This window comes from Phoca vitulina, unplaced genomic scaffold (assembly GCF_004348235.1).
Source record: "Phoca vitulina isolate PV1807 unplaced genomic scaffold, GSC_HSeal_1.0 scaffold22, whole genome shotgun sequence".
NCBI classification, from domain to species: domain Eukaryota; kingdom Metazoa; phylum Chordata; class Mammalia; order Carnivora; family Phocidae; genus Phoca; species Phoca vitulina.
This window is the reverse complement of record NW_022589725.1, coordinates 20,103,288-20,175,376: the sequence shown is the minus strand read 5'-3', so window position 1 is coordinate 20,175,376 and position 72,089 is coordinate 20,103,288. Positions and strand designations below refer to the sequence as shown.

The following is a 72,089-nucleotide window of genomic DNA, read 5'->3' as shown; positions in this document are numbered from 1 at the left end:
GGGATGCCCTGGTCTAGAGCAGTGGAACCCAGAGAGCAGAGGTGCATTTATGAAAGACCTACATTAATACCTGTTTTCTCTAACCAAAAGAAATTCAGAGATGATTTTTGCTTTAAAAAAATGTGGAATGCACAAATCGCTTCTAGTGTTTGTTTTGCAGCAAGCTCTTGTAAAGGCAGCTCATGCTCCAAGCACTGAGAGTGGCCCCGCCAAGCTCCTCCCCCCGGGGACCTACACTCAGCATCTCAGCATCAAGCTGCCATAGCTTTGAAGTGCATGTGAGCATCTGTACTTGACTGATTTTGTGTATCCCTCAGCAAGGTCCTAAGGTATCAGAAAAACCTAAAAGAAGTTATGTTTGGGTTCTGAAAACACTCAAAAATGTTTCCATATAAAATGGTAATTGCATCTTCGCTTTATGGCCTTTTGGTTTTCGAAGGTTTCATGGGAACACCATCATTTTGGATAGTGGAGGAAACCTGTACCCCTAAAAATGCACCTTCAAATAGTATAGCAGAGATCAACAGAAGAAGTGCTCTTCAGAGCCAGAAGATGACTTGTCAGAAAGTTGCAATTTGAATGACAAGTGAATATTTGATGACTTACAGCAGTTTTTGTTAGATTTCATGTATGATAATGGTATTGTGGCTATGACTTTTTAAAAATGAGCCTTTATCTTTTAGAGATACACAACATAGTATGATGTCTAGAATTTGCTTCAAAATAATCCCACGGGAAGTTGTGGGGAGAGAATGGAAGAGAAGATTGGCCATGAGTTGGAAATTGCAAAAGCTGTGTAGTGGTTAGATGGAAGGAACGTCATCACGCTGTTCTACTTTCGAATTTGTTTGAAATTTTCCACAATAGAAAGTTAAAAGATAGCCATCCTGTTGTTAAGGGCAGTCTGGGAAGGGACTCAGGTCTCAGAGTCTCCGCTCAGTGGCCTGTCCTGTTACTAGCCTTTCCCAAACTTGTAGTATCTTTTCTAAAAAATATATACACATGTCAAAAGATAATTTTCACCAGGGGGTAAAATGACTCACAGACAGATATAACAATGAATATATGTTAAAGATTTTTTTTAAGATTTTATTTAAGGGGCACCTGGGTGGCTCAGTCGTTAAGCGTCTGCCTTCAGCTCAGGTCATGGTCCCAGGGTCCTGGGATGGAGTCCCACATTGGGCTCCTTGCTCGGCGGTGCACCTGCTTCTCCCTCTCCCACTCCCCCTGCTTGTGTTCCCTCTCTTGCTGTCTCTCTCCCTCTCTCTGTCAAATAAATAAATAAAATCTTAAAAAAAAAAGATTTTATTTAAGAGAGAGAGAGAGACACAGCGCGAGAGGGAACACAAGCAGGGGGAGTGGGAGCGGGGAGAAGCAGGCTCTCCACTGAGCAGGGAGCCCGATGCGGGGCTCGATTCCAGGCCCCTGAGATCATGACCTGAGCCGAAGGCAGATGCTTAACGACTGAGCCACCCAGGCACCCTTGTTAAAGATTTTATCGAATTCATAATCAATGAAAGAACCAGACAGAAAATGTTGATGCATTTCTAGATCAGGAGTGTTAAGAGGAATGTGCATATGGAAGCAATACCGATGTTTCTACAAGACAGGAAGGGAAGCCTCTTGCTCTTCTACAGCAGAGGACTGAGTCTGCTTGTCTATAGACAAGAATGATAGAGCATTTCCATCAGATGCCTATGACTTACAGTGTTGTAAAACAGCTCAAAGACAATGAGAGACTAAAATCAAATAACCTGGAAGGTTGCGATCTAAACAGTTAATAGTTTTCCCTGAGTCACGTACTTGTTCCTGTGAGTATTTCTGTCCAGGACTCTCTACTAAGGATGAACGGAACCCACTTTGGGAAATGACTTTAGAAGCTGCTGCCTTTCTGCGTGTTGATCACAGGAAATGAAAAAAGGCAAATACAAGATAGATTGTGTCTCATTAGTTGAACTTGAATTCCAGGTACTGCTCATTTTGTATGTATCCAAACATTTTGAGAACTTAGGTCCTGCTACTCTACAGGCAGGAATTATTTAACATTATCAGATACTGATTTTTGGAGCAGTAGGTAGTGACTCCAGATTGGAAAAAGAATAAAAAGACACTTTATTTCTATTGAGAAATATTGGCCAAAAATAAATAACCTGCCCATAGGACCATAATTTTAAATCCATCATTTTATATTTCCTGTGCTTTTTGAACTTGAGAAATTGTTTCCTGCACATTGAAAATGATGCCATCTCCTTTCTGGAAAATGCTGATTGTTTGTCAATACTGAAATCTCATTAGCAGACACTTTCCTGCTACTGAGAGCCGAAAAGGCAGAATAATTTGTATGATCCGTATCCACATGTCTTCTCGGAAATCCTATTAAGATAAAGGGCTGAGAATTATGGAGCTGGCCCGGTTCCCACCGTTGTCTAACTGAACTGCAGGGATGACTGTGGATACTCAGAGGAGAAAAAGGTAGATAGACATGGGTGTGCTGAGCACTTGTGAGAAAACACAGGCTAATTTATCCTTATTGTGTTCAGAAGTGACGTAAGTGCTCCCAGGGACAACTGTGAAAGCCACTTGACAGAGAAAATGTTAGATAGATTTTTTCCAATTGTCATTCTGCTACAAATTCACCATATTCTTTTCAACAATTCCTACCTTCTTTGTGATTTTTCTCTCAAACAAAGGGTAACAATAGGATTCTTAAACACACATATATTTAACCTTCAGGAGATATTCCTCAGTGGATAAAGCATGGCTCAGAAAAAAAAAAAAAAAAGAATTGTAAGGTTTCATTATACTATTATCTCATTCTAGCTTGGGGGGAAAGCCAGCCATAAAAAAACCCCTGTGATTGGGGCGCCTGGGTGGCTCAGTTGGTTAAGCGACTGCCTTCGGCTCAGGTCATGATCCTGGAGTCCCTGGATCGAGTCCCTGGATCGAGTCCCGCATCGGGCTCCCTGCTCGGCAGGGAGTCTGCTTCTCCCTCTGACCCTCCCCCCTCTCATGTGCTCTCTCTCTCTCTCATTCTGTCTCAAATAAATAAATAAAATCTTTAAAAAAAAAAAAAAAAAAAAACCCTGTGATTTGTCTTTCCACTCAAGGGGCTGGCCACCTTGGTCACCTGAAAAATTCTCCACTTTTACTTTCTATAACAGGCTGACTTTCTGTAACGGGCTGACTGGTAGACTTCACTCAGGGGCTGCATGGAGGTTGAAAGCAGGCTTTGTTTTCCCGATTATGAAGCTGTTGGCATGAGGTAAATTTGTAATTACCCTCAGAACCTTGGGAACATTCTGTTGTTTATTATTGAAGAGAGAGCTGAGATAGTAAAGGTCTCCTTCAACAGACTGGAAGAGTCTCTGAGCTTGGCAGTTGTTGAAGGGTTCATTAAGGAACAAGGGCCATGAGAGACCCAAAACTGGGGAAAAAGAAAAGGAAAGAAAGAAAAAAGAGAAAAAAAAAAAGAAAAGAAAAAGAAAAAACAAAAAGAATATGATCAAACATGATCAGGCTGGTGAATAGATCAGTGACACACATTAGATTTTGGGCGTATTTTGGTCTGTTAGAAGAGGGGGAGATGAACCATGAGAGACTATGGACTCTGAGAAATAAACTGAGGGTTCTAGAGGGGAGGGGTGGGGGAATGGGTTAGCCCGGTGATGGGTATTAAAGAGGGCATGTATTGAATGGAGCACTGGGTTTTATATGCAAACAATGAATCATGGAACACTACATCAAAAACTAATGATGTAATGTATGGTGATAAACATAACATAATAAAATAAAATTAAAAAAAAAAAGAAAGAAACAAGGGCCATTACTCAGGACAAAATCCCATTAGCACTACCCTGCCTCAGCTCTGAGGGTTAATGTCCACCTTGGGTGATAGGGTTCAGGCTTAGAATATATGTCTTCTATCTATCTTCTTATACAGAGTGAATCTAAACTTCTGTTGGGATTTCTAAAAGCTCAGTGCCCTGGCTTAGTGGTTGTTGAGATAATTTATCCATTTCCAACCTAAGAAGAGGTCCTCCAGATTAGGGGCACATAGCTTTTTAAAAAGTAGTTTAAAAGGGCACTGGAGAGGAATAAATCATTCTACTCTTGTGGTTTTAGAAACTATAGTTGGGCACTATGAATATTCTCATTGATAGTGTTTGATTATATTGGAAAATTTTAGTTGATAAGGTCCAAAAGAGAATCTTCAAACTGAGGTTTTTCTGTTAATGTTGAAGGTCAAAATCACAACACACACACATATGAACACACCTTTGTTCAACCCAATAAATCTTTAGAAAAGAAAACAACAAGAACCAACATTTTAATGATTGTTTTTGGGATTGTTCTCAGTAAAACTAATTGTAATGACTTCTAATATCTTGAGTTCTGTAGATTATGCATTAAATTACATTTAATTCTCAGTTAACTATAACTTACAGTTAATCTTGTATATATATAAACTGCAATTTCATATATTTATATACATACAAAATATTTGTGTATGTGTATACATATAGTATAAGTGTGTATATATTTGTATATATAATATGTTATATATCTTATTATTATCTTACTGCATCCTTTCCTGGGCATGCTGATGAACTGAGTCCTGGTCAGTAAGGAGCTGTGTTTTGATTCTAGCAAAAGATACCCCACATATAAAGAACTTAAATAAGTTAAAGAGTTATGTTCTATTATATGAAGGACATTGGGAAGCAGGTGGTTTAGCATTGGCATGGTGGCTCTGTGGGCCTCAGGACCCAGGTTCTTTGCCTCTTTCTGCCCTGCCACCTTTAGCTCTGGTCTTCATCCTTGGGTTACCTCATTGTCCCCAGATGACTGCTGGAGCCTTTTTTTTTTTTTTTAAACATTTTATTTATTTATTTGAGAGAGAGAGAGGACAAGTGGGGAAGGGGCAGACAGAGAAGCAGACTCCCCTGCTGAGCAGGGAGCCCCACACAGGGCTTGATCCCAGGACTCCCAAGGCAGACACTCAACTGACTCAGCCACCCAGGCGCCCAAGCTGCTGGAGACTTCTAAGCAGAATAGAGGAGAAAAGGTAGGGACGGCAAAGAGTGGATCCAGCAGCTGAGTTATCCTCCCTAGAGGAGTATTTAAAAGGGAAGGCCGTGGGGAAGGTGAAAGGTGGTGGTAGGTTTTTCTTTCAACACATAGAGCACATACCACTTGGGCAGCACAGTGTACTGATATGAAATTTACCCATCGTTTCTGTTTCCTAGAACCTGACCATGTAAATTTTGATAAGCAAGAGACAAATAGAGGCACCTGGGTGGCTCAGCCGGTTAAGCATCTGCCTTCAGCTCAGGTCATGAACCCAGGGTCCTGGGATCGAGCCCCATGTCTGGCTCCCCACTCAGGGGGGTCTCCCTCTGACTCTCCCCCCTCTCGTGCTCTCTCTCTCCCTCTCATTCACTCTCTCTCTCAAATAAATAAATAAATTCTTTTTTTAAAAAAAGAGAAATACTTGAAAGGTCCCTGTGGCACCTGTATTTAATATTAATTAACAAATACTACTTGGTGCTGTACCAAAAGTGGAATTACAGTGGAGGATATTGCTGAACCACTGTCCACACAGAGCAGTGTAGTACTTCCGGTTTTGTGCAACCGAGGAAAGGGGGCCTCATCGATTCTTTCTAGCCCCCTCCACACTGGGACCCAGTGTTTCTAGAGAAGTAACTGCCACAAAGAAATTGCCTTTCATAAGTAATCATTAATGTTTTCCAATTTTGCCTTAGCCTAAGATCTGTATAACTTTTGATCAACAAGTTTATCATAATAATATATATATTATATATTATATAATATATATTATATAAAATAATATCATATGATGCATGTTAATATAGTAGATGATATACAATACACATCAATATAATATTATATTGAGCAAATATATTTATAGTGAAAAGCAAAGAGACTATATTATTGTAGCTTCTAAAGCCTAATGGGTCAATGTATGACTTCCAGTAGAGTTTGAAAAAGCTGAGAATCAATCCTCGTGTAACTAACCTATGTTGGCCTGAAACCTCACACTGCACCGTTCTATACTACCGATCCCAAAGCAGATAGGAGACATGCCATTCCTGCCAAACTATTTCCTCACTAGTAATATGTTAGAAGTTAAATGTTCTTTCTTCCTATGCTGTCCTTTGTGGATGGGCGACTACCCTGCCCCAAGGGTTATTGCCAGCAATATTGAGTTGAAGAGCCTACGGAGTTGAAGTATCAAAATATACAAAAGTACTTTATAATTCTTTTTAAAAATTGGGTCATTATTATTTTTTTTAAAAATCCATCACCCTTACCACTATCAACAAAACGAGGAAGGAAGGTTGGAAATTCGTTCAATCTGCTCCTTTCCCCAAATCCATTTGCTTTTAATAAATTTGCATGGTTCCCACACACATTTCTTGTAAAAATATTCTCTCATTTTAGCAATTTCCAAAAGATGTTGGCCCCAACAATTTTCCAGTTGTCAAATATGCTAACAGGAGTTTTTCATTTGACATGTACACGGATTTGTGACTTTCAGCCTTTAGTGACTGGGAATGATTTACATGAAGCATGCTTAATTAATATTTATCAGTAACACTCTTAAGAGTCATAGAGTTGAACAGGTGCAGGAGGACTGCCGGCATCTCAGTCTCACCCTCTAGACAAGGTGCCTGCAGAATGAGACTCTATTCCAGGATGCAAGTCTAAGTGCAGCAATCTCCTTTCAGCATGGGCTTGTAGGTAGAGCTTTCATTCCTGTCTGGCTTCAAATTATCTCCTTGCAGAAATTACGTCGTGTTTTCAATATCCAGAGCTTTTTCTCCTAGAACAAGACGATAGTTTAAACAAAACTGCACTGGTTCAGGTCATTTCGATTCTGATTCTTAATCTCTAAATCAGAGAGCATGACATCTCATTATTAGCCAGTCTGCTCTCGTTCACCGCTTCCTCATGCTGCTATATATTTTTTTTAAAAGATTTCATTTATTTATTTGACAGAGAGACACAGCGAGAGAGGGAACACAAGCAGAGGGAGTGGGAGAGGGAGAAGCAGGCTTCCCGCTGAGCAGGGAGCCCAATGTGGGGCTCGATCCCAGGACCCTGGGATCATGACCTGAGCCAAAGGCAGATGCTTAACGACTGAGCCACCCAGGAGCCCCCATGCTGCTGTGTTTTAAGAACTGTGCCCTCCAGAGATTGCTGGCTTACCTTTCTGTACACTGCTTACGGAGAGCATAATTGCTAGCACTTACTATCCATCTTGTTTCATCATTAACCTTGGGAATATCTTTACAGCTATAGAAAAAAACTTGTGGCATAAAATTAGTTTTTTTTTAAGATTTTATTTATTTATTTGAGAGAGAGAGAGAGAGCACGAGTGGGGAGGGGGTTGCTGAGGGAGAAGCAGACTCCCCGCTGAGCAGGGAGCCCGATGTCGGACTCGATCCCAGGACCCTGGGATCATGACCTGAGCCAAAGGCAGACGCTTAACCGACTGAGCCACCCAGGCGCCCCAAGTTAGTTTTTTGTTAATCAAAAGAACAAGTTTTAGGGGTGTATGGATGGCTCAATCGGTTAAGCATCTAACTCTTGGTTTTAGCTCAGGTCATGATCTCAGGGTCATGGGATCAGCCCTGCCTCGGGCTCCCCGCCCAGGAGTCCGCTTGAGATTCTTTTCCTTCCCTCTCCCTCCCCCTCTGCACCTCATCCCGCCCACGCACGCTCTTTCTCTAAAACAAATAAAATCTTTTTTAAAAAAAGAACAAGTTTTAGGTTATATGCATAGTATGACATATTCTGTCTTACAGAATATTATTGAGAGTGGAGAAAGATCAGCTATTGATAAGTGACAGTGAGACAACTGATTAGTTATTTGAATTAATTCCTACCTATATATATCCATAAGATTGGGATGTGGTATACGACGTACAACAACAACGGTATAATTTGTGATCACACCGTGTTCCCATTATGTGTTGCCTGGGGCTCTTCGTTGCCTTAAGTCCATGAGCCAGCTTGACAAAGCAGCCACTGTTAGAACTTCGCTGGCTGATGTGACAAGGAAAAGAGGTAAGGAGGGTCTTACATGGGTGATTAAATGTTTCCACCCCAAACTGACAGTCATCACTTCCATGAACAATTCATTGACTAGAGCTAATCCTATGTTCCAGAACTAGCGGACCTCCTCCCCAAGGGAATCTAAACCTGCACTATCACCATGATGAGCCTTGAAGGGAGGAACTGGATGTATCTGTTAAATCAAATATTTGGCCCACTTTGCCTCCTAAAGCAAAATAAACTCATTCCTTCCCCATAAGAGAGGAATAGAAAATCTCCTTTAATAAAATGGCATTCAGCTCAGAGCCCAGGCTCCCCACTCCTCGATGGGTGGGAGTTTTGAGATCAGAGATGATGTGTAGGGTCTCTGCATTGGGTCAGAATGTGGCTTCTCTTTATCTGGAGACTTATAACCTTAAAAAAAAAAATGTTTCCTAGCTTCTGTAGAAGAATTCTTCAAATTGTGGGCCAGCATTATCAAATATTTGAGATGCAAATTCTCAGACCTCAGAAATCAGAAATGCTAGTTATGAGTCTAGGAACTTATGGTTAATCCCCAGGTGATTGTGATAAAAGATCACAAAGCACCATCCTACACAGTGTATAGAGACAAAACAGGAACAGAATAACCACTATAAAGGAGGAAGAATGAGTGCCTTCTGTGGGCATTTCTCTATAGCAGTTTTGAAGTCCTCTCTTGCTTTTTGATACAACACATTTTGGTTCTTAATATTCACAATTAAAACACATATCATTTCAATTTTTTATTTGAACAATTTTCCTAAGTCAAAATGTATATTTTTATCCCCCAAATGCAACTGAACATTTTAAATAAAATTATGTGGGTAAGTCTTGCATTACATTCTGATTACCATTTGTTAAAGGGCAGAAACACATGCGGATGCTTTGAAACGTGTGCTGAGGGTCTGCAGGGATGTGTGGCCTTCTTAGAGAAGACGAAGTAATTGTTTAACAACATTTTAAATTGTTTGATCATCGGAAATGATGTTTTAAGCATTTTATATTCTGACATAGCTTAGAACTTACAGATAGATGTCCTACTCTGTCTTTTAGGAAATTAGTTGAGGATTGAATGTTGACATTTATTGTACTATAAATTTTCCCCACTTAAATAATAGGAAGTAGACTTCCAATTTTTATTTTCATGCAGAATTTCTGATTTTCAGGAATGGATTCCTGCTAGTTAAGAGGAAGCATTTCTTTACTTTCTTCCCCCTATGCTGTTCTATCTCTTTTGACCTCATTGTGTGTATATGTTGATTAAAATGTGGCCACAAGTTCTTAGACAGTCATTTCATTAAGAGTTGAAGTTTCTGTCTCCATCCCTTTGAGTCTGGGTAGACTTGAGACTGCTTTGACCAAAAGCAGAGGAAGTGATGCTACATGGCTGCTGATGCTGGGTCATTAAAGTTATGTAGCTTATGCCTTGTTTGCTAGCACATTCACTCTTGGAGTGCTAAGCTATCATGTAAGAAGTCCAGTCACCTGAGGCTACCACGCTGTGAGGAAGTCCTAACAACGTGAAGAAACTTCGTGTAGCAGATGCTCTGGATGACAGTCCCAGCTGACCCTAGCCTTTGAGACATCCCAGCAAAGGTGTTAGATACGTGAATGATTAGCCTCTAGATGATTCTAACCCCATCCATTCATGTCATACAACTGAATCCCACAGCACAGAACAGAGTAAAACCATCCTTGCTTGCCTTGTCCAAATTCCTTACGTACAGAATCCATGAGCATAACAAAATGGATCTTGCCTTGTGTCACTAAATTTGGAATGGTTTGCCATGCAGCGTTGGATATCTGGAGCAGCATACCTTGGGTATATCAGCCACATGATTTTACTCTTTTCCCCAAGCTGTCTTATTCATATGAAAAGATTTATTGAGTATCATATTCTTATTTGGGTCTTGCTCTGAAATGGATTAACATATTCAGTTGTATTAATAAGGAACGTGAGGACTGTGTCCTAGATTTGATCCTTGCACGGAACTAAATTTGAACTGGCCTTTATACACAAACGTCTTTTAAATTTTATATTTTATTGACAGGGTTTGGGAACCACTAGCCTCTCCAAGCTTTTCAAATCCCCAAATTTCTGAACTCTCTCTTTGGAGACTCTTTTGTGTTTTTCCACTGGAGAATCTTTTTTCCCCCCTGTCTATAATGCAGTCAAGCCTTTGTGAGTATATTTATTTTTCTTGTAATAATTCACCCAATGCTGCCAATAGTAGCCAACTCATGTTGCAAATTGTGCTTTCCAACTCCTTCTCTTAATAGTACATGTTCATTAAGTACATAATCTGCCTCCGAGTTACTGCAAATGACATGAATAATAATGGCTTTGCCACTGCATGACATGAATTTTAATCCTTTTTCCCTTCAACAGGTTTCCTACCACTCACCCTAACCAAATACTTAATTTTCTTTTCTTTTTTGGTGACTCTTTCTCTAATTCTATGGTTTAAGTTTGTCAGAGTGTGTTGGATTATACTGCAGCAATAAAAACTTCAAAGTTTCAGTATCTTAAAACAACAAAAGCTTATTCTTGCTCACACTACGTAGTCATTTTGGTCTGCCTGGAGGTTATGCTCTATGATACTCACATTTGGGAACTCAGGCTGATGGAATTTGGAATATTCGTAGTTACTGTGGCAAAGGAAAAGGTAGTCCCAGAGGGTCTCAGTTAACAATTAAATTCTCAGTTGATAAACTATACTTCCACCCATGATTCCTTGGCCAGAACAGGTCTTAGCGGCCCAACTGCACCAGGACATTTCAGGTCATGCAATCCCAAGATGGGCTTAGAAGACAAAGAGACCTATTGGCCAAAGAGCAGTAATGACAAGCTCAGTGCACAAAGATCAATTCCAGATGGAAGAAAATACAGGAGAATGCTTTGATGACCTCTAGGGGAGTTTTGTAAATGAGACTAAAGAGCCCAAACCATCAGTAAAACTAATGGAAAATTTGATTACATTATAAAATTTAAATTTCTGTACAATAAAAGACCCATAATTAAAGAAAAAACATAGACTCCGGCTTTTGAAAATACTGTGGATTTGGTTTTCTAAAGAAAAAGTCTTTCACAAAACACCTATAGATATGAGAAAATATTAAAAGCATATTTTACAATGTGTTGCTGAAATGGCAAAAAAGTAATGGATATCCTTGAGAAGCCAAACAAGTAAACAAACACAAAAACAAGCACAAAGATAAAAACTCAAAGCCAAGCAAAAGCCCAACAGTCTGGTAAACAACACTGAAGCTGAAGGTTGTCCAAAGGACATCTGCGAAGCTCTGTCCACTGAGAGTCTGAGTGTGCAGGGTGAGGAGACAAATAGCCACGGAGCCGTGAAGCCACGGAGCCACGGAGACTCCCATTTTAAGATAGGAACCTGAAGGGCCACACCCTCAGTGAAAGGATAGTGGTGGTGAGTCAGGGGGTGGGGGGTGGGAAGGGAGGGGAGGGGAGTCCCTGTTTCCACATCCTGGACCAGGTAAAGTAGGAAAAACAAAACTGACCTAATAATTCATGATTACCAGTTAGTAGTTAAATAAGTTGTCACCCAGGTTCCTACTAACTAAGTGATCTAAAACATGTCAATTCAATCATCCTGCTGGAAATAATTTATAGTTATTTTAAATATAATCCAGGTATTTCTAACGGTATAAAAATGTTCATAAAATAATCAGGAATAAACAGACCAAATATTGGGTGAAAGCAAGATCCCAGAGAAGTAAGCAGAGCAACTTATGCCCCAAAGGTATATGTTGATCCCTGTATTGGAGCTCTATTTTAAGAACCCCATGGACCTTGGGGAACAGCAAACAAACCATGCCACTTAAAATGTGGACACTCAAAAGGGTGTTGACTCAGGGCAATAGAGAAGCACAAGTAAAATCTTCACACCCCTCACTTCCATCTTCAGACCGCCCCCATATGACTGCTTGCAAGGTCAGCCCTCCTGCATAGCATGAAAGAGGAAACTTTTCCAAAAGTTTCTAATGATTGCACACCCTTTCATCCCAGCTCAAAACCAGGACCTCAAGGCGTAACACATTTAGTGGATGAACCCCCCCCCAAAAAAAATCCACCTAGCTCTAGGTAACTTGCCTGTTTAGGAATCGTCTCTAATTAGAACAAGGAGAGAAAAATAAAAGAGGGATAATAATAAGTGAATGAGGAGGAGGAAGAACGGGAAGAAAAGAAGAAGAGGTAGTGGAAGGAGAATAATAAGAAGGAGAAGAGGAAGAAGAAGAGGAAGAGGAGGAGGAGGAAGAGGAAGAAGAAGGAGGAGGAAGAGAAGGAGGAAGAAGTGGAGAAGGAGAAGAAGGGGAAGAAGAAGAAGACAACAAAGGAAACTGAGTGGAAGATGACACAGATCAAGAAAGAGAGAAGGGAAGGGTGTAGAGAAAGTGTGAAGCAGGAAGAAAAAGAAAGGAACTGGAGAATATCTAACCACGTTCTTTCCATCACACAGCTTTGTTACTGACATTGGCATCTTCCCGTAGGAAAGAAAGCCAAGAACTTAGTAAAAATGTACCTTATATACGTACACCCACAAAGGATCTGTCTCCAAAGTATATAAAGAAATTCTGCCACTAGGTCACAATAACAAATCTAATACAAAAAAAAAATTGCCAAAGACACAAGCAGACGTTTCACAAAGTAGAAAAATAAAAGGCCAATGAATATGCTTATAAAAGATTATCGAACTCATTAGTAGGCAGGAGAACACAAAGTACAACCGCCATGAAATAGTTTTTGCCCTCGTGAGAGGCACTCTCTCCAGCCCTCCTGGCAGGCTGGTTTCTTGCCGGCATTGCTGTCTGTGATGCCACCAACACGGCCCCTCCTGGGGCCTAGAAGTAGTGGAGGGGCCGAGATTGCACCACCCTACACCTCAGGGAAGATGAAATGCCTCTAAAAAGGATAAAAACAGGAAATAAGACGTTCTCCAAGCAATCGTCTAAATCACACCTTAAGACCTCTGTCTGAGTGAAGACCCAGTTGAGGATATGGCGCTTTTTTACAGCTCAGGCAGTTGTCCTTGAAATGAAGGCAGAAAAGATCCGCATGATTTGGAAGGTGTCCAAGGGTTGTAGAGATGGTGAGCATGGTTCTGCTGCACATTTTATTGGGATAGTCTGAAGAGCTGGAAGAACGTTAAGATTTCGCTGAGTCTAGTACAAGGAAAAAAAAATCCCTATCTTTTGGCCATTGTGAACGAGACTGCCCAAATCCAGCAGGTGCTATTACGATGGCATTTATAGTCCTGATCCCAGACTGGGGGGGGAAGGGGGGTATCACGTGGGCAAGTGCAGCCTGTCACACCTTGAACAAAGACTGAATTTGTTTTGTCACCTTCTACCCTCAGCATCTCACTTCACAGAGGCTTAGAGAGGAGTGTGTGTCTCTCAGAGAATGTAAGGTATTGAAACAATGTAGTTATCACAAATTAACAAAAGCTTTCTAAGCTCCAACCACTTCTTTTAGCTCTTTCCACCAAGAGATTAATTAAGCAAAGTGGGGACTATAGTTTATTCATGAACATGGTACTCCAAATCAGCTGCCAGGCTGCCATTGCATAGAATGAGAGTGGATTTTTTTGTTTTCGTTCAGGCCTTTAAAAACAAAATCTTCCTTTATTCTCCATCTTGCCAAAGCAGTGGTTCTCACACAATCTTGTGCATCTAGAGTCACTTGGAAGGCTTGTTACGGTACAATAGCTGTAGAATTTCTGATTCGGCAGGACTGGGGTGGGGGCCTGAGAATTTGCGTTTCTAACAAGTTCCCAGGTGAGGCTGCCGCTGCTGGTCCTGCTGGTCCAGGGCCACATTATGAGAAGCACTGGGCCTTATTATCTTCCTTAGTTTCACCAGAACTTGGTCTGCTTAAGGTTCATTACAGAATATTAAGTTGCCTCTGCACCAAAATTACATTAGTTGCAAGGTGCTGACAGTTTTAACAATTATGAAAGTTGCAAATGAAAATGTCATGCTTTAATCTGCAAATTTTGAATTAGTTCTCCACAGAATTAAGATTCCTTAGATCAGCTTTCTCAGTGATGTCGGTAACTGTAAAACTGAGTTATTTCTTTTAAGATTCCCTTAATATTTTAACAGATATTTACATTCCAATAGCAATATTAATGTCATTTTACCTATTATCACACTGATGCAAAAAAGTAAGCATTTGTGAACTTTTGGAATAAACCTGTGTTTAATTCAATGCCAATCCTGACAGCTTAAAGCTTTTTGATTAAAGGGTAGGAAAGTGAGATCGGAAGGGAAGGCAGCTAACCCGCAGGTTGGGTTACCAACCAGCTAACACTGCGGGCACCTGAAGGTGGCAAGAGAGAACTAGGGAAGTGGGGGATTTGGCGTATTTATGCACCAACTCCCTTGAGTCCTTGGTTGAGGACTTGATGGAGGGCTGTCCTTTGGAGCATTGACTCCTTAGCACTGTGGTCTGCCAAGTGGATGGACAAGCAGGGTCCAAGTTGAAGAGAACATTCTCGTACAGAGGTAGGCAGTTAGAATTCAGCTGCCGAATGGCTGGTGAGCAGCTTCAAGTGGAGGCTCCTAGACTGAAACCCAGGTCTGACTGATGTCAAAGCCATTGCTTTGTGAATCATGTCTTAATAATACAAGTCTTCCCCCAAGTGTTCCATGATTGAGTGAAATTTTAGATTGAGACCACAAGGTCTTTGGAATGGCACCTCCCTATATTCTCCCCAGAGTGAGACAAGACTCTTTAAGAATAAGCTGTAAATTTGGGCTTAATGTTCCTTGTTAAAGCCAAATGTTTATAATCAGCTGAATTTTATATTATATAGAGACCCCGCTTTTACTGGATGCCTCATTCATTCCATAAGCTCTCTGTCACATGATATGTTCATGGTCCAAATGTGGAAGAAAAATGAGTGGGCAGCCCATTCGGGGTTTCAAGCAAACGCACATACCATGCAGAAGAAGCAGCCTTAGCCAGAACTGAGCCAAGAGTGGATTCATGCAAGTACTTCTCTACGTCCTAAATTTTTGATGTGACAGACAACTAATCCCCTTCTCTTGCCTCCCCAAGCCCACCTTCTCACGGCTTAGGTGTAGCTGTTCTTTGGCAGACAGATGCAAGTGAAATTGCAAAATCTAAGCATATATTTGCTCACTTAATGTAAGCAACAGAGAAGTAAATCTGAACTTTGGAAAAAGTCTATTAATAATTGACAAATAGTGGAATTATCAGGATGTAGAAGCCTAGGCAGGGAAAAAACCCCCCAAACCTGGGGTGACAGTAACCTGTGAAAATGTTTACGCGGTTAGTTTGTATCAGCGATTATGAACAACATGCTAAATCAATACTTCCGAAGTCTATATATGACTATTATATTTCCGGGGCAAATGACCAGGAAACGTTGGCTGATAATGTTGCGGCATTTTCCAGGTAAGAAAATTTATTTATAGTTTTAAAATTATATGAGGACATCGTACCAAAATAAGATATCCAAGTTTTAATGTTGATGATGTGAAATTATTTGTCTAGATGGATGCTTAGTAGAGAGATAAAAAACTCTTGGGGCCATGAGAAGTCTTGGGCTATTAAATTGTTTTAAAAATATCCCAAGCCTGGGAATCTCAAACAATTGACTGACAAAACCAACCCTAATTTGCCTCACATGGAATTATGTGGATACTTAATTTAACTGTGTATAAAAATAGTGATGCATTCTGATGACTCTATTCTTTTTCTCTGAGTATAAGAGGGAGGGTCATTGCTCATGGTGTAGGAAGCAGTTAGCATTAAGTGCAAGAAAGCCATCGTATCTGGTTGAACCAGATCAGATTGTTGCCTCAAATATTCCCATCCTGCCGCCTTTCCATTATCATTCATTTTGATTACTGTTGTCTAAACTTTCACTTTAGATTTCAATTTGTCTCCATAGCATTAATCTTTCAACTTGGCTATTTCATCCCTCATCCAAAGTGCTTCACCTACCTCTATTCCCAAAGTAGTTTTCCTTGCCTTTCATATTTTAAAGCACAACATGGTGGGTGTCATGGTTTATGTTTTCTCTTTGTAATAAAAATAAGAAACAAAATAACTTTAGAGGAGTGTTTTTCTCTCAGCAGTTATGAAATGGTTTATTTGCTGGGGTAGGGGAGGAGAGCCCTCGGTACACTATACGATTTCAGGCTCATCCATCTTACATCATAGCCTTTAGAAAAGCCAGCGAATATTGCGGGTGTTCATTGATGGTGATAAATTAAAGAAAAAAGGAAGAAAATATCCAGAGGAAAGACTCTGCCTTCTTTCTTGGCTTCGCCAGTCTAGAGAAAAATCTCTCAGAAATCACTTTTCTATATGTACATTAGGAGAGAGGAGATTATTCTAAGAAAAGTGGTCCCTGGCAAGCAGCACCAATGCACCCCCCAGGAACCTGAGAATGGGGTGAAGGATGGGATTCCCCCACCCAAACTTTCATAAGCCTTGACTTTGTCTCCGATCTTCCCTGGAACCCACATGAGCTTCACAAATTCGGGAAGAGGAAGAAAAGGAAAAATTGACTAAGAACAGAGGGGCTTAAAATTCTGTATGATCTTTTTTCAATCATTTAATGTTTTGGGCCTCTTCAAAGTTTTCTGCTCTTGGAAGATGTCCCTTCCTAGGCCCATAGTGGTTCTATTCATCAGGTAATATGGCTTACCTCTTACTAGTCTCCTGAAAACAACACTTTAACCCAAATAGGTCATTTTAACCAAGGAAATCTCAGGCCTCTGACAGGTTGGTGTCACGTTGAATTTCTCAGGTCATAATGCTCAGGTGACCACCTATTTCCTGACCCACCCTTCAACCCCCTTCACCTCATGCTACTTAGTTAATTAACTCACATTTATTAGGAATCTCTGTGGGCTAGACTCTGTACTATGTGCCGAAGATAGAGCAATGAACCAGACAAAGTTCCTATTCATGGGAGCTTACCTTCACATTGATCTTTGACCTCCATAACGCTGGTGGGTTGAATAGATGCAAAGTGTCCCCAGAATGTACCCAGTAGAGGCCTTAAAGAGGGAGCAAAGGGCTGCAGCAAATACAGACACCTCTGCAGCCTGGAAATTCTAGAAACTTTGTGAGGCGTAGAAGACAGTGTTGACTCCCAGTTTGTGGGGGGAGGAGTGCCTCGTGCTTGTGCGGGTCACATGGTACTCCAGTTGAATACTCCTGGGCTATGCATGTACTAAGTAACTTCAGGACAGAACACAGATCATGAGAACGAGTTTGCAATGCCATCCTTTCCATGAAGCTTGACCTTTCTCTTTTGTTCAGCTTGAAAGGGAAAAAATGGGGATTAATCAACTCTGGACGTCGGCTGATGCTATTTTATTATCAACTGCTTGAGGAGTTTTTATATTGCAACAAACGTTAGGGGCCATCGCCTACTTCAATTTCTCTTTTGTCGTGTAACTGCCTGTGACCCTTCATTCCTCACCTTCTAGCATTGAGCTGATGATGTAGAGCTCAGAATAGATTTCCTGCCAGGGTCCTGGGGGCTTTGGGCTGATGGGATGAAGCAAATCAATCTGAGTTCTCTCATTCTGATTCAAATGAAGACTGCAAAACAACCAAACCTCAGATAACCCGTTGTGACACAGTGTCAGGGCATTTTAAAGACATTTATGAAAGGTATCCGCCTTCCCCTCCCACAAGCACAACAAAGTGTCATTCACGGTGACCGCTGTTATCTCTGTGCTCCTCTCTGACAACCGCGGTTTGAAGTTCTGGGGACCTGGCTTACTTATGTGACCTCGCAGTTGCTTGTAAACATTTCTGGGGTAAGACTTGGGACTCTGATATTATTGTAACCAAAAAATAATAAAAATAAAGTAAAATAAAATAAAATAAAATGCAAAAGGACAAATAAAGTCAAATAGATGGAACCAGACTGAAGAGCATAATTTCCTATTGGGAACATGAAGCGAACAGCAGATGTCAGCTTGCTACATTTTGCTTGGCCTGACCTGATTGGGGTTAAAAAAAAAAAACAAAGAACAACACAGTACATTGTTTCTCCTACAAATGAACTTAGTGTATCCTTCTCAATCATGGTCCACACTTTGTGGCTTCTTGTGAAATTATCATTAGTGGAAACTAATTCTACAATTTGGGGCATCTAGAAGTCCCGATGATATTAGAAAATGAAGCTCCTTTCTTTCCTCACACTGAAAATGGCATGATTTTCTTTTAAATAACAGATGGACAAGTGGTAACATTCTCTCACTTTAATATTTGAGAAGCAGGGGCACCTGGGTGGCTCAGTCGTTAAGCGTCTGCCTTCGGCTCAGGTCATGATACCAGGGTCCTGGGATCGAGCCCTGCATCAGGCTCCCCGCTCCACGGGAAGCCTGCTTCTCCCTCTCCCACTCCCCCTGCTTGTGTTCCCTCTCTGGCTGTCTTTCTCTCTGTCAAATAAATAAAACCTTTAAAAAAAAAAAATATTTGAGAAGCAGTCTAAACTCACCTGCGGCATTTTAAGTATTCTCCTCATAGGTGTAAACGCCACAAGATGGTTTCCATGACAGCTGAGTAGAGTAAGCTGCTTTTTGCTCTTGCGTTATGCAAAGTAGCTAACTGCCTCTTCTTTTTGAAGATTCATGTGGAAAAAGGTCTCACATCCCAGCTCTGTTCTGTCCTCCTCCTCCTCCTATCCTCTTCTTTGTCCTCCCTTTCTCCTCTGCTTCCTCTTTCTATCTTGGACCTCAGAGCTGTGGCTTCTTCATCCAGACAAGTGTTGGCAAATCTATACACGCACATGCACACACACACACACACACAAGCACAACTATACACCTTGTCAGGAGGGTCACAGGCCTTCCAAAACCCATTTACACACCAAGGCATTCAAAAACTGGCTTGACTATTTAAATATGCTTGCTATGCAGTGTTTTCTTCAGACTTAGATCCCTTCCCTCCTTACTCCTTTACCGCAATACCTCAGAGGTTGAGAGTGATCCAATTAAATGTTTTCAAGATCTCACGATATTAAGAATGAAAGGTAAAAAATGAGATTACAAAAATTGTGCTATTTTATATATTTGATATATGTATTTACATATATTTCATTTGATGTAAATGCTTAGAGTAAAAAATTAATGTGGAGAAATTGGGATGCAATAAGATCGTCTTACAGGACTTATGAAACATTAATTCACTGTGTTCAGTTGATGGGATTCAGTAACAGCACATGACTTTAAAGCTGGGTGTTCAGTGTCTTCCTTCAAATAGAGTAACCCATCATGGAGAGTGTGGACATCACCAGATTTTTTTGTAAAATTAAATGTGAGACTTTTGTTGGATGTGAGGTGTGGGTCAAAAGCCCTAAGAAAGGATCGCCCCTTCTACCCCACTTCCATTGCTCAGGCATCTTATTTTCCATCCTTTGAAAGAGGTTTATTATTCAATTGGTTGAATTGTTTTGCCGATCTTCATATCTTTTTTCCAAAGTGGAGGTCCTATAAGAGCACAGTCCACGGTTATAGTCGGCTGCGATTTTATGTAAGATTGTGGAAAAAATCATTTAAATTGGGGGTGGGGTTAGGTGGGACTTGGAAAGCTATTAGAATTACCTGACAAGGTTAGTGTAATGGCTCTTCAGAAAATATCAAAATGTGGAGAACTTTTTGGAGAGCCCACACTTTCCACTCCATTGTTCTTACCTAATTTTGTGTGAAAATTGCATTTCGTGCACTGGTTGGTGAGTCTCTGTAGTGTCACCCTCAGAACAGAAAGTAGTGTTGGGGGGGGCGGAGAACACACAGTTATTAAAGGGACTGCGCCACCACGTGGACACGCGTAAAGCTACTGCTTGGAGATAGAAGGACTGAGCCTTGCCTTCTATGTAGGAACTGAACATTAAACAATGTCCTTTCTCTCTCTCTCTCTCTCTCTTTCTCACACACACACACACACACACAGCCGATGCCCTGCAGCTCTGTGTGTGCCCTTTGTAAAAGCGCTCATTGTTTCCTCAGCTCTAAGTAAATATTAATGCCTTCCAAGGCCAGCCTGCCAACGGCTATTAAAACCTTTTTCTCTCATTCTAATAATACACTTAGAGATGATTGGTAATAAAAACTCTCTTCAAGGCTTCTGCCTCCTCCACCCCAAAATGGAGATCAAAGAAGCATGTTGTCAGGGTCAGTCCAAAAGAAAAGACTTCCAGCAGCAAGGCACGTGGTGTGGCAAAAAATAATGACAATTATGATGTTCAAAGGAATTGCAGAGAAATCGCACAATAAAACTTCTTTATTATGCATTTCAAGGGCTGGATGTATTTACTTTATTATGTGAAGAAGGGTTAGATTACAGACCCAAAGCCACAGGAAGGCAGAATTTCTTCATCCACTACAGGAAGTCGGTTGCAGTTAAGACTTCGGAGGTTCGATTTATTTTGGTTACTCCAATTCTAAATCACACTTCGCTATATTAACTAAAAATCTCAATTTCTCTGGAAGCAGAGCTCAATCTAGGTAATGAAAGCTGAGGGCTGGTTAGGTATGTATGTGGGTCTTATACACATGTTTATTGTCTTAGTGCTCATTAGAAATAGGGCTGTATTTCCTTCCCTTCTAATCAGTGACTAATGAGAGAAATAATCCTGAACCAATAGGACATAGAAATTTTGCTAAGAGGGAAGAAAACTTGTTCTCCTGTAAACTTTACTCTTAAAATTTTGGTTCTTGGTTTATTGATCATTTTCATTGCAACATGAAAGAATTTCAGGAAGAGTCATTTAAGATCATGTTCAGGAGTCAAAAATTCTTCAAGCCAAAACTCCAGTTTCTGCCAAATAACTTTTTTGAGGAAAATGCTCAATTAAACTAAAAAAAATTATCTCCCCTCATCACCATACTTCAATGAATACTGACTTCAGTTTAAGGATTTCCAAGAAACCACATTATAATTTTTTTTTTTTTTTAAAGATTTTATTTATTTATTTGACAGAGAGAGACACAGCGAGAGAGGGAACACAAGCAGGGGGAGTGGGAGAGGGAGAAGCAGGCTTCCCGCGGAGCAGGGAGCCCGATGCGGGGCTCGATCCCAGGACCCTGGGATCATGACCTGAGCCGAAGGCAGATGCTTAACGACTGAGCCACCCAGGCGCCCCAACCACATTATAATTTTAAAAGTAATTACCTAAGGAATTACTGTCGACTTCCAATTACTGTCTGTTATGTATATATATATAAAAAGACAAACTGGACATAGTATATCTGCCTTCCATGTTTTTGTATACCATCTTCAGAATGACTTGGAGGAAGTGAAATGAAAGCTATGTTCACACAAAAACATTTAAGTGAGTGTTTATAGTGGCTTTATTCATAATTGCTTCAAACTGGAAATGTTACAAATGTCTCTTAGCTGGGGAATGGGCAACAGACTGGGGGACCTCTGTACAGCGGAATACTATTCATCCACCAAGAGGAACCGATGATGGACGAATTGGCTACATGGGTGAATCTCAAAAGCACTATGCTTTCAGTGAAAGAAGCCAGACTCAAAACGCTACATTATATATGATTCCTTTTATATATTCTTGTGAAGTAAAAGTATATGGACAGAAAAAGTATCAGCGGTGGTTAGGGGATTGGTTTCACTGCAAAAGGAAATGGGGACATTTTTCAAGATGGTGATCTGTTCTGGACTGTCTTGGCACTTACACAACCACATGCGTGTGTCAAATCCTACCATATGTTAATTACACCTCACTAAGAACAATAACTTGTGAAATCTGTTATTCTCTTATGGCTAACTTGCCATCTTCACAAACATTAAAAATGCCCCTTTTCTTTAACCTTGTAAAGTAATTTGCCAAATGGGAGAAATAAAAGGGTATTTTCTCTTTCTAACTAAAATGAAATGTCAAAGCTTTGGTGATGATTTTAGAATTCTAAAACTTTTTTTTTTTTTTTTTAAATTCTAGATGGAAGCTATATCCACGGATGCTCCGGAATGTTGCCGAAGTAGACCTGTCGACTTCCATTTTGGGGCAGAGGGTCAGCATGCCAATATGCGCTGGGGCTACTGCCATGCAGTGCATGGCTCATGAGGATGGGGAGCTTGCAACCGTGCGAGGTAAGAAGAGAGTCTCACCCAAAGGGACAGAACAGGACTAACATTTAGTGACTTCTTTCTCTGTATGCATCAAGCAAACACTTCCCTGGATATTTTTACACTCACAAAAATTAAGCTCATTGACGCTGCCGTCCAAATACCTGTTCTTGCACATTCTGCTCCTCTAGGACTCTGGGCAAGATACTCTTGGTGCCTCAGTTTTATCAGCTATAAAGTGGGGATAAAAATAGTACCCATCTCCGAGTTACTGTCAGGATTAAATGAGCTCACACATATAAAGTGCTTAAAATAGTGCCTTGCACAGAGTGGTGGTTCAATAGCTTTTAGTTATATTATGTGTATTAATATCCACATTTCAGAAAATGGAGGTCTGAGAAATTGACTCCCCCATGGTCATACAGCTTGGTAGTGGCCGAAATGGGATTCAACTTCGTAGCTACCTGATTTCAAAGCCCTTCCTGCTTCCCCAAACCACTTGATTCTCTCAAGGAAACAGCAGATGCAGAGACCCGGTTGGTTGAGTTTTCTGTCATGGTTTGGGACCACTATTCTGTTTTACGAATGGGTTATATTCCCAATAGAGTATTTCTGCCTTAGGAGAGAGAGATGAGAAATTCAAGTATGATGTAAAGAAATTCCTCATTAGGGCTAATTTATTAACTTCCCAGTCCCCTAGCAACTACGAACATTTGAAGGTATGCACAGTGAGAAATCTCCCCACCCTGCTTCAGAAACTCATATAAAAGTTGGTAATGAATTCTATCTGACTTCTTTTGATGCTAAGCAGGGAAGGAAATTCAGGCCCAAAGAGCAGGAACTAAATACTATTTTAAAGCATTTTAGTTCAAAGTATCACAGATCTTAAGGATTTACTTCCCTCCTTGAAATGTCTGCCACAGAATTCTGCCAGGGATATCAGCATGACCCAGTGGTTGTGCTGGACAGACTTAGGTTGGAGTCTAGAACTTTTTTAATTCTAGGACCACACACAGAGAAGTGGTCTTGGGGCCCCAGCCATTTGTCTATGGTAATCCTGAAATATGGGCAGGGAGAAGGGGAAAAGAAGAAGGAAACCAGTATCTTTCCATTTACAGTTGGGGTGAGAGAGGCCTTCCCAAGCATTCCATAGATAACAACCATTAAAACAAAAGCCAACAAATCAACACAAACCCCAGAAACTTCCATGCTGTCAAAGTTCTATAAAAATTGAAAAAACAAGTGGCAAACAAAACAAATTGAAAAATTATGAGGCTGCAAAGTGTTAAGGACCTTTCCGTGTGAAGAGCCCTTATACTTGAATAACGAAGTAACATCTAACCCCAAAGAGATGAAAAGATGTAAGTGGAAAAAGACAAATAGAAAATTCATAAATGGACACCTGAAAACGGCCAATAGACATATGAAAAGTATTCATTTTCCCTAGCTGTCAAATAAATGTTAAGTTATAACTATACATTTTATTTTCTGAATATCAAGTTATTATTTTCAGATTATACAGTGTGTGGAGGGTGGAAGGAAAATGTGCATTTTCATATACCGATAGGAAGACCGTAAAGTGGAATCGTATCTCTAGAAAATCATTTGACAATTGTTAACCAAAGCTTTGAGGGTGTGAATTCTCAAAATGGGGTGCACTTTTTATTTGCCCCTCAGGGTCCCAAAAATCTCTTCCACATATTAAAAAACTGCTTTCAGAAAAATACACTCTGTTCACACTTTGATGGGAGTGAAAGTCACCCTTTTTACTTTGCTGAAGATATTTTTGTTTTAAGCTTTATGCAGGAACCTCAAAAATGGCTCTGAGGGTCAGACTGGTAACATAAACATCCAAAGAGGGATGAAGTTAGGAAAACAACAATGCAGGCTCAGTGGTGGAGACGGTCGTGGTGGAGATTGCAGGTTCCGCGGAAGGGGGCAGCCGCATTTCAGCGCTAGCTAACTGCAGCCCCGAGGGAATGAGGATGTGGGGTTGCCAAATCTTCCAACATTTCAAGAGAAGCCAGAAACCTTGATTTTTATGTGTAATCTCCTGGTTTTTAAATGTTGGCAAATAAATCAAAAGTTCTCTAAAACACTGTTTGGGGCAACAATGTGTGGGCCAAAGCAAATACTTTTGTGGGCTACAAGTGTCCCCGGGGCTGTCAGGCTGGGACACCTGATTTATGTGGAAATTCACCACTAACTAGTTTCACTTCTGTGGCAGGTCATTTTCACTCTCTAGGAGGATTACGTTTCCTCACTGATAAGTCAGCCGCTTAAGCAAGATCAGAGGTTTACTTACCATGCCCTAAGGAGGTCAGGATTGTTCCCAGGGCTCTCAGGGAAGCTAGGTGTGTCCCTGAGCACAGAGCTACTCCTGTTGCATGCTGGGGTTCGGCAGGACAGACAGGACGGTTCTTTAAAGAAAGAGTTCTGCTAACAAAGGCAAGAACAAAGACCAAATCTCCACAATGAGAAAACGTTGGAAACCAAAACCAGAAAATTTCCAACAGGAAGATGATCTTTACCATTTTTTTTCAGGGTATAAATAAATGATTTTGTCCCCATTTAAGATTCCATTAAATAGAGAAACCATTCAAGGTAGACAACTGCCCTTCTGAGATCCCACCCCTTTCCTCTACCCCCTGCCTTCCATGCCAGTCCTGGAGAGTGTAGATGCTGGAATGAACATTTGTATGCTTTTGATTTTCATTTCTCATAGCTGCATGCTTGGGATAGAGGAAAACAAGAAGACATTTTTATTTCTGGATCTTGCTGAAAACACAAATAGATGTTTATGCCACACAAATTAACTTTCATGAAAAATGATGATAGCCAACATTTATTTGGCAATCAATGTGTGTCAGGCAATTTACATTTATTAACTTATCTATGTCTTACCCATCTTGAAACGTGAATCCAAAGCCCTAAGGATCTTTTTCCAACTCCTTGCTTGTGGAAACTGAGGCTTGCAGAAGATAAATACCTTGTTCTGGGTTATTAATTACTTGTGCAATGCTGCTTATAAGGTCCTGGTCAGTGACTGATATTTCCAAGTATCATTAACTGCAGCAAGAACCCTAAGGCAAATTCTATGTTATAGTCTTGGAATATTAACTGCAAACATTCTATGCTTTTATAGTTTTATCCCTTTAGTTTTGAGAGGATGGAATAAGCCACAGAATATGAAACTCATTAGGAAATATGGGCCTTGAGCAAAATTCAGGAGCATAAATAAAAGGGTTTGAATTTTAAACAAAAATTGAAACTCCTAAAAGGATGCCTGGGTGGCTCAGTCGGTTAAGCATCTGACTCTTGGTTTCAGATCAGTTCATGATCTCGGGGTCATGGGATTGAGCCCCATGTTGGGCTCTGTGCTCAGCAGGGAGTCTGCTTGAGATTCTCTCTCCCTCCCCTATTGCCCCTCCCCCCACTTGCGCTCTCTTTTTCTCTAAAATAAATGAATCTTAAAAAAATAAAATAAAAAAATGAAAACAACTCCTAAAAGTCTTTTAAGATGGAAGGAAACTGGGGTCCTGGGTGGCTCAGTCGTTTAAGCATCTGCCTTTGGCTCAGGTCATGATCTCAGGGTCTTGGGATCGAGCCCCACATCAGGCTCCCTGCTCAGCGGGGAGTCTGCTTCTCCCTTTGTTTCTCCTCCCCGCTCATGCTCTCTCTCTCTTGCAAGAATGAATAAATAAAATCTTAAAAAAAAAAAAAGATGGAAGGCAACTAACTGAGAAACACTCAGTGGAGAGCAGTTTGCCATGTACTATGTTATGAATAAGAAGACATTTATTGTACTAGATGATTTAGTTAACATTTTAATAATTGACAACTGTTATAATAGCTACGGAGCCATATAAATGCCTTTACTTATAATGGCACATCCATTTGAAACTCTATTAGATTGTTTTTTTATTTATGTTTTATTCTTATGAGCTTCAGGGATGACTACAGAATCATGTCTACAAATACTCAGCGTGGTGAAGGAAATATCAATGATAAGCATGAACCCCAGTGCCATATAAAGCAGGTAGCATCCTTAGGTGAAATTTCCATCTCGCAATAGAAGTAAAGCATCGCTGACTTCTCAAAGAACAAACAAAATGCTTATTATACCACAGAGGCTTTTAGGACATTATCATGGAAATCTCTCTGGTGTTAGGCACTGCGGCTGTAATGAAACTTTATTTCAGCCTCCATGGAACTACATGAGCTCTTTTGCTTCATTTAAACATGAGGAATCAAGAGGAAAGAGAAGAGACTAAGTGTTAATTCATCCGTTTGCTTCTGACTGTTATGTGCGCAAGCGCCACACGAGGGAGTGCCGGGACCTCAAATAGAGAAAAATTAAAACCCACCTAACGCGTTCCAGGAATGCTCAGCGTATTAGCAAATTCTTAGTAAACTGTCAAAAAAAAAAAAAAAAAAAAAAAAGATTTTAAAAGAAATTCCTGCCCCTGGATGCAATTAGAGGCTACCACACAGGATTTGATGGGCCATAAAACCATTAAATCTAAACACTTTCTTTTTGAGCCTAAAAGGCCAGAACATTCCAAAGTGAAGTTTTGGGACTCGGCTATGACTTGACCACCTATTAAGGTGCAGGTGGAACAGACTGCAGAGTAACACAAAGAGCCTTACAGACCCCAAAGAACTGAATTAGGGTGTAGGTGAGAGCTTTAGCTGTTGAATTTTCTGGATTTTCCAAGATTAAGTGATCGACTTTAACATTGAGTGAAAGACCATTCAGCAAGAAAAATTGTCATTTCCTTTGCTCCAGACCCAAATGATGTATTTCTGAAAGCTTTATTGATTTATATATTTATGTGTTGTACTAGGTGACCGAGTAGATATACATTTCAGCATACCTATGAGGAAAATATCCCCATTATTCTCAATTTTACCTAAATCCAGGAAAAGCATGAGATTTGCCTTAAATGAAACTTTTATTTTTTCTGAAATGAGTGCCTTTTATGCACCAGATGCTGGACTTTACATTCCTGTCATTAATCCTTACAATAGACCTGTGAGGTAATTATCGTTTATCATTCTCCTCATTTGACAATGGAGGACAAGGACGCCCTTGACCAAAGTCTAGGGCTGGTACATGATCAAGATGGGGTGTGAACCAAGATCTGTTTCACTCTGGAGTCTGATCCAGTTATTTGTCTTCATCCCATTATTTTATCCATTTTCACTGAAAAGAAACAAAGCTAAGGAGGAATAAGAAGAAAGGACAGTTTGCTAAAACTTTGTCCAAATTACATCATTAAACATTTGGAAAGGAATACCTCTTGGTTTCATTGTAGTAAAAAAGAATCAATTCTTTTATTTTCGTCTTTATTTTCAACCTATTTCAGCTCAACTTTATGTTTTGGACGTTCTTTTCCAGCAGTTCAAATTCAGTGGACCCTCTCTTTCTGCATACACAACTCACATACAGTACATATACATAGACACACACACACACACACACACATATATATACACACACACATACACATATATTAAAGGATTATGGACCTTCTTTGTATATATGCAGAGATATATATAAAAATGGGTCACTTATATCTAAAAATTTTCCAAAAAATGATAGATTCAGTGTTGAAATCACTTTACACGAAGAATGAATGGGGGGAAATCGAAGGGGGAGAAGAACCATGAGAGACGATGGACTCTGAAAAACAAACTGAGGGTTCTAGAGGGGAGAGGGTTGGGAGGATGGGTTAGTCTGGTGATGGGTATTGAGGAGGGCACGTTCTGCATGGAGCACTGGGTGTTATGCACAAACAATGAATCATGGAACACTATATCTAAAACTAATGATGTAATGTATGGGGATTAACATAACAATAAAAAAATAAAAAAAAAAACAGCTAGTAAAAAATCAGACTCTTACTACATTGAAGCCCAACATCAAATGGTCCGATTTCTAGTATCTCACACCAGAATTTAAGCTCTTGGGCAGCTATCTTGAGAGCTTGAGATCGCTTCTTCTCAAATGATTGGTGTGCCTGATGACATTAAAGCATGACAGCAAGAAGTCAGAGGCTCCCTGGTGTGTCCTGACACTGAGGTTGTCATACTTTGGGAGGTTGATTGAGGTCAAGGGCAGGCTTGATCTTCCTCGAACCCATCATAAAAGACATGTCACTCTGGTGTGGTCTCCATGCGATCTGCCAGGTACGCCAGGACCTGACAACTTAATAAAATGACAGAATAATAACCTGGGGATCATTACAGTAAAGCTGATATTTTAGTCTAACGCAGAGTTCTGCCCCAGAAACAAAGTGGATGCAAGAAAGGGAGAACACAGATGTCATTGGGACTAACTGTTTCTTGCATATCTTTCCATACAATCAAAAATAGCTCTGCAAGTGAGTGACCCTGTGATCCCTCAAGGTTAAACTGCTCCTGATTCAGACAGTGGACCATCTCGAAAGCACTAGAAAGATGAACTCTGGTTTCCTGGTCTTTCTTGGAAGTGTTGAAATTGCTTTGGTTCTCTAAATCATAAATTAAGATTTGTTTGACCGCTTCTAAGTATTTCACGCAGAATTGTAGTGGAAATTTCACAACATTATTTTTCTAAGTAATCACAAGAGTGATTTTAGCCATGCAGACCATAATATTCACCGCCTCTTTAATAAGCCTGTAAATGGCAGTTCCTGTGTGAAGAAAGGATGATACAGCCAGTGGACGTTAGGGTGCACATTTATGCAAACACTTTAGTGGGTCAGACGCTGAGTTTCGAACCACACAACTGCTTGGTACTTTGTCATTGCATATTTTCCCCATTGCACAATGACTTCCTGTGCAGAGGACAGAATGCATTTTCTCAACAAAATTTTCACAAGACAGCACAGCTGTCTTGGTGACTAAGTTTTGCAGGAGTTTTTTAATCAAAGGCACCTATAAATAACTTTAGACACTTTCATCATGCCTGCCCCCTTTTCCTTTAAACACACAATTTTGGAGACTTAACTCACCTTTCCCATAAAGGAGAACTATTTTCAAGGAAATAATTTGGGCCCAAAGTAGCACATTGCTTAATCGTTCTGCTCTAATCTGGGAATATGATTTGACCCACACGAATTAATGCTTCAAATAATAGACATTTACTCCCACTGATAACTACGGGTTTATATTTTCCTCTGTTGTGGTGGTGATGGTGGTAGCTGTGGATGAATATCATTCTCAGATGTATTATCATTCCCCTCCTTGTCAAGCCTGGCATGATAAACTTCAGTTTTATTTGGTGATTCGACATCTTATTTATATGTGTGAGAGTGTTGGACTGGACATTAAACATTTGGAAGCTACTTCATAATCGGTAAATTGCGCTGCCTCAGCTTTGAGAAACTTCTCTCTCCCTCATCTTCTGCCATTTTATTTTTATTTTGCTGTTTATTTTTGCTTCTAACCTAAACTCTAGGAAGCTGGGCAAATTCTAGATAAGCAAGGTTATAAAATACGTCTGCTAACGGTGAAATGTGCCGGGGGCTGTTACTATAATGCGATTTAATTCCTTGACTTCACAACTAGCAAGAATTGATACAGAAGAAAATGTGGCACATTTACCTGTGCCCTCCTCGAAGGGACACCAGTGCAGAGGACAGACAGAGGCATCGGCAGGAGGTGACTGGCAATTGGCAAGCTGGGAGCCAGTCAGTCCCCACCTTACTGCCCCTGGTCAGTTTGCTATAAGGTCCTGGTTTTCTGGGTGCCTGGGTGGCTCAGTCGTTAAGCGTCTGCCTTCGGCTCAGGTCATGGTCCCAGGGTCCTGGGATCGAACCCCGCATCGGGCTCCCTGCTCAGCGGGAAGCCTGCTTCTCCCTCTCCCACTCCCCCTGCTTGTGTTCCCTCTCTCGCTGTCTCTCTCTCTGTCAAATAAATAAATAAATAAATAAATAAATAAATAAATAAAAAATCTTAAAAAAAAAAAAGAGAGAAATGTTTTCATTAAGGCTTGCTGGAAAACGAGACCCTGCCAACATCTAGAGGCACGATTGCCTTTCTTAGCCATAGGGGGCGTTCTGCCATTTCCTGCTGTTTTGCAAACCTATTTACCTGTTCTAGCCCAGCTGAATCATTGTGCATTGGAGTTTAGGATTTATATTGACTCCAGAGGTGGTTGCATTTATATCTAAGATGAGTTGATGTAAATCTCAGTGGTTGATTACAGTTTCCATAGTGTAGAAAATTGAGTTAACTCTACTGAATGGCAGTTTGGGGAGGCAGAACTACATTTAATCTGATGGCAGATTATTGTAGACCCTTGTAGCATTTCCCCACCCTAGCGCATGTGATTTAACTCTAATAAAAAACTTTGTCGTGGGTGCGTCCCAGGATAACTTGGATTCTGTTAAACAGAATGCACCAATATTTTCCAGTAACCCATAGCCCGTTCTGGGGTGTGTGGGAGGGGCAGGATTGTGGGTGATAGTAAACAATGATATTAAACTCATTTATAACCATATTATTATACTTACAGTTTATTGCAAATAGAGAAACAAAAAAAATGTAGTGAGAATTAAAAATTTTTTATCCCAGATATTATTGTTGATGGCTGATAAGCAAATGCAGTCAGTCCCTCAGATCTACTCAGATCTACTCTGCAGACCCTCCTTGGAAATCTGCAGACAGATAAGGGGTAGAGGTGGGGGGTGGGGAAAGGCATGTTTTTGTCGCACCTCTTAGATTATTTGCTGTTGTCTTGTCCCTGGCTTTCCAAAGGAATGTGTACCCCGGGAACGTAGGGATTCTCTGCTTTGATATTCTCTTCCTATATCAGCCCTATCACAGAGTTCCTTGGCCTGGAGAAGGTTCTGCTCTCTTTTGAGAGCTTTCTTGCTTAAGGTAGTGAGCATTTGACGCTATCTCTGCAAAGAGGAATGGGTATGTTGATCAAAACCAACGCAGGGAAAGGCTGGGTGTGTACAAGATTATGAGCAATGATAAGAAACCCAGGTCCTTGGCAAAGTTCTAAATTTCTAAGGCTATCTAGGACTTCTTTTTCCAAATGGTGTTAGGCATTCTCTCACTTAACCCTTTACAGTTACATGGCTTCAGAGTTTACGCAGAAAATGTTCACAAACCTTGCCTCAGTGGGCTGTCCAGCAATGCCATGATGGGGACAAGAAGGCAGCTGTGGTTATAGATATTTTGCAGATGAAATGTGCCTCATGGATGGCAAGGCTGGGGCAGGCGCTCAGGCCTTCTGACTCAACCCATTATATCGTGTTGTCTATTCAAGAGATATGTATTATCACCTAGGTCATTTCTAGGGCTTTATCTTCAATGCTTTAATGTCCACAACCTTACTCATGTCTCTTTTAGTGAAAGGTGCGTGCATGTATCTCATATGCATTTTTTATAGCAATGGCAATAATGTATTACTAGTGTCCCTAAATAAAGAAGAGAAAAAAAAGTCTGAATACATCTAGAGCATTAAAAGTTTAGATGTTTATTCTTTTTTTTTAAGATTATTTATTTATTTATTTGAGAGAGAGAGAGAGAGCGCACGCAGAGGGAGAGGGAGAAGCAGACTCCCCACTGAGCAGGGACCCCAATGCGGGGCTCGATCCCAGGACCCTGGGAACATGACCTGAGCCGAAGACAGACACTTAACCACCTGAGCCACCCTGGGCACCTCTTAGGTGTTTATTCTTGAAAATATATCTTAGGGATGATAAAAGAAGGAGGGAGTGGAAATAAGGAAATAGAATTGTGAGATGTCGTATGGGATCAGTGTTTACTTGATGGTGTATCTTCCTGGATACTTTATCTTTAGGATAAGCTGACTATAATGAAAGCCAAGATTTTTAGAATTGGATCAACATTAGGGGCAAGAGCCCGGTCTTGTCTTTGCTACCTCAGATGTGATCTCCATTTTGCTAGGAGCTGTGGAAAAGCAGCATGCACCGGAGTCTTACGTCATACCATGCAAGTGCACCGCTGTCCCTTTAAAATGAAATCTGAGAGTTGCTGCTTTTGAAAGCCAGAGGTCAGTTTCATTGTGGAAAATGAATAGGGAGAGAAAATGGACTTCAGAAACATTTGTGCTTTGAAGCACTGGACTAGGATAACTCTACTTAGACTTTCTTAACAAAGTCTGACTATGCCAAGTCATTTATAAAATCAAGCCTGCAATTTTTGTCCCTAGAAGAGTAATGTGAGCTAGAAGGGAATTACGTTTATTTCTCAGGCAAAAATGACATTTGAAATATTTAGCAACCAGTACAACAAAGCCCTTTAACCGATTAGAACAGATGCTCAGAAACTCATTTCTAGTGCTCTAACAGCATCCTGAATGCCCCCAGCTCTGCCAGGCATTGACCTTTAAATTTCTGGAATGTACATGTGGGGGAGGGGGGTCCAGGGATTCCATGAGGAGAGAAGGGAGTGATGCCACATTGAAGGGACTCAGAAAGGAGGGTCATTTACTTCAGAGCCATGGTTATTTACCAGTTGGAATGGAAGTGCTTCAGTGTTTTAACAGGCAAATTTGTGATTGTCTCTCGGAATGGTCCTTGCAAAATCCCAGGGTCCCTCATCTCATTTTCACATAAAGCTGTGTTGAAAACCATGGATGTAATTCATCAGTAATTTGCCTTTATCACGGCACATAATCACAAGTGAGTGGGGATCACGGTGGTCAGGAATATACGTTCCAAGGAACATGAAGCCTTCTAAGTTTTGCTCCTGTTCTCTCCTGAGAGTAATATCTTAGCCTCAACTCATAAAATGTCAGCACAGACTCTGATATTCTTCTTGCATCTAGGAGACTCTCTTGGAGTAAATTCATTAAATCACCAAACATTTACTAAATGCCTACAACTGGAAGCATTGGTAACTTAGGCTTTTGAGGATCCTTGACCCAAAATTTCAGCCCCATATGATTTAATCATTGAAGAATAAACCTTGAGCACCAATAACATCAGGAGTCATTAGTACCAGAGCCAGGAGACTCAGGAAATAGATGCTATCGGCTGGCCTTGCTTTTCTCTGGACATGCCTACCCAGGAGAAGTGGGCAAAATGTTTGTGAAAGTTGACACCTCCTCCAAGAGTGATAGCTTAAGGATTTTAATGGTCTTTGTAGAGTGTCTGTAAGTGTTTTTTATGAACACAAGGAGATCTTTCTTTTTTAAGATTTTATTTATTTATTTGACAGAGAGAGACACAGTGAGAGAGGGAACACAAGCAGGGGGAGTGGGAGAGGGAGAAGCAGGCTTCCCGCTGAGCAGGGAGCCCAATGCGGGGCTCGATCCCAGGACCCTGGGATCGTGACCTGAGCCGAAGGCAGACGTTTAACGACTGAGCCACCCAGGCGCCCCTACAAGGAGATCTTTTTGAGGATTTTTGATCCTTATTGACAGAACAGCTGCTCATCTACATGATGGATGCCTTTGTGTAAACTACAAAAAGATGTCCCATCACTTGATGGTCCTCTTAGCTGAACTCCTTTGTGTAGCCACACCCTGCCCAGGCGGCACGTAGCACGTCCCACCCACAGGGTCCCAGTTTCCTTGCCTTCCCAGAGCTATTGGCACGGGGGCATCCTTGAGGGATGTTGCAAACCTATTCCCTTTGGGTGCCATGGCCCCAAAGGATTAAGGGAGTGCATTTATCTATGCTTGATACCAGGGAGTCTTGTGGGCATCTGAGCATTCTAGAAAGATTGTTGCCTTGGAGGAATGGTCAGACATGCTAGGTTCTCATCCCACTCAGCTCTCCATTTCTGTGGGAGCTTAGTTAGGTCACATCCTCTTCGGGACATATTTTCTTTACGATAAATTGTTGGTTAAGGGATCCTGACCTGATCAATGTCCCCTGGTATTCCTTCCAAACAGCAGTAGATGACCTGGAGTTGTTTTCCATGTTTATAAGTCTTAATGAAAATCAGACAATGGTCTAGATGTTCATATGTGTTATTACTTAATAAAATGTGGTTTTTTAGACACTATTTTGTAATTCACGAGTCTCTTGAGAGAATTTCTCAAAGGCCCACTCGGAGGGGACAGATTAGCAACCTGTGGACAAGATCATCCCCAGTTTAGGTCTTCTCTATCTGAACTGTCACCTGAACAACAGGGATGAAAAACACCTTCAAATGCATAGGAAAAGTAACATTTATCAAAAACAAAATCCATTTTATTGCCATGTGAACTTAGAGAATTACTACCAAATGATACCGCCACTATTTAAATTTCAAAGTGTGGTACGAGGGACAGGCAGCATCAGCACCCCTGGGAACTAGGTGGAAAGGCAAATTTTCAGGTCATATCTCAGACCCACTGAATCAGAAATTCTGGGAGGATGTCTGCACACTGTGTTTTCAAAAGTGCTCCAGGGGGATCTGGCTGTCCCTTAAAGTCTGAGAAGCAAGGAAGCATTTTAGCTTCTCAAAGTAGTGTCTTGAATAACACATCGCTATATTCTCAGCATCACTTGATGAGTGTCACTTGGACAACTGTTTTTACTGCCATTTGATATATGTCAGGCAACAGCTAAGTTGAATGACTCAGGGTCATTTAGTCAGTTTTATATATTTATTATTGTCTCTTTCCATATTTGGAATTTGGCATATAAACATTACATCAGTTTCTCCTCCACTAAAGCCGACCCCAGTTTTATGGCCTTTTACCTATTTTTGGTGAAAAGCCTATCACCCATGTTCTTTCAAGTTCTCTAAGACAATGCGTGGGTGAATCTAATTTATTACTTATTTTTCACTTTCACTGCGCTCATTTTTTGATATCTTGCTCAAAAGATTGTGAGGGAACAGCTGTCTACTTGGGGTATCTAGCATATGTATTTTATAAAATTTAAAAATACAACAGAAATGGTAGAATACACCTTGAACAAAATTTTTAAAGATAAAATTTTAGAAGTTAAAAAGGAAGAAAAAAATTTAACTCACCCATAATTCTCCGACCTATCATTAGCAATCAGTTTAGGGTTATATACCAATAAGCACATTTGTACAAATGTGGAATTATGTTGTATGTGTCATTTTGTAGACTTTTTTGTTTTTTTTAATATATCTTGAAAATCTTTGTTTGTCCACAAATAATAATATTCTTTTATAACTGTAATAATTGGAAGCAGAATATGTACATATATGGAGAGGGAGAGAGAGAGAGAAAGAGAGGTGAGGGTGGGGGGATTGATTTGGGGAACTGGCTCATGCAGTTGTGGAGACTGGCAAGTCCATAATCTAAAGAGTAGGGGTGCCTGGGTGGCTCAGTCGGTTGGGCGTCTGCCTTCGGCTCCGACATGATCCCAGGGTCCTGGGATCGAATACCGCGTTAGGATCTCTGCTCAGTAGGGAGCCTGCTTCTCCCTCTGTCTGCTGCTCCCCCTGCTTGTGCTCTCTCTCTCTCTGACAAATAAACAAATTAAATCTTAAAAAAAAATCTAAAGGGTAAGCTGGCAGGTTGGAGACCTAGGGAAGAGTTGATGTGGTTTGAGTCTGAAGGCAATCTGCTAACGGAACCCTCAGGGAAGGCCTTCAGTTGGTCAGATGAGTCCTATTCACATTGCAAAAAGCAATCTACCTTACTCAAAATCTACTTATTTAAATGTTAATCTCCTTTGAAGAATACCTTCACAGCAACATCCAGTGTATTCAAGCAAATTCTGGGAACCATCACCTAGCCAAGTTGATGCACAAAATTAACCATCACAAAAATATTACCTTTAACGGGTGTGTATCTTTCATTTTGTGTATGAACTACAGTGTATGCAATCCCCTAAGGTTGGAGATTCAGGTTGTTCCCAATTTTTTCATCCTTACACACAGCACATCTTTGGCTATTTGACTCACTTTTGTCTCTAAGATCAAGTCAGAGTGTAGAAAGGAATGCATATTTATAACTTTTTCAAGAATTGACTACTTATTGCCTGATTGCCCTTGTAGATGTCTCTACCCCTTGAACCACAACCTGAAGGCTTTGGAGTAGGGAAAATGCCAGGCTCGCCTTTATCTTCTCCTTCCTTCCTCAGCCTGCAGGTCCCTGGGAACTGGAATGATGCTGAGTTCATGGTCCACCTCCTCCATTGAAGAAGTGGCAGAGGCCAGTCCCGAGACACTACGATGGCTGCAACTATACATCTACAAGGACCGTGAGATCACTAAGCAACTAGTGCAACGTGCTGAGCGAAAGGGCTACAAGGCCATATTTTTGACGGTGGACACTCCTTACCTGGGGAACCGCTTTGACGATGTGCGTAATAGGTTCAAGCTACCACCTCAACTCAGGTAACCATGGGTCTCTGATCACCTGGGCCCCTGAGCTCTTCTTCTAATTCTCTTCACTCTTGTCGTGTACCAGCTCCGAAGGTTATTTTCCCCCCAGTTTCCACATGGGTGCCATGGGGAATTAGATTCTTCACAAAACATTGGTCTGGAAGTGTGATTGGCAGGGACCTTGTTTAGGAATAATAGGCTCTGGGTTCTAGAGGTAAGTGCATTTCTTTGTTGAAATCGAAGAGCCACCTATTAGTTTTATTTTTAATTGTATTTGGAACAACTGTGTCTAGGAAGAATAGAGACAAAAGAAGCCACATGTTTGATCCCCTATCTTCTTCTTTCAGCAATATTCCTCTTTCATTGTGGTTCATCCATGGGTCAAGATTCATTCATTCACTCATTCACTCACTTACCTTAGCGTATCTAGTAATCAAAATGGAACTGTGATGGTTTTATCAGGTCATTCAGCCTGTCCATTAGCAAGGAACTATCCTTTTCCCTGTAATATTTTAGGACTAGAATCATCTTGTGTCAAAGCTAGGAACTCAGGAAGTTTACTGAGAAAGACCCTCACCTCCCTATTTTTTCCCCCTTTGTTTTTGCCTTCCCCCAGTTACCCCCAAAATCTGCTCTTGAGTTTTTTATGCCAGTATGTTACTAATAGCTTTCAGGGATAAAACTATCTGAATAAGAATCAAAATCTTAGTTTTAGTGAAGGACATTTTGATGATGGGATTTCAAAGCATCCATCAGAGTATGTGAAATGATAAAGGATGCTTTCCTTGGATCCTGGACCTCATTTTACAATGGGCCATTGCTTACTCTATCTATATGTGAAAAGATCCAAATCCAAAAGATTTCAAAAGCAAATCAGCATTCCATATAAGGACAAGAAGATTGTTAGAAGATAGGAATTCCATGTATATTATAGAGTGACATGTATCTCAACCACCACATAAGTCCATACACAGTCTTATATGAGTGTCATAGAACTATTATATAGCTCTGCTGTGTATACACCTATTTGAGTATAAACTATTGTGCATAAAATCTTGCCATTGAACCATATGTAAATTAGTTGTGTGAGGCTATCTCTGTGATTCTTCCAGGTGGGTTCAGGATATTATTTGTGTATGTGGTACCTTCAATAACCCAATGACAAAAGAGAGAATGCTGTCTTGACAGAGTTGTCAATAACCTTGTTCCATGTATCCCAGACACTGGGTTACCCAAACACCCTGTCTTTCTCAGAGAACAGAAACAAAAACAAAAGTCCTGACATATTCCTACTTCTTGCCAAATTCATCCAAAGTAGATGGCTTCAAATTTCCCTAATATGAAATCTGTATTCACCTTATTTCTCTATTTTGGTTACCTTATTTATTAGACTTTCTAAAATAATTAGTTTCACACTATTTAGGCTTCTGACAGGAAACATTCCTCATGATTTCCCTTTGGACATTTGAAAGAGAATTTGCTATTCCTTTTTCTCCTCCTCTCATTACTACGACTCCGGACAACAACAATAACAAAGAATACAGTAGGGTTTTTTGCGGCTTAAGAAGCACTTTCTTGTTCTGGATAACAAACTGTGTTTCACAGTGGTATCTACTCAGATAGGGGAGATGACACAGGTCATCTGTGCCAGGTCACTCAGTCAGGAGCTGGAAGGTTGATCTGCTTTTTTCCCCTTTTCCTTTGCTCCTGGGCTCCAGCCCAGATGACGAGAAGGACCAGTAGGGAGACAAAGGCCCTTTTCAGCTGTCGATGTGCTCACGAGTGGCCCTGACTCCCCAGCTTGTCACATCTCCCATCTGAAGATGATCAAATAATGAGCAACATACCCAGGTTACAGGGAACACAGGAAACACCCCACGGCCTGGTGTCCCGGGCCCCTGGAGCACACATTGTCCTTGTTTGTCCTCATGGGCTTCAGGGCAGGCCAGTGCCCTCTGGTCCCCTCCTCAGCAGCCCACATTCAGCAGCCGAAGGCAGAGCACACTAATGGGAGGCCCAGGCTTCCGCTTGAGGCCACATACAACCAAAAAGCTCATCTGTTACAGCCTGATATGAAATCAGGTTTTTTTCCGCAACTGACCTGACTCATAGAAGGTGAAGCCGGGCTTTTCAGAAGTGAGGTTTGGCAGGCGGGAGAGGCAGGAAATCCAGAGAAGAATGAGTCTGTAAAGCAGTGGCTCCTTCCAGGCCTAGCTACTTCCTCTGCCTGGAAAGAGGGGAGTTGGGGAGAGGGGGGAAGAGCGGGGCGGGGGAGGGTCCTGACTCTCGGCATCGGGGAGCAGCCAGAGTTCAGGAGTGTGGTAGTCTCTGCTTGGTCTATATGCAAAACACATGTATGTGTGTATTATGAATGGCACAGAGGTTCCTGAAACTGAGGGGGAGTAAGGGAAATTCTCATCTGCTCTTGGAAGAAGCAAGGAGTGAGGCCACTTCCCTAGACTTATTTCCTCAGGCTTTGAGGCAGGGGCCTTTTTCCTCTCTCTCTACCCCATGGAGATTGTTCATTTACCCTGGGTAAAGACTTGGGTCTTTCGTGGAGCACCAGGGCAGTTGAAAGGGAAGAAAAGGCATTTCCAATCATTGACTAAGATCAAAGTAAATCATGACACCAAAAACTATTTGCGTGCCTATAGCCCTATAGCCCTGAAATGATTCATTAATCATGACAGCCAGAACAGATCACACAGAAAAATATCAGACGGCCATTGTCTTCCCAGAGTTCTGGTGATAAAAGTGGCCTGTGGGGCTTTCTGTGAGCAGGACCCCGTTATTTCTCTATCCTTACCACCTGGCACCCTCACCTCCATCCACTCTTCCCAGCTGCACGGGCTACCCTAGGCTCCTTTCAACATGCCAGGCTTGCTGGTGCCTGAGAGCCTCAGAACTGACTCCTCCCTCTGCCTTTTACGTCTTTCCTCCAATCCATGCACAACTGACTTCCTCCCTTCCTTTAGGCTTTGACTTCAAGGATGGATCTACGTGTATTTCTAGGGGGAAACCGAAATAAAAATAAGTAGTAGAGATCAGAATAGAGATACAATATGTATGGGGACCCTGGGCAGGGGTTTCGGGGAGAGAGAGATTTGTGAAGAACTGGGTACGTGGGCCAACAGCCTCTAAATTGTTTGGTTTAGGAAAACATTCACAATATAATTGTGTTAAACAAAATAGCGACCTCCCACAGACATTCATGTCCTAATCCCCGGAACCTATGAATATGTTATTTTATGTGGCAAAATGGACTTTGCATGTGATTAAGTTAAGGGCCTTGAGATGGGGCGATTATCCTGGATTATCCCAGTAGGCTTAACGTAATTAAAAGGGTCCTTAGACGAGGGAAGCAGGAGTGTCAAGAGTCAGAGGAGATAATGATGCTGGAAGCAGAAGTTGGAGGGATATCATCAGCAGTCAGGGCATATAGGTCTCTACAAGCTGGAAAAGGCAAGGAAATGGATTTTTCCCTAGAGCCTCTGGAAGGAAAACAGTCCTATCAACACCTTGAGTTTAGTCCAGGGAGATACATTTTGGACTTTTGACCTCCAGAACTGTAGTATAATAAATCTGTGTCATTTTAAAGCCCTCATCTGTGTCATTTTAAAGGTTGTGGTCATTTGTTATAGCAGGAACAGGAAACAAATATGGTAACAATGCTCCGCTAATTTCCTCTACAAGGTAGCTTCTCAGTGAGGGCTGGTCTGATTATGATACTTAAACTTTCAAGTTCAGCCTCTACTGGCTCACATCCTTTTATTCTGCTCTACTTTTTTCCTTTATTTTATATAGCACTTATGTTCTAACATGCTCCATAAGTTATTTATTATGTTTATTGTTTATTTGCTGTCTCCCCTTGCTAGAATGTCAACCCTAGGTGGCCAGGTATTTTTGATTGTTTTACTTAATGGTATATCCTAAACATCTAAAACACTGGCACATGGTAGGTGCTCAAGAAGTGATGTTGAATCAGTAGATAAAAATGTACCAGATCACGTGAGATTTACCCAGTAAAACATGACTACTAAAATGTTAAACAAGATTTTGAGCTCAAACTTAAAATCCATGCCCTGACCATTTCTTCTAACAGCCCAGAACATTGAGGAAGAAATTAGCAGGGCTATGTTCTCAATGTAAGTGTTTTCTAATCAGCATTAAAGGCTGGTGGCCCACGCACCAATTTCTGTATGTATTATGAATCTCTCTCTCTCTCCTCCTTTCTCGTATTGTGTTGATATCATGGGCTCTACTGGTTATTGTTTTATATTTTGTTTCCCATTATGGAGACACATAGCTTTGTCTTTAATGTCGTATCATCAATACTTATAGTAAATAAAATATATTTCTCAATAATATTCATTATCATTAGTGTTACTATTGGTTATTCAATGATGTTTCACTTTCTTTAGTAGTTGTTACTATTCTTATGATGCTAACTTACTAAAAGCTAAAATAATTTCTATATTAGATTAAAAAGTATATTTGGGGGCCATTCAGGGCACAATGAGGTCCTTACAAGGCCGGTTCTTTTCCTTGCCTTTGGGTTATTAAACAGCTTGGGATTTGGAGCATTAAGTCCCAAGTCATTGTGTTATTATTTTGATGTGGCTCTTTTCCTTCCTCAAGAAATGGAATACTTTGGTTATCAGCAGCCACTTTAAGGGTTTTTGTGCATGTGTCATAATTCGAATAAAAATAGTATTCATGGAGGTTTCCTTCAGAAGCACTGGTAAAACACTCCATCGTGGGTCTCTGTCAAGATATCTGAAAACTTTCTCTTGGCTTCTGGCTTTGAACGACGTTTTAGAGTAACAACAAGGCTTCATTGTGCACTGAAATTTCTGTAAGGCAACATTCATTCAAGTGTTGATCTGCATTTTACCATCCAAGAATAACAACAGTTATTTATATAATTTTATCCATGTTTCTGTTTTTTCCTATCCATTTCACCCTTCCATCCCGCCCCTGCTGAAACACTGTAGCTTGTTTGGGATGGGGGTGGGGTGCCATGCAGAGTATATACACATACAGATGTTTTTCTTCTTTGCCCCCCTGGTCTTGCTATAGGATAGACAGACTGAACCTTTTTCTTATTAACAATATTATTTAAAAGTTTGGTATTTAATATCACTTAATACCATTTCTAGGTAATGGAATAGGTAATAAAGATATGTTTATTGACCAAAAGCGTACCTTAATTCAAATTAAGACGAACACAGAATACCAAAGGCTGTGATAAAATGTACAAGCCTAAACGGTTTGATAAAAAGAAATGCCCAAATATTTCAGCTAAAATCTGAACTGAAGCTAACAAATAGATGGGGACCAGTATGACTTTCATGAAGTTAGAATTTTCTTAGAATTATCTTTAATGGCCACCCGAGTCAATGAAACTATAGGACAAATTGTTCGATCCTTATTTTTTTTTAAAGAATTTATTTATTTGACAGAGAGAGAGACAGCGAGAGAGGGAACACAAGCAGGGGGAGTGGGAGAGAGAGAAGCAGGCTTCCCGCTGAGCAGGGAGCCCGATGCGGGGCTCGACCCCAGGACCCCGGGATCCTGACCCTAGCTGAAGGCAGACGCTTAACGACTGAGCCACCAGGCATCCCTTCAATACTTATTGAGAAAACTTTGCCAATGGCTTGAATAGAATTTGGTGGGATGTGAATGTTCATGCCCTTATGGTAATATATGCCCCTTGAGGTACACAACCAGCTGTGTCAGCTGAAAGTATACTAAAAACATTAAATCTAGTTTGTATTAAAGTAAGTCTTTAAAAAATTAAAAATAGTGTGCCTATGTACTTCCAGGTTTATATAAGAATTGTTATAGTCATTACTCCAAAATCCTTTATACGTTCAATGACAGAGCTAGTAGAAGCAAAGAAAGACCTATGACTAAACCAGAGATTAATATACAGCTGTACTTTTACCCAAGTTGGAGATTGGCTAGCAGAGTAATTTATAATGTGCAGAAAAGCAAGGTGAATCCAGGTCACTGTCATTATTCAAAGACAGCATTTCAGAGAAACGAAGTTTGCAATTGGATTTGCTTCTGTAGGCAGCTAAGTCACAGGGGTGATGCCATTGCGTATCCAGATGGTCATCTATCCAGTTAGTGATCAGAGGTGCAAGCAGAAAACACTTTGTTTTTAGTTCAGGGAACTGCCAAAATCTAGTCAAGATATCAGGATATTAAGCCAAGAGAAAAGATTTCAGATGTAGAGTAAGCCAGTAGCAGAATCTTACAAGTAAGTTAGAGAAATCCTGGTCTAAGTTGGGTCAACAAAATTAGACACAGGAAAGGCAGCAACTCAATGGGGTTGTGTCTCAGTTTGGGTTCCCCTAGGAGGAAATTGTGAGCCAGTGATTTAAAGGCAAGCAGTTCCTTTGGAAGATGAAGGGGATACTGGTAGAGGAGTGAGGAAGTGGTGCAAGGAAGGAAGGCAGCAAACAATGGGCATGTTACCAAGACAGCTCCAACTGCAGGCAACTGAACCTTAAATCTGATGGGAAATTCTGGAGAGGAGGTATAACCTATCTCAGAGTTAGCCCTCATAGAGGTGAGGGAGCTGGGGTATTTATATGCCAACATCCTTGACACTTCAAGTCTGTTGTGTGGGTGGTTACTCAGACTTCAGGAGCAGGAGAAAGTCACATGTATTAGATTTGCCAGAGAAACAGAACCAATAGGGTATACACACACACACACACACACACACACACACACACACACAGATTTGGAAGGATTGCTTCTGCAATTATGGAGTCTGAGAAGTCCCACAATCTGCTGTCTATAAGTGGAGTCCCAGGAAATTCAGTGGTGTAGTTCTAGTCTAAAGCCTAAGGCCTGAGAAGCAGGGGAGCCAATGGTGTAAGTCCCAGTCTGAGTCTGAAGGCCCAGGAACCAGGGGATGATAGTGTAAGTCTTGGTCTAAATCTGAAGGTTTGACAACCAGTAGGTTCAATGTCCAAGGTCAGGAGATGATGGATGTCCCAGCTCAAGCACAGAGAACAAATTTGTCCTTCCTCCACTTTCTTGTTGTATTCAGGACTTGAACAGATTGGATGATGCCCACCTACATCGATGAGGCCTATCATCTTTAGTCTACGATTTAATCTCATCCAGAAACATCCTCACAGACACACCTAGAAATAATGTTTTACTGACTATCTAGGCATCCTTTAGTCCAATCAAGTTGGCACACAAATTAACGGTCATATCACAGGCAAAGAAATGAAGATCTTAGTAATTGGATAGCTCAAGCCCTGGCCAGGATTGTCTGAAAGATTGGGAAGTTTGAGTCAGCAGGCAGACAGCCTCAGAGAAAACAACCTAAATGGTGGAGGGAAAAGCAAGAGCTGACAACTCATCTGCTGGGAAACACTTCCCACTTCTCCCTGTGCCCACCACCACCACCACCATAACAGTAGGGCAGGAGAAAGCATCTACAGTCACAGCAGACAGAAGGTATTAACTGATGTTACTGCAGTTCCAATCTCCTCTAGAATTTTGTATAAGGACATTGGAAAGTTTCCTGAAGTCAAAAGCAATCGCCAAGGTGCAACTGAGATCCGAGCAGAGAGAATGTAATTAAGAGTCCAGAGACCCCTCAAATAAATAAAAAAATCTTTAAGGGCGCCTGGGTGGCTCAGTTGGTTAAGCGACTGCCTTCGGCTCAGGTCATGATCCTGGAGTCCCGGGATCGAGTCCCGCATCGGGCTCCCTGCTCGGCGGGGGGTCTGCTTCTCCCTCTGCCCCTCCCCCCTCTCATGTGCTCTCTCCCTCTCATTCTCTCTGTCTCAAATAAATAAATAAAATCTTTAAAAAAAAAAAAAAAGAGTCCAGAGACCCAGGTTGGAGCCCAAACGCTGATTTCATTTGTGGGGACATCTTACTCTGCACTTCTGTTTTTATTTTCTATATAAAATGGGAATCATAAAGTATCAATTTTATTTTCTAAAAGTTTTCTTAAAAATTTTGATAATATTCGTTTATGAAAGTCCTTTGTAAATTGTAATGTACCAAACAAATGTCCATTGTTATAATTAATATGCATTGTTGGCTGAAAATAGCATCAAATCTGTTGTCTATATTCATAAACTGGCTTAAAAAGGTAGAGATATTGGAACTTGCCCATATGTTTTTCCTTGAAACTGTTTTATTTTATATAAACATAGCCTAAGATGCACAATAAACTTTAAGTGACCAATTAAGTCCACTTGATTGTCACATTTAGCCTGGACTCTTACACCAGAACATAGGAAATATGCATGCAACCAACCTATAGATGGTTGAGGAACATCTAATTGATTTGAAAAGGGTGACATTTCATTTTTCACTGAATGAGTCATTGTAAAATTATCTCTAACTTTGAGAAGTTTCTCATTTTATGTATCTCTTTATTTCAGAATGAAAAATTTTGAAACCAATGATTTAGCATTTTCTCCTAAGGAAAATTTTGGAGACAACAGTGGACTTGCTACATATGTAAATAAATTAATAGACCCATCTATCAACTGGGAGGATATTAAATGGCTGAGGGGGCTCACATCACTGCCAATTGTTGCAAAAGGCATTTTGAGAGGTTTGTGTATTTCTCATACTGATCTTATGATTCTTTGTAGATACAATCATGATATGTTTAAGAGAAAATAATCAGGAAAAGTTAACATGGAACTCTAAGGAGACATTCCATCTCTCAATTCTCCCTATTGATGTTAGTGAGTAAATATTTCTTCATTCTTAGGTAATACACTGAAGAGCTGGGCTCTCATGAAGTAAGAAGTTACCTTCATGGTAACATGGGATGCTGCTGCCTTATCTTGGAGACATCACTAAATCATGGAGCTTGACAAGATCTAGGCAAAAGGTCTTGAGTTCATTGCTTTGTCTGAAAGCTACAACAAGCTGGTCTCAGACCAAGAAGAAATCCAAGGATGATATTATGACAGCCAGACCTGTTTTAAGAGCCTTTTCTATTTTTCTCCTGTTCCCTGCAATTACCAGTGACTAGGACTGATTCTTGAGGGTGGTGAATCCCATATCACCCCCCTATAAAGAATGGTTGAACATGACATTAAAATCCTCAAATATCAAGTCATGGGTATTAAAAATCTTGACTGCTTCCGCAGTATCCACATGTATTCAAATCCCACAGGGAGGTACCAATGACTTCAATAATTTGGAGTATAAATGTATTCACCCACAAAAAATGTTTTCTTGCCTTTGAAAACATTTTTTAGTTGATTATATAGAAAACTGCCAAAAACTTATTATTTTAAATGTGAATGTTTAGGTAAGTGGCTCTGAGATGAGAGATTCTATTAACTTATCTCAGGGTCAAAAACAACTTCTAATCAAAACATTTCATCAGTTTTATTTGAATATGTGAGTCACATGGCCCCTATTATAAAGCTATAGGCATGCCCCTGGCTTTATCTCTTTAATCTCAAGTATGCAGAAATGAAGTTAATAGAAGTAAAAGAATGGACCCAGCAAAGCTTTTAAGTGGTGGAGATATGTTTAAATCCAGATCTGTCTTAATCTGTGCTGTTAAAAAATATTGTTACATTCTTTCCTGTTGGTCATTGTTCTAGTTCAAAATTTCTGTGGATTATACTTCAAAGAGTGGATCTTGGTGTTAGAGACACCTTTAAACAACAGTTTCACTTACTTTACTGGTAGCCATATTGTCACCCATGACTGTTAGCGCTACTTCCCGCAGCTACCTTCAACTGTAGATGCTAAAGAACACTAACACGAAGGTTCTTCCCCAATTCATTCATTCAATCATCCATTCAGTTACTCACTCCCTCAGGCATTCATTTTGTAAACATTCATCATGCTTAGTGCATGCTAAAGTTAAAAATAAGATAGTAATTTGAGGTCCTTGGAACAAAAGGAGGGCCCATTCTCATAGGAAACAGACATATAAACAAGAATTTGGGTTCAGTCAGGTGTTACAGGTGCTGCACAGATATGCAGTGTTAGGGTGGGGTTTAAAATAGGGCATGGGCACTTAGAAGAGTGGGTTAGGGAAGCTTTTATTTCAGAATGAAAGATAATGCTTGAATTTTGCCTTGATATCGAAAGACTCAGACTGAAATAATGGTAAAATAAAGCAGTTCTGAGTAAAAACTTATGGAACATGTAGACTTTAAGATGTTTGAGAACCACTGAGTTTCTTGATCAGGGAATCAATCTCATCAGATTAACATTTTAGAAAAATCAAGCATTATATAACGGGCCTAATGGATAGAGGTGGCAAAATTGTGGTCAGGGGGACATTTAAGAAGTGGTTGCTGCCCAGGCAAGAGATGACTGTGGCTGACCTCAGGAAACTGAGAAGGTGTGATTGAATTAGAAAATTAATGCCATTTCAAGTATTTAATTCACTCTCATCACAGAGATGGCCCAGGGCAAATGGCTTAAAACACCAAAGAAGAATGAAGTTTTAGTCTAGTCCCATGTTTGTCTAAGTTAAATAGGGAACATATAAAAGAATGAGGTAATTTAATTTTTTAACCAATTTTTCAATTTAGGATTCCCAGTATATATCATTTTCTAGAACTCTGTCCTCTAGGATATGACGCAAATCTATTCAATTAGACTTCACTATCACGTGTTACGTTGCAAAATACTCTGGCTTCTAGAACTTTCTTCTGGGGTCATCTCACCTAGGACCACCCCCCCATCACCTCCTTTTGTTCTCACCCGTATGGATCATATGACTTCTTTCCACATGTTTCATAGTGTTTTACACACAATAGATGGCCCAGATGTTTACTTAGTAAAATTGTCAGTGAAAACTATGAGTCTATATAATTAGAGAGAGCTCAAAAGCGAGAGAAAGAGAGAGAGAGCATTTGGCATTTGAAAGGAAATAACTTATTTATACATGTAGAGTTTACATTGTCTAGCTTTTCTGTAACTATTTATTTCATTTATTTAACAAACAAGAATCATCTCCATGACAACTACATCAAGTAGTGCATAAACTCAGTCTTGATGGGGGTGGGTAGGGGCAGGGCCAATTCTGGGAAATCTGGTTCTCACTATTTCACAAATCTTCATCTAGAAGTCACATGGGTAGACTGAGAGTCACCCATCCTCTTTTATTTTCCTTTGACTAGAAAAGTATAGATTATGTTTGCAGGAACATGAAATCATGGGTAGCAGGAAAGAACTTAATGAAACATCCCCCCTTACCACCATTTTAAGAACTGCATCTTAACGAATGCAAACTGAAGTGCAAGATGTAATAATCTCTTGCTGTGGTTAAACTCTGCCCTTGGAAAACTTCAACACAAACTCCAAACAAGTATTTGAAATAGGATTTGGTCTTCTAAAACTCATGCTAATAAACAAATGGCTTTATGAGCAAAGGCATAATGCTTTTCAGAATTGTTTTAAAATTTAAAAAATATTTTTAAACTATTCAGTGGTATTTCCATAGTAGCTTTTTGTTTCTCAAAAACTGTAACTAGCTCTTTTCCTATATACTTTTTTTTCACAACACTCTCAAAGATATTCACTCAATGTTTCCAGATTGTGCTCAAAACTGCTGCCATGCATCTAGGATTTAGTTACTAAATTCCTGTGAAATAGCAGAGTCCTGAGTCAAAAGCTCCAAGGGTTTGAGGGTAAATCTTGAGTACTTACATTTCACTTTGGTATTTTCGATTAAATATAGAAATAATATATCAATAAGATAGCAAACAGTGCTATCCCTTAATGACTATTGTAATTGTCAATCAATTAATGTATTAACTGGCAAATTAACATATACAGAATACCATAGCAGTAAACTTTAAGGATTAATGAAAATATCAAAGATTCCTGAACTTTTTGCTAAGTCAGAATATTTTCACCCTCCTGTTAAGGCTACATTGTTTTTCTCTCTGGGTTAAAATAAAATATAAAACTTTGGGCAAAGTTTCATAGGCAGCTAATGAAAAGGGTTCATATCTGGCCATAAATTATTCTTATTTTGCTTCTCAGGATACTCATGATCTTATCTTCTGAGCAAACCATTCTGTCATTTCCCCCTACATTTCCAGCACTGCCTAAAAGAACCCAGTAAACCACCTGAAATGATAGGAGATAAATAGTTGTTTAAGTAGTGCTTACTTCAAATGAAAGGCTCTTTATAATCATAATCCTGACTAGAATGACAATTTATTGTTATAGACAAAACTCAAACAAACTTGCCAAAAGCATCCAGCAAACTAATTTCCTTCACTTACTCATCTTCTGAGTTTATACTTCCTGTACCATCAGATGAAATTAATAGTAACAGTTAATATTTACCTGAGTGTTCAGCATGCGTCAGGCTCTTTCTTAACACTCACCTCAACTAATTTAATACACAAGCCAATCTTATGTGAATTATTATCCCTATTTTACGGTTTAGGACACCAATGCACAAAGAAATTAAGAAACTTGCCACTTACATAGTAAGCAACTAGCAGATACAAGATTAAAATCCAGGTGGTCCGATTACTAAGCCTAAGCAGCTAATAATTTTTTCATACTGCATAGGATCAGTTTATTGATAATTTTCAATTTCTGAAAACAGAGGTTGTAACTACATATATTTTGATTTTTTTTTTTTTTTTTACTTTTGACTTGATGTTTGGTATCATGCATATAATTAGATAACCAGAGCAAACCTCCCCAACTGCAAATATATTTTATATTGAATTAGGGCCATATTTTTAGAGAATCATTTTCCCAAACACATTTTAAATAATAATAGATTGGGTTTCTTGTTCCCAATGATGGACTGAGTACATGTGTACCCTCTCATCAAACCCACGATGCCACTGAAATTGAAGTATGGAAATACAAAAATACATAAGTCTTATGACAGTAAAGCAAAGGAAAATGAAGGGCACACACAGTGGAGAAACTTCAAAAGATTTATGAGAGAAACAAAATATAAGGGAATGCGTTGATAGGAGGAAAATGCAAAGAAAACCTGCCCCTCCAGATACACTCAGAGAGCACCCTGGAGGAGCCAGGGGACTTTCCGTAATGGATGCTGGAGAGGTGTTAGGTGTCTAGTCTGCAGATGGGACAGAGATGGAGGATGAGAAGTAGAGAAGAAAGCCAGGGGATTCATGGGAGCTCTGTTCATGAAGCTCGTACAGCAACCAGCCATGCTGTCCTCCCTCTATCACCTGTGCAACAATGGGCTCCTTAGTATAGGAGCTGCATCCTTTCTAAAGAAATGGATGGATGGCTGGGATAACCTGGGGGTGGATAACATTTAAGATATGACATGATGCTGTTCTCAATTCTGACATGTGAGGATCTCCCAGTCCAGTAGCCCCTTAGTTAACATTCCTTGTCTTGTCTCACATGGAGCTCCAAGAGTTTCTACTCCAAGCGAAGACTTGGAAGAAATGAAAGTGATTTACAAAACAGTCCAGAGAGCCAAAGCAGTGACCCAAATCTTTCTTCCTTAAATATAAATGGAAAATGTAGCATCATAAGGCATATCCAAAACACCAAAACATAAAAGACCAAGATAAATCTACAGAAAAGCTGATCCCAGAGGAAAGAGATAAAACAAAACAAAACAAAAGAACTTTAAAAATTCCAAATGATAGATTCAGAGAGTTGAAAGTATACCTAAATAAGAAGAGTCTTCCATGAAAAGAAAATCAGAATATTAAAATAAAACAGTTCTCAAAGATTAAAAACATGATTTCTGGAATTTCTGGATTTCAAGAATTAAATCTCTTGATTTAACAAGAGAGTCAATGATATTTCCCCAAATATACAAGAACAACAAGACAAATAGAAGACATGATTAAATGAAACAGAGTCTTAAAGACCCTTTAAAATGTCTAATATCTAACTGATGGGGGCTTCAGATAGAGAAATAAAGGAAAGAGTCTCCACCCGGGCTCCACCATGTTGGGTCTTGTGGGTCGTGTGGCCGCTACTTTGGCCTCTGGGGCCTTGGGGGGACTCGGCCCTTCAGTGCCGCTACCCCAAGCCCAGGTCTTACTGCGGGCCACCCCGGCAGCGCTCCAGCTTGCCGGAGACTATGCCACCTAAACATCTCCTTCGCTGAAAGCAGGCGCTGCCACCAGGTGTATCGTGGTGGTCATTGGTGCAGTGGTGGATGTCCAGTTTGATGAGGGACTACCACCCATCCTAAATGCCCTGGAAGTGCAAGGCAGGGAGACCAGGTTGGTTTTGGAGGTGGCCCAGAGAGCACAGTAAGGACTATTGCCATGGATGGTACAGAAGGCTTGGTTAAAGGCCAGAAAGTCCTGGATTCTGGTGCACCAATCAAAATTCCTGCTGGTCCTGAGACCTTGGGCAGAATCATGAACGTCATTGGAGAACCTATTGATGAGAGAGATCCCATCAAAACCAAACAATTTGCACCTATTCATGCTGAGGCCCCTGAGTTCATGGAGATGAGTGTTGAGCAGGAAATTCTGGTTACTGGTATCAAAGTCATGGATCTGCTGGCTCCCTATGCCAAGGGTGGCAAAATTGGGCTCTTTGGTGATGCTGGAGTTGGCAAGACGGTACTGATCATGGAGTTGATCAACAGTGTCCCCAAAGCCCATGGTGGTTACTCTGTGTTTGCTGGTGTTGGTAAGAGGACCCATGAAGGCAATGACTTATACCATGAAATGATTGAGCCTGGTGTTATCAACTTAAAAGATGCTACCTCCAAGGTAGCGCTAGTGTACAGTCAAATGAATGAACCACCTGGTTCTCACGCCCGGGTGGCTCTGACTTGACTGACTGTTGCTGAATACTTCAGAGACCAAGAGGTCAAGATGTATTGCTCTTTATTGATAACATCTTCCACTTCACCCAGGCTGGCTCTGAGGTGTCTGCTTTATTGGGCAGAATCCCTTCTGCTGTGGGCTATAAGCCTACCCTGGCCATTGATATGGTTACCATGCAGGAAAGAATCACCACCACCAAGAAAGGATCTATTACCTCTGTACAGGCTATCTGTGTGCCTGCTGATGACTTGACTGACCCTGCCCCTGCCACTACCTCTGCCCATTTGGATGCTACCACTGTGCTGTCCCGCATTATTGCTGAGTTGGGCATCTATCTAGCTGTGGATCCTCTGGATTCCACCTCTTGTATCATGGATCCCAACATTGTTGGAAATGAGCATTATGATGTTGCTCGTGGGGTGCAAAAGATCCTACAGGACTACAAATCTCTCCAGGACATCACTGCCATCCTGGGTATCGATGAACTTTCTGAGGAAGACAAGTTGACTGTGTCCCGTGCACAGAAAATACAGCGTTTCTTGTCTCAGCCATTCCAGGTAGCTGAGGTTTTCACAGGTCATATGGGGAAGCTGGTACCTCCGAAGGAGACCATCAAAGGATTCCAGCAGATTTTGGCAGGTGAATATGACCATCTCCCAGAACAGGCCTTCTATATGGTGGGACCCATTGAAGAAGCTGTGGCAAAAGCTGATAAGCTGGCTGAAGAGCATTCATGAGGAGGTCTTTTTGGCAAACTAAGCACTGGTCCTCTTCCGTGCTGTGCTTCTCCTTGCCCCTAATCCAAAAATCTCAGTTTGCTCTGTAGGCCATATGAGAGCCTTGTTTGAAGACATTGTCTGTCTGAAGGGTATTTAAGGTTTCCAATAAAATGTACATCCCTCAAAAAAAATAAATAAATAAAGGAAAGAGGCAGGGAAGAAATTGTTAGACAGTGTTTGAAAGCTGGAGACATAAGTCATTAGATGGAGGAAACAAATCGTAATTTATTACATCCTTTATGAAATTTCAGGGGAGGGAATGGGTATTAAGAGGGAAACAAACATAAAACAGGTTACTTACAAAGAATGGGAATCATACTGGCATCAGTCTTCTTGTCAGCAACAAGGGGCACTAGGAGATAGTGGAGCAATGTCTTTGAGGTTTTAAGGAAAAGGATTCTCAACCTAGAATATTATACCTAATCCAATCACCAAAGACAAAAGAAGTTATTTAGGTGCTCTGTAAGTTTACCTCGCATGGATCCTTTTTAGGAGCTTACAAAGGAATGAATGTACTACACACAAAAGAAAACCTAAACCAAATGAAGTCATAAATTAGACTTCAAGAGATTCAACCCTCAGAGAGTAGTAGCAATCCTTAGGATGAAGGTCAGCAGTCAAACTTGAGAGTAATCAGAGCAGGACAGAGCAAGAAGATAAAAGGCTAAGGGGGGGATGTCTCCAGATGGAAAATAAGATGATTTAAATAGGTTAGATAGGATAATTGGAAAGTTTGAAGAACTTGAGGATACTCTTTAAAAAAAAAAATTATTTATTTGAGAGAGAGACTGTGTGCTCTTGAGTGCAGGGGTGAGGGGCAGAGCAAGGGAGAAAAAGTCTCAAGTAAACTCCTCACTGAGTGTGGAGCCTGACTTGGGGCTCAATCTCACACCTCGAGATCACAACGCACACTGAAACCAAGAGTCGGTCGCTCAAACAACTGCACCACCCAGGCCCTCTAGAATTTGAGGATTGTCTTAAGGCTCATGATAATTGGAGAAAAAAGGGAAAAAATGTAATTAGAAATCTAGGAAAATAAAGCTGTGAAATAAAACATGTATGGTCCAAATATGAAGCAATATTAAAATTTAAAATATGAATTAATCAATAGGGTCGGAAAAAAAAATCTTCTATCAACCTTGGTGCTAGGGCCTTTTCCCTCTGGGTGACTCAGAAGTTTCCAATGACACCTCACAATCTGCAATGCATGCTTGAATTAAAACAGATAGCCAAAACAGTGTCATAGAAACATTAGATTGTATATTTAATATGAAATAAATATAGATTGTCAATCACATATTGAGTATATAACAAAATGCATAACACAGCACAGGCTTAGAGGTGAACAGATAACATACAAAATAATTAGTTGGGAAACCCTAGCAATTCATGTAGCAGAACACCTTTCATACTATTTCATTGTATCTTGTGGCTCATCAGAGCATTCCTTAAAGGTGAACCTAACAAGAACAACAACACAATTACATGATGTCTAGGTCAGCACTAGCTGCCATAACAAAATGCCATAGACTATGTGGCTTACACAGCAGACATTTCTTTTCTTATAGTTTTGGAGACTGGAAGTCTGAGATTAGGGTTCCAGCCTGGTCAGTTTCTGGTGTGAGCTCTTCCCTTCGGTTGTGGAGGCTGCCTTTTCCCTGTGTGCTTATGAGACCTGTTCTTTGTGTGAGTGGGGCTTGGGGGAGGGGGCCAGCAAGCTCCCCGATGTTTTCTTATAAGGGCACCAATACACTCATGAAAGCCCCACTCTCATGACCTCATCAAACCCTACTGACTTTCCAAAGGCACCATCTCCATATATTATCACATTGGAGGTTAGGGTTCAGCATATGAACTTTGGGGGGGTCACAGACATTCAGTCCATAAAACATGAGTTTAACATTTTCATCTACCTATAATTTTATTTTTTTATTTTTTATTTTTTTTAAAGATTTTATTTATTTGAGAGAGAGAGAGAGCCAGAGAGAGAGCACAAGTGGAGGGGAGGGGCAGAGGGAGAAGCAGACTCCCCACTGAGCAGGGAGCCCGATGTGGGGCTCGATCCCAGGATCCTGGGATCATGACCTGAGCCGAAGGCAGACGCTTAACCGACTGAGCCACCCAGGCACCCCAACTACATATAATTTTAGAAGAAAAATAATACTAGCATCATTTTTTTTTTTAAATGGGGATATTTAAAAAACTAGCATTCAATAAAACACAGCTTGGAAAAATGGTGTTTTAGAATAAAATTTTAAAATACTCAGAATTACAGATTCTTTTATGAGTCTTTTTTATTATTCTTAGACATGCCCTTAATTTCCACTGCTGAATTTATGAATATATACAATGTCCTATATCCAGCTGGTTACATCTCCTAAATCTGATTTTCACCACAACATTAGACCAAGTATTTTTGAGTGTTAAATTAGAGAACCAGTGTTACTTTCCTGATTCTGTTAGCGAATGGTTTGTTATTGGGAGCATGCTGAAAATAAGAGTTTAAAATAGAAAATATAAAAAATGAGTGAGAAATTGATTTGAGAGAATGTTAATCTTATTTATTTATTTATTTATTTTAAGATTTTATTTATTTGAGAGAATGAGAGAGAGAGAGAACACAGAGAGAGAAGCAGACTCTCCGATGAGCAGGGAGCCGGATGTGGGGTTCAATCCCAGGACCCTGAGATCCTGACCCAAGCCGAAGGCAGACGCTTAACCAACTGAGCCACCCAGGCGCCCCTAATCTATTTTAAAACTATATTTTCAGAAGTTTGATATATTTTGAAGCATGATTAGAGACATAGCATATAATTTTAATTTTTGTTTATTTTTATATACTTCAATGGGCAAAATACATTTAATTATAGAACAATATAACTTAATGGGACGCCTGGGTGGCTCAGATGGTTAAGCATCTGCCTTCGGCTCAGGTCATGATCCCAGGGTCCTGGGATCGAGCCCCACATTGGGCTCTGTGCTCAGCAGGGAGCCTGCTTCTCCCTCTCCCTCTGCCTGCCTGTCTGCCTACTTGTGATCTCTCTCTCTCTCTGTCAAATAAATAAATAAAAATCTTAAAAAAAAAACCAATATAACTTAAGATAATAACTGAAGATATAACTTTGTATTAAAGAATGTTTTTGGAATAGTCTTGTTCCCTCTATGTTATACTTCATGTGCTTGCCACTTATGTATTTTTTTATGCTATCCAAATTGCAGAGGAATAATTCTGCTAAATGTTAAATTGTATGACCTTATTAATAATAATAAAAATACTTAGCAGGAGTACTTCCACGTGAGAATAAATAAATTTTAACTGCATGTCAATTCGCTGTCTATTGAAAATTTTATGTCATGATTCAATTGTTAGAGGTGCTAACATTTTTGCCAAGGAAACTGTCACTACTATTCTAGACCTAACCGTTGGTGTATTTCTATGCTAAAGATTCTGAGCAAGATATAGATGTGTGAGGTCAGGCTCCTTTTGACTGGGGCCTTTCACCTTCTAAACCCAAGCCTTCTGTTAAGTTGCCTTTTTTCATACAATGGCTGTCTTGCTCTTTTCAGGTGATGATGCCCGGGAGGCAGTTAAACATGGCTTGAATGGGATCTTGGTGTCGAATCACGGGGCTCGACAACTTGATGGGGTGCCAGCCACTGTGAGTTTCAGCAAATGCTGAGATTTCCCTTTGGAGTTCTCATTTCCATCACAGTTTTGACTATCTGTGTCTGGCTCTCTTCTGTGTATTTTGTGTGTGAGAACATTCAAGGCAAAATGTGTGCGAATAAATGAGATCTTGGATTTTAAATTCAGTGGCATATATCTACCTAGATTAGATCATTAATTCATCCAATACATTTATTTGTAAGCTTATAAAAGTCACTATTAAAATAATAAGTCCTTTGTGGGCAGGGATTATTCTTGTATTCATAGGTACTCTGAAAGGTATAATGTAAATTAGAGTATGAAAGAAATGATTACATCATGAGAGTCCAAAGAAGAAGAGCTAACAGACAATTGTAATTATAAGAGGCTTGGGTGGAGTTTGAGATCATTGGTACAAGAAGTCAGGCGGAGAGGAAGACTGAAATTTCTTGTGGATGTGGGAGTTGAGAAGCTGCAGAGAGAGGGTTGGTGGGTGGGGGAAAGGAATAGTATCATCTGGGGAACATTAACGAATCCTGATGCACAGGCTGCACAATAGATCAATTCATCGGAATATCTGGGGGCAGGGGGCAGAGGCACCGTTATTTTTTAAAGCTATCCATGAGATTCCAATGTGCATCTATGGTTTTTTAGACACTGTACACACTGTACCAGACAAATCAGAATCCAGAGTCTAGATATAAAAGTAAACCAAACTGGCTTGAAGAGCTGTGGGACTGAGTTAAAACTGTGGAGGAGAGCAATTAGCCCCAAGAGGGTTATCAGATGTTATCAGAGTCGTTCAGTCATAGTTATTATATGGATGGCTTTAATTGGGATGACCAATGGATTTATTCAAACAACGGGAAGTACAGTAGGACAAATAGTTTTGTCAATTAGTAGTGGATTACTCTTTCATTGAACCAGCAGGTTGATTTAGATAAATCCATAGACCAGTTGTGTGGGTCTTAGGACAGACTAAACGACTACAGGGGAATATCGGGATGTTGTCCATATTTGTACTCACAGTTTTTCCTAAAGCGCTAATGGTAGGAATGAACCTCACCTTTGCACACTGTAGGATCACAGAGTCAAGAATCAAATCACAAAACTGGGAGTTTTCAGTCCTTCCCAATTCAGCTTTACTTACAGAGACCTGTCTTCTTCGGTGATACTAAATGTTGCCTGCAGGTAAAGAGAGGTGGAGAATGAAGACCTCCTCTGGGCAGAGAGGAGAAGTTGGTCACAGCTTGAGGCTCTTTTGCAGATTTATACCTCTCGTGCATGAAGACATAGACTTAGTGTGCAGGCCAAATTAAGTTTGTTTTCTAAAAATAAAATCTAAGTCTACTGAAATCAAATCTAACTAGATTTTAAGGGGAAAATATCTAAATGGTGTGGTTTATTTCCCTCTGGCCGAGCGGATATGGAAACTTATCTAAAAGGGCTTTTTGAGCTGTGGTCTCGGAGACTGTTTTAAAAAAAACAATGACACCCCCTTTGCATGCTGTGTGAAGAGAGGAGATGCTTGCTTGGGTTTTGCCTCAAGCTTTAGAGCATATTTGAGGCCCACGATGGTGAGAGAAATGTGAGATTAGATTCAGCTTACAGTGAAGATGTTTTTCCCTCAGTGTGTAGGTTTTGAGATGAGGAGCAAACAGTTACAAATTAAGCTCACGTCAATGTCCTTACACTCAAGGTCATATTGTGGCCAAGATTGCTCTTAAAAAGGGTCGCCTGGCTGGCTCAGTCAGTAGAGGATGAGATTCTTGAGGTTATGAATTCAAGTCCCACTTTGGGTGTAGAGGTTACTTGGAGAAAAAAAAAAAGGTTGCTCTTGAAGTAATTAGAGAACAAAGTGACAACATCAAATCGATTTTCAAAATCCATAGTTCTGGAACGCCTCAGACTGGGGTCTAAGGACAGAGTCTCTAGGGTCTTTGAACCCTAGAAGTATTTTTTTTAATGTTTTTCATTTTTCTTTTGATGCTAACTGGACCCGAACTACCTTAAACTTAAAAATATGACATTCTTTTTAATGAAAGTGTTCAACTATAAAAATTTTCATAAATTAATATTTGAGTTGTTCAGTCAATAGTTTCCAAAATTGAGCCCTTGGGCATGTTCTATGAGATCTTAAGAGATTTTATTTTTCCTTTATTTTTATTATTTTTTATTTATTATTATTATTTTTTTTTTTTTAAAGATTTTATTTATTTGACAGAGAGAGACACAGCCAGAGAGGGAACACAAGCAGGGGCAGAGGGAGAGGGAGAAGCAGGCTTCCCGCTGAGCAGGGAGCCCGATGTGGGGCTTGATCCCAGGACCCTGGTATCATGACCTGAGCCGAAGGCAGATGCTTAACGACTGAGCCACCCAGGCGCCCCTATTTATTTTTTTTTTAGAGAGAGAGAGCAAGAGTAACTGGGGGTAGGCAGGAGGCAGAAGGCAAGGGAGAGGGAGAGAATCTTGAACAAGCTCCATGCCCAGTGTGGAGCCCAATGTGGGGCTCAATCTCACAACCCCGAGATCATGACCTGCGCCAAAATCAGGATTTGGACACCCAACCCACTAAGCCACCCAGGTGCCCCTATTTTTCCTTTTGAAAGGGATCCATGCAATTATACCTTTGAGAAACACTTGATGTATCAGTTAGCTTTTGCTGGGTAACAAACCACTCTGAAAGTTACAGGCCAAAATTCAATAGCTGTTTATTCATGTCACAATTTTGTGAGTTGCAATTTGGGCTGAGATCCGCTTGAAAGTTTTTCTGGTCTTGGCTGGGCTCACTCATATGCATGTGGTCAGCTGCTGGGGTGAATAGGACAGGCTGGTGTGGGGTGACTTCAGCACGGACAGTTCTGCGTGGTCGCACATCTAGAACGTTAGGTAGGCTGGTTCTCACGAGGTGGCAGGTCTCCTACAGGGTAAGTGCAAACGTGCAAGACCTCTTGAGATTGAGGCTTAGAAAATGCACAGGGGTGCCTGGGTGGCTCGGTCGTTGGGTGTCTGCCTTCGGCTCGGGTCATGATCCCGGGATCCTGGGATCGAGCCCCACATCGGGCTCCCTGCTTGGCGGGAAGCCTGCTTCTCCCTCTCCCACTCCCCCTGCTTGTGTTCCCTCTCTGGCTGTCTCTCTCTCTGTGTCAAATAAATCTTTAAAAAAAAAAAAATGCACACTGTAGCTTCTCTCTGTTCTGTTCTCTCTACATTCTATTGGTGAAAGCAGGTCCCAATGGTAGTTTAGATGCAAAGGATGGAGAAACAGACTCTTCTAGCCTCATTTCTCTTCTCTCTGGGAGGTGCAGAAATATCATGTTGCAAAGAAATGAAGATAGGGAGAGAAGTAACTTCAGCCGTTCTTGCAATTGTGAACAATCAGTCAAGCCTATAGAAACCAGTGATTTTCTAAGCGTGCTTAGTAGAAACCCCATCCAGGGCTGCCTGGTAAAGTGTGTTGGGTGGAGTGGGGTAGAGAGTCAAGGGATGATTTCTGGAGAGTAACCTGGACTCTGACTCTTTTTGTTTTTAACTAAAGCATCTCTGGCTTTATCTGCTTTGTTTATGTTCAATTGCTTTGATTTGAAAACTTTTTTTTTTCTTTTTTTGAGAGAGAGAGCTGGTCGGAAGGGGGCAGAGGAAGAGGGAGAGAGAGAATGTTAAGCAGACACAGGGCACAATCTCACGACCCTGAGATCAGGGCCTGAGTCGAAATCAAAAGTCAGACACTTAACCAACTGAGCCACCCAGTTGCCCTGCTTTGGTTTGAGACCTTTAAAGGGTTCCATGCCCAAAACATGAGCAAATAGGGGTATACCAATGGATGTCATGGGAAGATAGAAAGGTGGGCGCTCCCTGTGAGTAGTTTTGTGGGACAGGAAACATCCTGGAAGAGTGTGACTTGAGCAGGAATGGGAGAAGTCTCCTTGTGAGTCACAACCTTGTGGGATTCTTGTTGGCTCCCTTAGACCATCTTGCACAGTGGCTTGAATCTGCAGGCTGCTAAGTCAGTGAATGGATGGATGAGTTAGCTGGTATATCGGGATCTCAGTGTATTTTCCTATAGATTAACCCCACGGGAGGTGAGCCCACAATTAGTTGTCTAAAGAATCACAAAGGAAAGAAAAACCAAAATGAATGGTCTTTCAGATGTGTAGCAAGCTGGAAAGAGGAAATGTAACAGTTGTAAAATAGTGGATTTATCTACTGTATTTATTTATTTAATCTTCTCTGATCAGAATTATTCTCTGAAATATACACCCAGTGAAACTGCAGTTACAGAAAGAAAAAGGGGGAGGATAGAAATGCTCAGCAATGGATAGAACATCCTTGTTCACAGACACCCAAAACACCAGTCGGGGTTCCATTTTATAGCCCGGAATTCACATTTTAAGTATCCTTATTAGTTTCCTTTTAGGCCAGGTTGGGCATTGGAAATAACGTAAACAGACTTGGTTTGCGTGACTTTGAAAATGTGTATTGAACCCAAGCTAGCTAATATTTTTCTTTGGTTTTGGTTTCAAATGGGGAAATATGCTTAATTATGGCTTGCATCATCTCTTGGAAATTGTAGCATTTATATGTTGATGTAACTTGCCTGACTGTAAAAGGAGGACTATGTATAGGTAAAGGGACATATGTAAATGGATCCAAAGCATGTTTGGCAAGGCAGAAAAGCCAAAAGGAAAAGGGGAAAATCACATTACCTGCCAAACACTTAGGGGCTGCACGCCAAAAGTTGCCTTCACTTCCTCCAAATCTGTAGCTGGGTTTGGTCTTCAGCCTTTTACATAAAACTCTCTTTAAGTTGAGCCTCTACAATTTTGGGGGAGAAGTTGGAAAGCCTTTGAGTGGTTTCAGCACTAATTATGTCTAGAAAAACTGCACTCAAATGCATGGTCACTTCTTCAGCATGCATTTTAAATGGGGATTGGGCTTAATTTTATACTCAAATATTTGGGAATGAATGTGGGTAATTTCTACAGCTTTTGACCTTCAGGTCATATTGTGAATTGTTTCCATTCTCAAGTGCAAAGATTTACACAAAATATACAATTCTATCAGCTATTAGCTGTTAACTGTATTGGCTCTTTGCCAACTCTATTAGCTATTGCCCCATGATGCTATAAAATAGCAGATTCCAAACTCAGTGATTTAAATCAACAGTCATTTATTCCCATGAAACTTTGTGTCAACTGGTGGGAGGTGGAATGGGGGGGCAGTCTGCTGGGATCTGGATTTGGTACTGGTTAGGTGGCTGTGCTCCGAGTTTCGAGTCCAGCTGGGCTTAGCTGGGCTAGCGCTGCTTCCTGAATTCCTGAGTGTTTATCCTGGGGCCCCAGCTAAAGGGAAAGCAGTGCCCAGGGGGTGCTCCTCCCATGGCAAGTGGCACAGGTGCCAGAGAAAGTTGACATGCATGAGGTCGTTTAAGGTCTATGCCCAGAAATGGCACTCTGCCACCTCTGCTCACATGTTATTGGCCCAAGTAAGTTGCAAGGCCAAGGCCAATATCAAGGAGCAGGCCAGTGCACTCTGTTTCCTTTAGCAGGAAACACTGCAAAGGTGCCTTGGAAAAAAGAGTGGTTTCAGAGTGGTGTGAAGGATCAGGAACCATATTGCAGTCCACCAGTTCAACCTCCATGAGTCTCTTGTATTCTCTGGTGCGGATACAAACCCATCATCAATTGTCAATCAAGACAAGGACCTTCAAGGTGCCTGTGGTCATAGTCCTTTTAAAGCAAGAAAGATATTTTCATTAAGAGTTCTCTAATATATGGTTGGACGCAAAAGATGTTGGTGGGGTAAATCAGAGAGTAGGATTTTCATTGCTAGCCCTGCTTGCATTTTTATGCACCACTGCTTCCACCATCAATTGAGTATTAATTTTAACAATTGATTTTCAATGGGTAAATAACGTACAGAATAATTTATATGAGCAAGATACTTCTATGCATTTTATAAAGCATAGCTATAAAAGGTCATTATGTGTATTAAAATTTGTTTATATATTTTTTTAAATCACGATCTTTGAATTTGAAATCAGGAATGGAAAAAAAAGTCTTGAACTTCGAAATAAAAATAAGCCACTCAACTCCAAATTTAGTAGGTGTTTAAGGTACTGACATTTGCACCATTTTTCTTCCAGGAGGGAATAATTGTACTGTTGATTCCAAACCCACTTAACTTCTTTCATGCTAAACCCTCGTCAGATGGTCAGTGGCCATGGGGGCTGAGCTGGGTAACACTTCAACATGCATAGCCTCACATGACTGACCTCTCCTCCCTGCAGATTGATGCTCTGCCGGAAATCGTGGAAGCTGTGGAAGGGAAGGTAGAAGTCTTCCTGGATGGCGGTGTTCGGAAAGGCACTGATGTTCTGAAAGCTCTAGCCTTGGGAGCCAAGGCTGTGTTTGTGGGGAGACCGATCATCTGGGGCTTGGCTTCCCAGGTAATTGGAAGACAACGAAATAAATAAACCAGAACAACAGTGAGATAAATGCATGAATCAAGTCAGACCGACTTACTCCAAAGATCTGTATCTTTTACTTGCTTAGGGAGAGAAAGGTGTTCAAGATGTCCTCGAGATACTAAAGGAAGAATTCCGATTGGCCTTGGCTTTGAGTGGTAAGACTTGCCATTCTCCTTCCCAACTTTCCTTTCTTCTTGTGGGCTCCTTGGTGGAGAGCAGTAAACTTGAGGGGGAAGAAGATGGAGTCATTTGGGCTGTAATGAAATTTGAAGTTGGCTCCGTGTTTACACCTCTGGGACAGAGCACTCTCTGGACAAAGGGAGTCCACAGCCTGGAACAGTCGCTTTGCCTCTGTCTTTGACAGTCTCATCAGGGCTGTTTGGGCGAGTGTGAGTACCTGAAGGGCAAATGCTATCCTCTACTCCTCCTCATCTCATAACACATGAGCAAAAATTCTAGCTGGCTAGTCAACACCTCCACTGGGGTGTTCAAATGAAACTTCTAACTTTTCCTATTGAACCTGCTCCATCTGCAGACCATCCAGTCTCAGTTCTTGATAGTATCATTGTCTCAAAAATCTTGAGTCACTTTTGACTCCTCGTTTCCCTCACACATTGACAGGAGCTCTATTCACATTTTCAGGAGCTCTATCTGCAAAATGTGATCAGAACCTGACCTCACTCGCTACTGCAATAGTTTCTCTGTGTTTCTTCCTAATCAGAGCCTCTCTCCCCTTGGGAATTGCCGGTCTGTCTGTCCACCTTGCTCCCCTCTCCTTCCCAGACTGTTCTATATGGCCAACATTCTCCAAGTTTTCACTGAAATCGTATTTTCTCAAAGGGTGCCATCCTGACCACCCTATTTAAAAAATGGCAATCCATCCTCCACCCATCCACTCAGCTGCCAGTTTTCTTTTCTTCCTTTTTTTTTTTTTTTTAAGATTTTATTTATTTATTTGAGAGAGAGAGAGAGTGAGAGAGAGAACACAATCAGGGAGGAGAGGCAGAAGCAGACTCCCTGCTGAGCAGGGAGCCCGACGTGGGGCTCGATCCCAGGACCCTGAGATCATGACCCAAGCTGAAGGCAGATGCTTAACCAACTGAGCCATCCAGGCGCCCCTCAGCTGCCGGCTTTCTCTCCTGGTGACTACCTCATTCTTCTCCCATGGCACCCGTTACCTATACATCATCCATCATATGATTTACTTCTTAAATTACTTGCATTACATGTTCTCTTTTCCTCTGGAGATATAAGAAGCATGAGGCAGGGATCTTTGTTGTCTTCAATGCAGTATTTCCAGTGTTTAGAGCAGCACCCAGCACACAAATAGTATTTGTCAGAGAAATGAGTAAAATATAAGCGCCATTATTACTAGTGACTGCTTTGAATTTGACTCAGAATGGACCTCTGGATGCAAAGAATGCCTCTGAGTCAATTACCCACTTCAGAAGGTAATGAGGGTTTCCTTTTCTGTAATCCGTATCACCCACACGGTCCTCGTAGATAGAATTCCCGAGATCGATTGTCTACTGCTACCACGCTGAGCCTGTGTGGACACAGCCTCAGGGAGAGAAGAACGCCATTCTGTGAATCCTCACTATGCATTTTAATTTGCTACAGACATATCCTAAAAGAGAGCTTTCAGCCACTGACTCTCTATTAAATGTGGCAGAAAGAATATACTCTTTGTGTTAATAAAAATATGTGCCAGTCATTTTGTGTTAAGGACTGTTTAGGTAATAAAAGTGGTCTCATGCCACATAAGATTTGGCAAGCTTACCTTGAATCATAAACCTTACATTTGTCAAGTTTTACATTCCTTGGGAAAACGATTACCTGCCTGATTATTATTGCATTCATTTCATATTAAATGTATGCATTATTTTTTCAGGGTGCCAGAATGTGAAAGTCATCGACAAGACATTGGTGAGGAAAAACCCTTCGGCCGTTTCCAAGATCTGACAGTGCACAATATTTTCCCATCTGTATTATTTTTTTTTTTTTTCGGCATGTATTGCTTGACAAAGAGACACTGTGCAGAGAGTGACCACAGTCTGCAATACCCCACTTCAACACAAAGGGTGTCGTTCTTCTCCAACAAAATAGCAATCCCTTTGAGCTCATTTCTTTTGACTTTTCAATGGGTGTCCTAGGAACCTTTTAGAAAGAAATGGACTTGCATCCTGGAAATATATTAACTGTTAAAAAGAAAACATTGAAAATGTGTTTAGACAACGTCATCCCCTGGCAGGCTAAAGTGCTGAAAAACAAAAGATAGCCTTTGGTAAAATGGAAGGTAGCTACCCCTGAGGTAAAAAGATAATGATCTCACTGTTTATTAACCTGCATTGTGTTTAGATATCCTTAAAGCAGTGTTCCTAAATTGTAAGCTAGGGTTCAAAAGGTTGGACATGACTAGAGAAACAGGAGATTTAGATTCCCAACGCTGAGGAGTCAGCTCTTGATAGAATTGGGACGAGTTGGTGGTAACTGGTGACTTTCTAGATACTTTTTAGCACCCTGACTTAGGCTACTTCTTTGAATGTAGGTTTCTGTTCCCATCTTTAGTGTCTGCATCTATCTGCATATTTTATGATACATATATTACTTCTTAATCAGAAACAAATAAAGCATTTTTGAAAAGAATATATCTGGTCCATTTGTAACAATATGAAATTCAACCATTTTAATCTCTGAACCCTAGTCACTGCCCTGTTGCTTATTAATTCTCTTATACCTTCTAGCTCTTTATTCTATTGCTTTTTTCCACTCATGGTCATATGCAGAGCCAGCTACATGATTCGTGAGGATCGTGCCAAATGAAAATGTGGGCCACTTGTTCAAAAAGCAGGAAAAAGGCTTTTCCTTCCTTCCACAGTTTTTCTCTTAACCCGTCGTGGTATCTTTTATTTGCTATTTAATGTCATGTTTCCTTGAGCATGAGGATACTCACAGAGCAAGACGGGTGCTTCACCACCACCCTGTGATGCGCCCTGATTCTTCTGCGCCTGCGCCCAGGACCCCGCCAGGAGTGGATAGCGGCGCCCATCACGGGTTGATGGGTGAGCCAAGCCAAGGACTCATTCAGGGGAGGCGGGCAGATGGCAGGAGACGAGACATTGTGTGATTCTAGGCTCCACGACCCTAGCACATGTTTCATTGTCCCTTGGCTTTGACTCATAAAACACAAACTCAAAGATAAAATTATTGAGAATTTCAATCCAACAACCACAGAGCATGAAACGCAAGTTTGAGGCTCCCTTCTGAGTGTAGAATCCTGTGCAACCATATTGGTAGTGTGCGTGTGAAGCCCTGGTCACATGACTTTTAAATTTATTCCCCAAACTGGGCATTTGGCAGATTGGAGGTGAACCTGGTAGCCAACATAATTTTGAAATTTACGTATCACCATCTCCCTGGTTGTTCAACCACTGTGAAATATTAAATGAAACAATTGAGGGAATCACTACCTAAAAATACGATTGTTAGGTTATGTTTTATTGTTTTTTTACAATGTTTTATTATTCTCAGATCTCTCTCTCCCTCCCTCCCTCTTTCCTTTTCCTTAAATGCTAGGCCTTTCCTAAGTGCTATGATGTACACAAACATAGTGCTTTCTTTCTAAAATTATTAATTTAGCCTGATAACAAAGAATCACTTAATTTGATAAAAAGGAATAGTTATCCTTCAAAGTTTTCTCCAAATGTGAAGAAGGAATATTACTGTCATATCATGTAACGGTTTAATGCACTTGCAATTAATGTTAATCAATTAATAGGTATATAATAAGCACCTCTTTGATTCCCCCAACTGATTCAGGAATATCTTTTCTGTTGGCAAAAATGTCTACTTTGACTACATCATAGTATGTGGTTGGGTGGTGAAAAAGAAAATTTGATAACTTTCCCAGCAAGTGGACATCCACACATGGTGTTTTAAGTTTTATGCAAGTTATGTGAGATGGGATTAGTGCTCTTAATTTGTGAGTTTCTGAACACTTTTATGACCCCCAGAGCCATGCTACCTACTTGAATGTAGCTTTTCAGTTTTTCTTCAGAATTGTAATATCACTGAAGCTTCTGTGATATATATTATTTCCATCATCAGAAAGATATAAAGTTGTTTTCATTTTTCTTTGAGTGTGACTCCAGTCCAGTTGTAATAATCCTAAAACTAAAGCTATCTGATGGCTAAGACAGAAATGGGGCACATTGGTTGCACATCTCTTTCTGAAGATTTGTTACTTGAACTTGATAGAAGTTTTCTGAGGGAGCCAATTGACCTTTCCGTTGCTGAGTTTTCTGCAATATGTTGGGGAAGGGGTAAAAGGGCATGGATAGTTTAATATAGGCCAACTCTGCTTTTCTGGGATGTTATTGAATGTATATATTGCTCTAGAGTGGTGCTTCTCAAACTATCACCCAGAGAACCAGTTAAAACAGAGTGCTAAGCCTCATGCCCACAGATTCTGATGCAGCAGGTCTGGGGAGGGAGCTGGCAATCTGCATTTCTAACCTGCTTCCGAGTGAGGCTGATACTGCTCATCTGGGCATCGTACTTTGAGAACCACCCATCTAGTCTAAAGGAAGAAGCATAGAATCAGATTTGCCAGGCCAATCATGTAATGAGCCAGCTGTTGGGTATGGACCATGCCCCACCTTAAAGGGCAACTTCTCCTTAGCCAATTGATTCTTTTTGTTGAATTTTCTTTCTTCTTGAGGTATAAAGTACTTACAGTGAGATATAGCAAGTGTTGAAACCTAAGTGGATAGGTGGATGCATTTTACATGTACACCCACATCACCACTTCCACCACCATCTCCCAGATCAAGATACAGAACATTTCCATCATCTCCAAAAGTACCCGCTCTACCAGAAGTGAACTCACGCTAACTTCCATCACCACTGATTAGTTTTGGCTGATAACTATTCCTTTTTATCAGACTAAGTGTTTCATGTTTGTATACACAAAACCATACAGTATGTGCTTTTGTTTTTGGTTTCTTTTGCACAGTGTATGTGAAATCCATTTGTGTTGTTGAGTATATCTGTAGTTTTACTCAATTTTTTTGCTCTGTAGTAAATCCGGTGTCAAAAATACCACAATTTATCAATCCATTCTCGTATTGTTCTATGTTTGGGTTGTTTGCGGTGTTTCCACTGAAAGCCGATCCCCACTGATTTTTGTGAAAATATAAGCTCAGTCTTATTTTCCGATTTTTCAAGAAAAGAGCAAGACATCTACATTTTTACAGAGAGAAATTAAATGTTGGTGAATATTTAACATCTCGAACACTGTGCAGGTCACGTTAAACACGGTTGTGGCCCGTGTCTGGCCTGTGAGTCACAGGTTCTCGACGCTGTCACGTCTTGTCCCCACAGATGTTTCCCTTATGGCTGAAATCCCTCTAATGCAATTAAATTAAAAAATAAATAAATAAAATCCCTCTAATACGCCTACACAGAGTCATGTCTGAGACATGTAGCACCGATGGGGGCCTGCCAACAGAATTCCTCAGAATCTCTGTTGTTTAAGCTTGTGTACATTCTGCTATCTGGAAAACTGTGGGTGTGAAGTAAACTTCCTTCTCTCCGCCAGGCTCGGGGAGCCCAGGTTCACAGTCTTATAAGAATGAATCAAATGGTATTGATGCTTCTTAGCGTGCAGTTTGCAAACCTCATCTGTGTCATTGCTGTGTTATGCATTCATTTATTTATCTTGCCAAAACATTCGCATTTGTGAAACAGCTTTAGAGGGTTGTGGTGGATTAGGACAGCATGAAAGGAAGTCGTGGCTTGTTCTCAAACAGGGAGGAAAGACTTTTCATTGTAAAATTCATAATCTATTTACTGTCTGAGGGACTGTATTGCATATCGGTTGCATAGCAACAAAACAAAGCTTGTCTGTTTAGGAAAGTCTGAAGGTTTCTTATCACATGAAGATAGAGGATGCTTTCTGAACTTATATTTGCTTCAACATGCACTCTGTCACATGCCAATAATAGAACGACATCACCATGAGGGTTTATTTTAGGTAATATAAATGTTAACCCAAATGATGGAAGGCTATTATTATATGTTTATGTGACGGGAAATCTTATCCATTTTAAAAGATGCAATTTCCTGTCTTTATACAAATCTACCTTGAGCAATAGCTATCTTCTTTTCTCCCTCATGTGATTGCCCCTAGTTGGTTGGGGGAAGTAAGAACAGCTTATTTTTATCCAGGTATCTATTTGTTTCCCCACTGATATTTTTCTGAATATCATTTTAGATAATGAGCATGGGTTCAACTGAAAGTTTTCCAGGATCTTCTGCAAACCAAGAATTGTGTTACCCTGAATAATGCCAAAACAAGGGCTGAATTCAAGCAAACAGTAAATTTGATTTTGTTTGTTCACTTGATTCAGTATCACTGCGGAAGAGATCCTGGCTTAGTTTCCTAGCTGTATTCCCTGGTTAGATCATCTATCTTAAAAGTTGATTTGTTTTCCATTACAGTCAAACTCTTCAGTCTGTTTCTAACAGTGGGATCTTCTTGTTGATAGACTCATTTATGGTAATATGCTTCATATTTTGTGTTAGAGCTTCATTACTAACCTCACTAAGTGAAGGTCATGGCCAACCTGCCCAAAAGCACTGGATTAGGATCCTGAAGATCAGAGTGACTCACAGAGTGAAACAAACATTATTTAAATGTTTGGACCCTCAGATTCTCAGCTGTGAAATGAGGACATAGCATGGTGAACTATGTGAAAACAGATCATGGGTTATAAATTGACATTCAAAGTCTAATTAATAATAGTTATTATCAGGAGGGATAATATAACAAGTTTTGACATGTATGTTGTTTTCATATTATTTATTTTGAAAAATTAACTTTTTTGTAAAAATCTTTAAAGATTCCAAGCAATTCAACAGAGTAAAAATAAAAATCATAAATTTTACTGCATAGTTGGATGAATATTATTTCAGATATTGCTGTACACATATAATAAATACCAGTTGGATAGATAGAAATGGCTTTACTAGAATAGGACTACACAATAAATGTTACATTTAAGTAAAATATACAATTTGGTTGTACTTGAACTTAGTAGAAGAGAAAGTGAAATTGAAGGGATTCTTAAAATTAAGGTAAATACTTCTTTCAAAAAAATATAGCATAAAAGTACCTGCTCATCATATTTTTAAAATTACGAAGAATTTATGGAGTAATTTTTTGTTTCTGGCATATACCTATTTCAATTTAGACCGTATCAGTTGACTCATTGCTATTAAAAAAATGAAGAAATTAGCCTCTTACACCTACTGTCCTTCTCGCCCAATTTTCTCAATATATTATTACTTTTATACCATCAAAATAGAAAGCATCCTCCTACATAACAATAATTTCCAAGATTGTTTAATATTAGTTTTCATTGAAATGGTTTCAGTGCTTGCTACAATCTTCATAGCTTCTTCATTCCCTTGTTTTTGACTTGACTTACTTTTTAGTTTCCTGGATTTTATTGGTAAATTGTATTTTCAAGAATAGCTCGAGTTTGTGCATGTTCAAAGCTCTGCTGAATGGGCTTACATTTGAATGATGGAAGAGTATACTATTTTGGGGTCACACTTCCTTTTTACAGACATTTTGGATTGCCATCTAGCATTGAATTTGATATGGAGACATGGACACTGGTCTGCTTTCCTCCCTTTGTTGTTAACTGGCTGTTAACCCCCCCAAGCAAAATAAAACAAAACAGAACCTGATGTCTGAAACACTATTTCTTTGTCTATGAATTTTAATAACTTCAAGTGAGGTAATGCTAGATACACATGACTCACAATTTAGAAACTGAACTGTGCCTCGCATGCTGTGTTTTTATTTTTAATTTAAATATGAAAAAACCAACTCCACCAATATCAATTATTAACATATATTTTTACAACATTGCCCTCTACTCTTCTGTTAGCTTGACCGCTAATGTTCTAACAATGACAATATCAGTGGTTTTTATAAATGTTTGGACATTTGTTCCTTTAAAACAAAGTTATTTAAAGATTCTTATTATCCAGTCCATCACCACCCCATGAATGCTCGATGATGATGAAAAAGTTTTGTATCTGTCCTGTCCAATACAATAGCTATTAGCTTACATACGGCTGGCTATTGTGCACTTGAACTGTGCCTAATATTAAATGCTTCAGTTTATTTAATTTTAATTAATTTAAATTCAAGTGGTCACATGTGTACCATACAGGATTGAATAAATCTAGATGTTCAGAACAACCTTATGCACCAAAGAGACTTTATCTAATAGCTCAGGACCAAAGTTGCTACATAGTTAAACTCTGTGACATAGGACTTTTCAATGTAGCTTTCCAGTTTAAAACATAAACTGTTAAAGTAGCTCTTACCTGTATGGTAGGCGCATCAATTGTGATAGTAAATGTAATATTGTTTAAAATTATTCTGAAGGAGAACACTATTTTGATCTAAAGCAGGGTCTTGCTTTGTTTTTCTTATTAATCTTTTCAGTCGTGGTTTATGGGAAGATCCCAAGACTTTTGCTTAAAGTCTGGAGTGTATAGCCCAACCCAGCCACTGAGGGAACACTTCTTGAGAAAATAACCTCAAATGTTAATTCTTATCATTCAGGTGGAAAAGTAATATCACTAATCAATAAGATGTAATAATGAATAGTGATGCCCTTTCAAACTGTAAGAAATTATATATGTGCAAACTATTACAAAAATAATAGTAATAAGAATATATGCCTTGCAGTGTAATAACTGACATCTTAGAAATCTGAAAAGAATGAGCAAAGTTTGTTAGACACAGTGAAATAAGTCCTATAGAGTAGACAAAATCCTGTATCCTAAAGAGCCGACTGGCACCAATAAGGAGTCTTTCTCTAAGCAAACTTGGCATCTTCTTCATATAGGAGAACAAATATCTTTGCCATATGAACAAGTAGCATTGCCCAAGTCAAGAACACACCTTTGGTTCTGATTTTCCTTTACAGTTGTTGATACCATGTTATCTGGTTTAATATTGAGCAAACCTCTCAGATTTTTTGAAAATTTCTGAATAATAGTAGATAATAGGTTTGCCCTATTCAAGAATATATTTTTGGTTTCAAAATCAGCTAACATTATAACCCTGCTGTCTATTTTAAATATTAGTGAGCAATATTATTGAAATTTTTGAGAATTTATGAATAATAATTTAATATAATAGATGTCATAATGTGAACATCCCTGTTTTAAGCAGTGATATTTTTAAATGCACTAAAAAAGCAGCCAGGAAGAAACTCTTTTAAAATATTGTTCAATAATCTGACTGAATAAGGTTAACATTCAGTATTTCTAATACTCTTAACCACACACACGCACACACACACACACAAAATACAACAACCTGACAAACCAACAAAAATATCTGAAGATTCGGGCATTAAAAAAGTATTAATCTACCAAAAAACAGAAGAAGAGAAGTTTTAATTTATGCAACTATTAAATATCCATGATTATGGCAGGGCAGTGTATAAGAAAGCCAGAGTCTGTAAATTTGAAAATGCAATCATTGGATCAACTGGTGGTTTTGTCTGCACAACTGCATAAACAATTTGCCTTCTTTCCACTAAATTGACCAGATGCTTTGTTGTCATGTAAACATGATCTAAATGAAATCCACAGATTTTCCCCCCAACCTTATTTTAGCTAAATGCTTCTTGGCTCATCTTATTCCAGGTCTGTTAACAATTTACCCAGAATGATTTGATTGGCTTTCAATTCTTTTGCCACCTCTGGTCCATCCTTTATTGGGCAGGAAAATGATGGAGAAAATGATGCAAGTGGAAGCACATAAAACATAGAAAGAAAGGTCTTTGGAAAGCAGGACACTCCTCACAATTGTTGGCTCTTCCCCAGGAAGGGCATGGGAGGTTCATGCCCAAAC

General features: G+C 40.2%; 1 protein-coding gene and 1 pseudogene across 2 annotated transcripts; both read left to right on the top strand.

Annotated features, from left to right (window-relative positions):
* The first annotated feature begins 15,410 nt into the window (after positions 1-15,410).
* On the top strand, positions 15,411-64,793 carry HAO1 (hydroxyacid oxidase 1). Its single transcript, XM_032419789.1, has 8 exons — positions 15,411-15,547; positions 22,083-22,234; positions 36,229-36,484; positions 44,899-45,074; positions 55,596-55,687; positions 61,964-62,122; positions 62,229-62,298; positions 64,035-64,793. Exons 1-8 carry the CDS (start codon positions 15,411-15,413, stop codon positions 64,103-64,105), a joined length of 1,113 nt encoding a protein of 370 aa, XP_032275680.1. The 3' UTR covers positions 64,106-64,793.
* LOC116641831 lies at positions 50,411-52,152 on the top strand (annotated as a pseudogene). Its single transcript, XR_004301247.1, has one exon. The product of XR_004301247.1 is annotated as an ATP synthase subunit beta, mitochondrial-like (transcript).
* Positions 64,794-72,089: the final 7,296 nt, after the last annotated feature.

What these genes read in the sequence shown, in the direction of transcription:
- HAO1 (XM_032419789.1), top strand. Translation starts at nt 15,411, where the DNA reads ATGTTTACGCGGTTAGTTTGTATCAGCGATTATGAACAACATGCTAAA. An exon ending in AATGTTGCGGCATTTTCCAG is followed by an intron (nt 15,548 to 22,082) that starts GTAAGAAAATTT and finishes TTTAAATTCTAG; the next exon opens with ATGGAAGCTATATCCACGGA. An exon ending in GGAGCTTGCAACCGTGCGAG is followed by an intron (nt 22,235 to 36,228) that starts GTAAGAAGAGAG and finishes TTCCTTCCTCAG; the next exon opens with CCTGCAGGTCCCTGGGAACT.